The 70,892-nt window shown below is 42.5% G+C and overlaps 2 protein-coding genes across 3 annotated transcripts; one reads left to right on the top strand and one right to left on the bottom strand.

Moving 5' to 3' along the window:
- Positions 1–13,783: 13,783 nt before the first annotated feature.
- Positions 13,784–25,450, bottom strand: AP5M1 (adaptor related protein complex 5 subunit mu 1). The gene is made up of 8 exons (XM_071426171.1): positions 25,292–25,450; positions 18,767–19,412; positions 16,923–17,150; positions 16,321–16,460; positions 15,518–15,603; positions 15,301–15,416; positions 14,976–15,072; positions 13,784–13,953 (listed from the first exon to the last, which is right to left on the bottom strand). Exons 1-8 carry the CDS (start codon positions 25,357–25,359, stop codon positions 13,871–13,873), a joined length of 1,464 nt encoding a protein of 487 aa, XP_071282272.1. The 5' UTR covers positions 25,360–25,450; the 3' UTR covers positions 13,784–13,870.
- Positions 25,451–25,452: 2 nt separating this feature from the next.
- On the top strand, positions 25,453–53,740 carry EXOC5 (exocyst complex component 5). 2 transcript variants are annotated; one of them, XM_071426169.1, is made up of 19 exons: positions 25,453–25,617; positions 30,167–30,258; positions 32,654–32,801; positions 33,169–33,363; positions 37,508–37,572; positions 38,005–38,033; positions 38,180–38,289; positions 38,726–38,770; positions 38,879–39,019; positions 40,108–40,190; positions 40,672–40,881; positions 41,130–41,165; positions 42,049–42,196; positions 44,264–44,372; positions 45,052–45,172; positions 45,598–45,684; positions 47,925–48,033; positions 49,349–49,564; positions 51,348–53,740. In XM_071426169.1, the coding sequence occupies exons 1-19, from the start codon at positions 25,591–25,593 to the stop codon at positions 51,534–51,536; spliced, it is 2,160 nt and encodes a 719-aa protein (XP_071282270.1). In that variant the 5' UTR covers positions 25,453–25,590; the 3' UTR covers positions 51,537–53,740. The 2 variants fall into 2 exon arrangements, with proteins under 2 accessions (XP_071282270.1, XP_071282271.1); XM_071426170.1 differs by lacking the exon at positions 41,130–41,165.
- Positions 53,741–70,892: the final 17,152 nt, after the last annotated feature.

The raw sequence follows: 70,892 nt of genomic DNA, 5'->3' as shown, positions 1-70,892 counted from the left end.
TGTCAGCGTTGTGCCAGACACAAAGCAAAGATGGGGCAGAGGTAGCATGGGAGGAAAATGACACAAAGGATGTTTTAGGGAAGTTCTGGGCTTTCAGGAGGAGAACAAAGCAAAATCTCCCTGTAGGCAGGTGAGTCTTGCAGCAGAAGCTTTGCTGGCCAGAGTGGCCTCATTGCAACTCAAGCTGGGGCAGCTCTGGAGATCAGATGGACCTTGGTCATCATCCAAGGGCTGTGTGAGTGTGGCAGCAGCCCCCCAGAATGGCCTGGAGTTGTTGTGGGTCACTCTTTGCTTCCTGGGAAGAGCCAGAGTGAACATCCAGTGTCTGCTGCAGGGCTCACCTTGCTGCACTGCCTTGGGATCCACTCTCCTGCTGCTTCTGGAGTGTGCGGCAGGAGAGATTTTGTGGCCCATGGAATGCTCCAGTTTGAGACCTACAGGCAAAAGAACTGATCACCTCCAAAAGATCACCTCCAAAAGATCACCCCCAAAAGATCTCCCCCAAAGAGGAGTGATCATCATCTTGCCTTTCTAGAGAGAGGTGGCCAAGAGCAGCCAGCACACAAATCCTGCCCCTGGGACCAGCACCCTCCTTGCTGATGGTCTCTCTGGTCTTTCCTTCCATGCCAAAGGGAAGAGAAGGAAACCACAGAAAAATAGAGAAATTCTGTCTGTGAACAAGCACTCCCTCAGCTCTTATCTGTGGGCAAGCAGGCAGGAGCAGCAGGAGAGAATAAAGGGATTTGGGGTTTATCTTTCCCAAATAATTGACAAGGACAGGGCTGGACTTGAGGTCATTACTGCAGAAAGCACCAAGAGCAGCCCTGCTCTCTGCTGTGTGCTGAGGAGGAGGGTGCCAAAGGGGATTGTCCCCTTGTAGCAACTGTCCCAAGGTTTTTTTGGGGCAGAGCCCTGGAGCACCCCATGGGGACACCCCCAGACACGGGAGCCTCCATGGGACCAGCGTTGCCCTGTGAGGAACTCGGTCACTGTGATTGTTCTTCCAGTTCAAACCATTCACTCGGGTCCCAGCTGGGTGTTTTCCCTTTTCTTTCCCCCAGCATTTTACCCTACAGGTATATTGGTGCTTTATTATCTATAAAATAAGGTCTGGGGCATAATTCAGAAGAAGGTTGTCTCATGATGTTCTTATGATTTCCTGCTTGTGTCCATTCCCCCAGCAGAAATTCCACTCCCTCTCCACAGCTCATTGAAAGCCAAAAAGTTTCAGTGAAATTGCAGCTGTGAACTTGAAATTATTTTTTTTACAAACTAATGAGTTTCCCATGAATATGGGGCTACACAACCACACACAATTAAACAATGCCCACGCACAAGTTTGCATCTGTACAAAGCATTGATTGGACACTTTGAATGAATTATTTGCTGTGTGCCCTGGTCTCCATGAAGGGAAGCAGCAGGACTTTAGCATAAAGCACATGGCAAGTCAGACATACACATAAAATGACATTATTTTTGAAGAGAACTTAATTTGGAATCAGAAAAAAAAAACCATAATGTGCTTTCTTTCCTTAAAAGGAGTCCTTGGGGACAAAAGCTTTCTCCTGAGGGTAATCTTCAAAATCTGACTACCCTTTCCTTAGGCTGGGAGCAGGAAATATGATTTTATTGTTTTTTCCCCCCACAATAAAATGCTTGTTCCCACCACTCTCCTCTCCAAACGGCGCAGCCCATCCCGAGTGGCCGAAGATGAGACTAATCTACCTCCAACTCTCCAATAAATAAAATGTAAATGTTTGTCATAAGAATGCCTCCATTGTCAGCACCATCCCAGGATTTTTCAACCTTTGACTCCCAGCAGTGACCGGCTGAGTAGCAACAGCCGAGTGCTGAAAGAATTTTTCAACAGCAATTTGCTTGTTCCAATTTGCTTTTCAGGGCTGCTGCTCAGGATTGCTGGCCAGGGCTGTAAAAGGATCTCATCCTATTAATTTGGCCCAGCTTCCCCTCTTGTTCTGGTCATATTCAGTTTCTCTGGGAGTTCCAGTGAGTAAGTTAATTGAATTGGAAGTGCCACCAGGCGCTGGCTGTCGGAGCTACGGTTTCATGTCGGAAAAGCGGCTCCCGCCGGCCGCAGAAACGGATACGGGCACCTGGTGAGGAGGTGAAGAAATGTCTGGAGGTGATTTATTCCCGTGGCAATAGCCCCCAGTTCTGCTCTCACACTGCTCAGACAATGCAGCTCCGTTCATCTGGTATTGTTCCTTCTCCAGCCAGATCCCTGGGCAAGCACAGAGGAGGCTGAGGAGCAGGGTGGGTGTGTTGGGGCAGGGATTGGGAGAGTGCAGTAAAAGCAGGATGGTGGGGAGAAAGTGATGGATCTGGCTCCAGGGATATCAGAAGGCTAAATATTTTATTATACTATAATATTCTAGACTATATTACACTACATCTAAACTGAATCTGCACAAGCACCCAACTCAACTCAACTTCCCAGAATCTCGTGACTGTCTGACACGTGCCTGGCCCTGACAGGCCAAGGAAACAGAACACCATCACTTTGGGTAAACAATCTCCACATTGCATTCTGCTTTGGCACAACAAACAATCTCCACATTGCATTCTGCTTTGGCACAACACAGGAGCAGCAAATGAGATAAGAATTGTTTTGATCGTTCTTTTCTCGGCTCCTCTCACTGCTTCTCTCAGGTTCAGAGAATGTGAATCCCACAGGAGAGCAGTGGTTTTGTAGGAATGGGCTGATGTTTTCTTCATTCTGCTTGCTCTCTCTGTGGCTCCAAGCCAAAGGTGTCTGTTTTAGCAATGCAAAGTGTTATTTCTCCTAATTGCCCAGTCTGCAATCCCAGCTCACCCTCTGGTGTCAATAAATGCAACCAGCCTGACCATGATTCTACTGGCACTCAGTAAAGCTCAGGGGTAAGTGTGGCCACACCTTTTCTGCCAGGAAGTAGAAAAATGGAAGCAAAAATCAGTTCATGATTGCTATTGCACTTTTAGTGAGGTTTAGGGGTGAAAGGTGCACAATATTGCACTCCTGAGTCTTGAAATTGAGAAAATTCTTCTGAAAATGGGAAGAAACCTTGGAGAAGTCCTGACAGTGGCAAAGTGATTCTGCAGAAATTTGTGAATATAATCCTATTTCTAAGCTTTGTTCAGATTGCTGTAGCTGCTAGAGGTTTTCCCAGAGTGAGGCACCTCTGCTCACCTGGGCTGTCCCAGGGAGCTGCCATGGCCTGGGATGAGGCTGGATCTGCTCCAGAGCTGCTGTGGCAGGAGGCTGAGAATCACCCTAAATGCTTGCAAAGGCTGTGATAACAAAATCATTCTCAACATTCTCCAATCCCCAAAATGAAGCCAGACACTGAGGAAATGTCTGCCTGGATGAGAATTACATGTCAGAATAAAATAAAAACGGGTGAGGATGAGGGTGGCTCAAAGAGCAGAGTGAAGGTGTTTGCAGTGCTCACACCAGGAAGGCTGCAGCAAACCAGTGAAGCACAGAATCATAGGAAGGGACATTAAAACTCATCCAGTTCCACCCCCTGCCATGGCAGGGACACCTTCCACCATCCCAGGCTGCTCCAAGCTCCATCCAGGCTGGCCTGGAGCACTTCAGGGATGGGGCAGCCACAGCTCCTGTGGGTAAGCTGAGCCTCACCAGCCTCAAAAGGAAAAATCCCTTCCCCATATCCCATCTAACCTTCCCTCTGTCGGTTTGAATCCATCCCCTCTTATCCTGTCACTCTGTAAAATGCAAAATGACATTTGTAAAATGTCCTTGCCCCCAAAATCGAGCGTCCCAGTGACCCTCAGACAGCCCAGAGCGCAGAGAAATAAATGTCAGAGCCAGCTCCATCCATCCCTTGGTGCTGGTTCGGGGCTGCAGCTCTGGTTTGAGCCACCACAGGGGGGCAGGAACGGCCTTTGGAGAGCATCAGCTTTCCCCAGGAAACCGGCGGCAGCCAGGGAAGTTCTGCCTTTATTAAAACATTCCTGAAAATATCCATCTATTATAATAAAACATCCCTGCCCTTTATTGAAATTGGGAGGTTGACCTACTGCACACTGCACTTAAAGCAGAGCTCTGAGAGGTGGTTTGGGGTGTTTCTCCTCTAGAAATACTGCTGAGGGCTGAAAAATAGAAATTATTCACATTTCAGAGGTGTTGGAGATGCCTCCTGGTTTTGAACAAAACCCTGTTTATTAAGCAATTAACCATCAGATTACTATAAATAATCAGCAAATAGTTTTTAATGTAATCAGCATAGAATATAATCCTATATTGTTTATTTGATGAAGATTTTTTTATTGCTCCATCTAGGAAAAACAGCCAACAAAACTGATAAATACCATTCAGTTTTGCCATATTTCCCATCTTTTTTATGTACTTATATATGTATTTATTGTATAGACATGAGCACAGACTCACACAAATATCACAAAGCAGCACCACCCCCTCCCCACTTTTCTTTTTACTCAAAACAGGAGTGAACATTTTCTGAATCTCGTACAGATACAACCCAATTTTCTAAATAATTTAATGTGAATCAAATTTACTAAAATTATTTTCCAAATAGTTTGATTTAGATAAACCAAGTCATCAATTATCTGTCATTGATGAGGCACTACAGAGACCAGCATGGGGTTTGTGGCTCTTTGCTTTGACTGCTTGCAGTCCCTCTGTATTTATTATGCAGACAACAATTTGGGCTTATTTTCAAATACAAATTTCTCTCCCTCGCTGCCTCGTTGCAGAGTTCATATAGTCAATAAAGCAAACACAAAAAATATTTTAAAAACCCTCCCATCTTATTTTTTCCTGACTTGTAAGTGGGTAAACTTCCCTTGGCAAGCACGTGTAACATTATATTTGCTAGAAAGACCCTAAAGCCTTACGGACTATCACGTTACTCCAGAGCCTGGCATTTCTTAAAAGGGATTTCTTTCTTAAAGCCACTACACTGTAATGGCTCTTGAGAAGCTGTTACTGTCTCGAGTGCAAATCCTTCTTAGTTTGTGTATTATTGACCTGATCAAGTGTGATGGGGGCCTTCGATGAGCCTGCGGGGGGATTTCCAGGCTGTGGAATCCCACCAGGAAATTCTCATTGGGAGTTAAAATTTCCCTGCCCGTGGCTGGCAGAGGGTTGGATGGAACTGGGTGATCTTTAAGGTTTCTTCCAAGCCAAACCCACTCCAGGATCCTGTGTTTCTCTAAAATGGGAATAAATGAGGAGGGGGTGCAGCTGGAATGAGGGGACCCCAGGGCAGGTTCCAGCCCCTTGGGGTGGGAGAGCTCACCCTGCAGAGCAGCTGTTTAATAATTCCAATTATTTCACATCAGGGAGTGAAAAAATGACAACACAGATGAAGGATGGTTTGCAGTTTGCCCGTGGAGTGGAGAAATCCCCAAATACAGCCCCAGTTCTGCAAGGACTTACAAGCACAGTTATTCTTTAGGAGGTTGATTTTAAGAGATTCTGCAGACAAGGGATTTCTTTAAGCAGCTGCCTGATATCTCAGGACGGGTAAAATCCTAAAAGTGGAATAAAATAATTTCCCTCCCCTCTCTCAGCCCCATTTACATACAAATAAACCCCTAAAATCATCGAGTTCTGGGTGGAAATCCTGGTAGCCACTTTCACCACGGGGAGAATCCCACAAATGATTTTGTTTCCCCTGGGATAGGGAAATGCAGCTTTGTGCCCAATCCTGTAATCAGCTTCTCACGGGCTGACCCAGCTAAGCCCCAGATCAGGACTGTGCTCCCGTGGTTGCTGCAGCATTTTTGGAGCTGATGCTGCTCCAAAATGATGTCATAATTCAGCAAAAAGGGAAAACACATCGGTGAATGAATAAGCAGAGGAAAAAATGCTTTATTTCAGGTGTCAGGCAGCCACAGGAACAGTTGCCTGAATTTTTTTTTTATTTTAGGAGAGGATTCTGTTATTTCTAGTGATGTGTTTTCCTTCATGAATAGGTTTTGGCACTAAAATTTTACACCATGCCTGCTGGAGGTATAAATATGTATCCAGCCATATAAACCTGTCCCAAAATGGTCCCAAAGAGCCCCGGGAATGGCAGCAGGCAAAACCTGGCATTCCTAAGACAAAGGTCAAAAAAATAAAAAAGGGATGCTAATAAACAGCCCTCCAGTTATAAATGAATTTTTTTTGGGTTTTTTTTAAGAATTACATCTTAAATTCCAGCAAATCAGATTTAGGAGTTACTGAGAGTGAGACTGATCCATCCCTCAGCAAAATTTTTTGTTCTGATGCAATTTGGGAGGTTAGCTCTATTATCAGTTTTTTAAATATATGCATTTATAATACATGTGATATTAATTTATATATTATATATATTATATATTAATAAATTTATATACTTGTGGGAGAAGTGCAAAAGGGATTTTTTTAGCAAAAAATGAAGAAATAATAGCTTAAAATTGGGAAATAGTTCAAAAATAGCTCAAAATATATACATTTATAACACATCTAATATTCATTTATATATACTATATCTATTATATATAGATAAACATTTATACTTGATGGAGAAGTGCAAAAGGGATTTTTAGCAAAAAAGAAGAAATAATAGCTTGAAATTGGGAAATAGTTCAAAAATAGCTCAAAATATATACATTTATAACACATCTAATATTCATTTATATATACTATATCTATTATATATAGATAAACATTTATTCTTGATGGAGAAGTGCAAAAGGGATTTTTTTTAGCAAAATATAAAGTAATAATAGCTCAAAAATGGGAAATAGTTAAAAAATAACTCAAAATATATATATTTATAGTACATGTAATATTCATTTATGTATGATACATATTATATATTAATAAATTTTTACACTCGACGGAGAAGTGCAAAAGGGATTTTTTCAGCAAAAAATGAGGAAATAATAGCTTGAAATGGGGAAATTGTTCCAAAATAGCTCAAAATTGGGAACTACCCTCTTTTCCCAAAAGCAAAGGTCTTTTCCACAGTGCCAGGCGCTGATCTAAATAATAACAATGATAATAATAAATAGACTCTATAATAAACGAAATAATAATAATAATAATAATAATAATAATAATAATAATAATGATGATGATGATGATGAATAAAACTCTGGCAGAGTGAAAACCTGGCTGAGAGCGGGGTCAGAACAAAACCACCCCAAGGAGTGGGGATATCTCGGGTCGGGAGCTCAGGACCGAGCCCCACTTGGTATTCAATTGACTTTCTAACTCGGGAGACAGCACTTTCCATCTTCAAATAGTGGGAATAGATTGCATTCCTGGCCCTTCCCTTTGAACGGCTGGGGAGAATAAGCGGGCAGCCCGGGCGCGTTCGGGTGATCTCCCTAATCTCGGTTGCACTTTGTCAGGACGAGGTAACTGGTAGTTAAGTGAAATACCTTAGATCAAAGGGGGATTAATCGCCAACTGAATCCGTGCTGAATAAACCTGTCATTCAAGAAAATTATTTCCACTGAACTTAGCAGAGGATTGAAGGTATTTGCATAACAGGGACCCCACCGTACTTCAGCCAGGTTAAAAGGTTCAGAATTCAGGCAGTGTTTAGCTTTTTGGCTCCTTTTCCTTTCAGCGGCCCTGTACAATGGTTTTTAATCTGATAATGCAGCTAACTATCTAAATGATGTCAGAACAGGAAAGTATTGCAAAGTTTGGCTGAGGGATGGATCAATTTCACTTTCAGTAACTCCTAAATCTGATTTGTTGGAATTTAAGATGTAATCCTTAAAAAAGAAAAAAGGGAAAAAAAAAAAAAAGAAGAAGAAAAAAAGTCCCTTTAAATGGAGGGCTGTTTATTAACATCCTTTTTTTATTTGACCTTTGTCTTAGGAACACCAGGTCTCGCCTGCTGCCATTCCTGGGGCTCTTTGGGATGATTTTGGGCAGATTTAGACCATCAGTGATGCCCACGGATCTGTGTGCCAAAGATCAGGTGGATCTGGGCAAACACACAAACAGATTTTCAGGCTTTTTGCTCTTTTTTTTTCCTTTCTAAGCCCATCATTCTGAGGTCATGCTGGATTCGAATGTAAGTGAGAGGGAGATAATTAAATAACAGGACCCAATAGGCTCCCATCATTTTCCAGGATCAGCCCTTGGAGGAGGTTTAAGTGCCACAGCCTCACTCAGGGTTTGTTGTGGGGGCAATAATTTTAAACCTCAAGAATTATCCCTGTTTTAAGGCAGCTGCTTTTGGCAATGACTTTTCATTGGGAATTCATTTCTCCAAGAGCGAAGAGAGGCCTTTCCAACACTGGAAGGCTTCTTAATCTATGCTATAAAAATTGGGAAAAGCTGTTAAAAAATACATCTATTTGTGGAGAATGCTTTATGCCATCTCCCTCCCCAGCCTTCCTGGGGTTCATTTGCAAGAGCTTCCACGTCTCCTTCCTTTGGGGCATGTGGAATGATGTCAAGCTACATGGAGGACGTCAGGTTTCATAATCAGATTTTGACAATAAATGGAATTTAGGCACTTCTGCACCCAGCCCGAGCCCGACACCATTCATTCTTTCGGTGGGCGCAGTTCATATTCATCACAAACTCAAAGCATCTTTCAAGTTAAAAAATATCACAAAGAGTGGTTATCAAAGAAAATGAATAAAATCCATATTGAGATAATTTTTTAGAAAATGATTGAAGTTTTAACCCAAGAAAGGACTCTTAGAGTTTCTTATAGCTTAGAATAAGAACATGTCAATCACGATTAAGCTTCTGGAATTGGAATCCCTTTGAAATGCAGCTGTTTCTTCTTTAATTGTGGCAGCAGACTCAAAAGAAAAGAAAGGTCCAGCCTTAAAGATGAGTAAGGAATACAAAATAGCTCAGGATTAGTTGTGGAGTTCAAAGGTCGCTAATTACACTAAGGAGTTCCCAGACACAGGGAAAACATTAAACAGGTCACCTACCAAACGGGAAACAGACTTTGACTTCAAAAAAATAAAGAAAAAGCAAAAAGAAAGGTCCTGAAGAGACAGGTTTCTAGAGAAAAAATCAAAAGTGACCAGCTGATCTCATTGGGGAGAAAATGGGTTGGGTTTAGTTCTCTGCTGTTGTGTGTCTCTACAAATGGCATCAGGCTTTCAAAAAATTATCTAGAGCTCGACCAGCTTTCTTGGAGGCCTCATAAAGGCAAGAAGGAGAAAAGGGGGCAGGCCTGTGCCTTAGAATATCTGCTTTTCAGTTGCACTGCGGGTCAGGAGTCCTTAGGAAAAAAGCATCCCTGAGGGCTGAGATCACCCTGTAGTGTTTGGCTGGGTTTGTTGAGGGTGTGGCATCCCGGGGGACAGGTGCATCTTTAATGGAAGCCTTTGGCAGAGCCCTCCAGCCCCTCTGAGGACAGTGGGGTTTGGCTGGGGGAGCAAGGGGCCATCCCAACCCTTGGGAGAAGCACAGTTCCTCTCCTGTCCAGCTCCTCCCTGGCCCCCTTGACTCGGGATGGAGTGGTGACACTGCTCTCCTCCCCACTGCAGTTCCAGGGATGCTGCTTTTCCTGGGAAAGCCTCTTGGGAATACTGGCAGGGCTGCAGGAACGACCCCACAGTCCTTTGGATCTGGCTGTGGGGAGAGAGAGACCCTGCTTTAATGCCAGCCTGTTCACAAGAGAGAGAATCCCCATTTTTATGGGAAAAGAGATTTTTTTTCTCTCAGGTCCTGCTCACCTGCAGGGGGAATTACCACCTGAAGGAATTATCACCTTATTGAATTATCACCTTATTGAATTACCACCCCATTGAATTACCACCCCATTCCTGCAAAAATCAGCAGATTGGTGTACCTTAGGGCAACAGGAGGTTTGGGGAAATAAGGAAGAGGAGTTTTAGGTGGTCAGTGAGTGGCACCAATCCCCATGCTGGGGGTCCCCAGGACGTCACACACACCCCAGGGGAGTCACAGTCAGAGTTAAATCTCTGCTCCCTGCGCCTGAATTGTTGCATTGGGTTTGTGTGGCAAGATTTTGGTAGCAAGAGGGGAATTCAGGCATGGGAATGAAATTTAGAAGCAATCCTGAGGTGCTCCTATCAGTGGGATTCCCACTGACAGCCACACAGAGTACAGCAGCTTTTCCAGGGAAATTTGCACTTCCCAAACTGGAATCTACAAAATTCTCATCTAATGTCTCATTTGGGGTGGAGGGCTGTAGGGATTTCCCACCATGGTGCTCTCAGGATGCATTCAGCTTTGTGAGGGCTTGGTTTTCCCCACTGTAAAAGGCGTTGAAATAAAAAAATTAAAAAATTGTTAAAAATAAAAACCTTTTGTTTTGTCTGTCCCCTAAGGATGAGAGAACAGGGAGGTGGTGGTGAGGGAGTCAGCAAAAGTAGTGAGGGACAAATTTGGGACTTACAAACTCTCTTCTGGCTGAAATCTCAGCAGGGCTTGTACAAACAGGACAAAGTGTGGCCAATTCCTGGGACAGCATGAATAAACTGGAGACAGCCATGGAATGTTTAATGCCTCGTGGTTTCAGTGTTTACTGTAACAAATGGCCACATCAGTTAATGCTGGTAAAAACAGCAAAAAATGAAATGGTAGGAAGGGCTGAATTACATGAAAAAAGTGACAACTTCCAAATTATCTCAAGGAACGGGATTTACCCCAAAGTTCTTGAGGAACTGGCATAAACCATCTTGGGAGCTGCCACCAAACACCTTGGGGGAGGAAAGGGCTTCCAGAAAATGGGAAAACCATCAAATCACTGAGGAGTGATCAGTGACAGATTTGTCAACGTGGAACTGTTTTAAGGGTACTCATTCCCTTCTGTGGTGAGAGGAACAGGAATTGCAGCTTCTCAGCCTCTGGGAACCTCAGTGCAAATTCCCCATGTCCCTCCACAAGTGTTAAATAAAACATGTTTGATGAGGGTTCCCCAACCCCACTGGATTTGGAAACCTCAGCCATTTTTGCTGTATTTGGTGGTTTATATAATGGATTTTGAATTATGTTAATTTCTTGGAGGTCTGTTCCATCAATTCTCATTGCCAACTAATGTTCAGTCTCACCTCACAGGCTTTGACAGAGTGTATTTGCTTTAAATTAATTTTAATCACTCTTTCTTACATTACTCCCAAATTTTAATGAAATGAAACAAATTAATTTCAGTAATGAAGTGAGTTCCATGCTTAATCCTTGATATTTATACCCAGTATTTTAATTTTTTTTTTTTTTTTTTTTTTGATGAGGGGATGTCAGGTTTGCAACCCATTATTTAAGTCCTTACATTTATTGTTTTCACTTTGCATCTTAGTTTTCTTCTGGCCCTCTGAAACACAATACAAAGTCTGGAGAACTCTTTGGCCACTTCTTTTGGAAAGGCTTTGTGCAAAGTTGCCTTCACAAAGATTTCATATAACCTATGCCTGTGACAAAATTATAGATAGAAGTACTTCAAGCAGCAAAGACTCTGGTGGAAGAAACAGCACTCTGTACCAAAAGAATTTTTTTTGTTTTTTCCCTTTAACACATTTTGAAGGAAACTGCTGTATTAAAAACTTGTTTATTTTATTAAAGAGCTAAAGGAATACCACTGAACTTGATCACCCTTAGAGCCCAGCAGAAGCTGTGTGAGGTACCAGCTCTGCCCTGGGAGTTCTCAGGCTCATGTGAGCTCTACATCACATCTTCCTGCTTTAGGGTTTGAAGGGCTTTTCTCCTTTGATGAAACAGGACAAGTGGTCAGAACACATAAAGAAACAGTGAAATTATCTGGGCAACTACAGAGGGAACACAGAAACACAGAAAAGTTTAGTCATTTGTAACTCCTTGAACTTTTCCCATGTTATCTACCCAGTGTCCCCTAATTTAGTGAGTTTACCAAGCTGAGTTTACTACTTTCCTACCTTATTAATATTTAGGAAAGATCCATGAGCATGAAGGCTCCATTTGGGCCAGGAGAAGCTCCCCCTCTGGTTTCTCCCCAATGTGGTGTCCCACAGGGGTTGCACAATGCTGGGTGAAGCTGTGTTTTGCTGCCTTTCCCATTCCTGGTGCTTCCCAAAGAACAGGGTGTGCTGCACACTCACATCTGCACAGAGATCTCTCCACTCTTACAAAGGCAGACAGGGCTCCTCCCTTCCCCCACTTTTCTCACTACTGAGCTGTCCCTGAGCAGAGCACTGCAAAAATTACAGAGCAAACCTTGATAACAAATCAAAACAGGTGATAGCTGATGTGAGGTTGTGAAAAACTGCTCAGGGCTAGGGGGGAAACATCACCTGCCCCCTCCCTTCCTGCCCCCAAACCTGCCCTACTGAGTGTGTGCAAAGCAGTTCATAATTTCCATTCACAGCTTCTGTAAAATCAATGGCATTTTTAGCTGACCAAAGCCAGAGCCCTCCACTCCTGAGCACCTCAACTCCCCTAAACATGAGAGAGTCATGGACAAGAGAGAAACACAAAGGATCAGGATTTAGAAGAATCCCCTTCTATTAAGTGCGGAAGGTCTCCTAAAATACCACTAATTTAGGCAGTGCCATTGCTTCCCAGAATTTACTGGGGGGTGTTTGAGTAAGAAAAGCCATTCCTGCAGAGTGCTGCTGTGCAGAGCAGAGCTCCCACCTTTCTCATGGGCAGGTGGAAGCCAAACCCCATGGCCTGGTGTCCAGAACAGGCTCTAAACCCTTCCAGCAGAGAGAGAGCTCCTCTCCCCACTCACACTGTGGTGTGTCCAGGCACGTGGACAGCTCCAGCAGGGCCCTGGGCAAAATCACAAACTCACTTTACTGCTAAACAAAACAGACACATCACCTGTGTGAAACAGGGCTCAGCTCTAAGTTTGCACAGCAGCTTCAGCTCAACAGCATCTCCACCTCTAGAACACTTACCAACCCATCAGATTACTCTGTCAATCCAAGTATTTTTCAGATTGCAGCTTAAAATTCCCTCCTTGCACAATCCCTGATCTGAGTTACCCCACAGAGCACAGTGAGACAGGAGGCAGGGCAGGAGCAGCTCTGTTAGGAATCAGCATCCTCTGCTTTTGTGCTGCTCTCCAGGTTCTGGCACCTCCTCACCAGCCCTTCAGAATCTGCACATTTCCTGGTAACTCTCCTGAAGTCCATTTCCTGTGTTCCTGCAGATCTCAAAATTAGAGGTTTGCATCTGTAAATTGAGACTTTTCCCACCTACTTTTCCAGGAAAAACAGCTCAGTGAAAGTTTCTGGAATCTCTAGCAAACTTAGCTGATTTTGCCTCCTCAGAACCAGTTCTGTGAGCTGGAAAACCCAGTTCACACCTCTGCTTCCAGAGCAAGCAGCTCCCAGGCATGTGTGCAAGGGAACTCACCACTTCTGCTGGAGGAGGAAATAAAGATCCCTTCATTAAAATTGCCTCCACTTTCAGAAGTGCTGCTCATGCCATCTTCCTCCTCCTGACAATCCTTGTGAATTACTGACTGGTGTGTATTCTGTACACATCTTGTAAAAATAACAGAACTTCTGCTTTGAATTGTTCTCTGAATCTGGACTTTGATGAGATTCTTGTGACTCCAGGACAGGAATAGGATGCTGAAACCTTTCCCATCCTGCAATGGGAAACCAGTGAATTAACTGGGCATCTCAATGTCTGTGCCTGTAACACCAGGGACATATTTTGTACCAGTTAAAGTTAGAAGGGAAAGTAAAGCCAGCCACAGCAAGTACATTTCAAATTTTCCTCTCTAGGCTGTCAGCCAGAATTCAAACATTTAAACCCAACTCATGTTTTAAGACAAATAACCTCTCATTTTCCACCAACAGAAATTTTTAAGAACACAAAGAAAGCAAAAGAGCTGAAGAACATTTATTTTACTGTATCATGACATAAATCTCATTAACACTGTGCTTTGTTTAAATATTAAAATTATTCCCAAGTAGATTAGTCAAGTAAGGGTTTGAATACCATAGGTGCTGGTGCTTTGGAATTCCAGATGTAGTAATCAGAAGAAATCAATTCCCGGGCTAAAGGGAAAAAACAGGCAAGAAAAATAAGCATTACAGGGTGCCTCACAATCAGACATTCCTTCATCCAAGTTAAGTGACTACTAATCCATCCTTACCAGTTTACAGAAAAGGTATAATGGCCTCTTTAAACTGTAAGACTCTTACTATTATTTGAAAATCGTTTTTGATAATGAGACATTTAAAGTCTCAGCTTCAATTACCTTTACTAATGTATCAGTCATGAGCTTAAAATTCAAACAGAGGTTAAGTCAAAAGCAGGTGGATGGCTTGGATTTTGCTCAATGAATATAAATTGCACACTCAATATAAAACATAAAAATGCTGCTTTTTCTGTGTTACAATTTAGGGCTGAGTGTGACCTGTCACAAAATTAACAATGTAGACCATGCTTTTCAAAAGGCATTTACTGAGTTCTGCTACCATGTCTGGCAGAAGTTGCAGCAGAGAGACAGCTACAAATAAAAATGCTTCCATTAGGCAGAGCTGCTCAAGTTTAATGAGTGCTTTCTGTGTGCCATTTAGGGTATTTTTGGTGCAGGCTTGGCAGTGCTCGTGTGTTAACAAAAAGCAGATTTGGGTTGTGCTTCACACATTCTGTGTAGAGCCACATGCACCAAGAGGTGCTGGTGTGGTGACACTGACAGCAGCAGTGTCACCTTGCATGCAGGAGCTGAGTTCTGCACCTGGGCACTGCCAACCCACCCAAAATGTCTCTGACAAAGGTGTCCTAAACAAGGGGTCAGATTAGGGAGGATCATTCACCGTGTCCTCCAAAAAGTTTTGCCATTATGGAGAGCATAGGAACCAGCACAGGGCAGAGAGGAGAGAGCCCCAGAGAGAAGCTGACTTTGTAAGAGCACTCATCTCAAAGGGAGAGGCCTGTCCCTTCTCCAGGGATGCATTAAACATCACAAAAAAACCCCCAACTCAAAGGCAGAGAACAAAAGTCATAACTTCAGTTATGTAATTTTAGTCATTGATAGCCAGTTCATAACTTCAATACAATTCTAGCAACTCACATGCAGTAATTTTGGGCTTCCCTGGAACAAAGATCTGAACAGAATGCTGGTCTACGTAACATCCAGTAAGTGTAAAGTCTGGGATCCTAAAATACAGCTACAAGAAGAGAGGGAAAACACAATCAGATGCACATTGTCACCCTTGCTGTGCAAATCCTGGCACTCTGCGTGTGCAAGGGTACTCCAAAGTGACAGGATGTCAAATCCTCTAGGCAGGAAAACAAAAATCCATGCTGAGGATGTGAGATTTTAAATCAATGTATCTTCAATTGAAGACAATAAAAATTGGCTACTAAGGCCTCTTTTCCCAGAGGCTGTGACTTACTTTGACATAAGCAGTGTTCCCTGTGCACACATAATCAGTTGGGTGCTCTTTGCCCGCGGTGCCAAAAGACAGAGTTCCAGTCAGGGAAACCTCCAAAGATTTGGGGAACTTCTGTCCTAAAGGCAGAGACAGCATCCATTAGACGTCCCCCAGCTGTGCCCAGGCTGCAGAGAAGGGGCTGGGGCAGCAAGGGCAGTCACAGGGGGGAGCTCCTTACCAATGACCCAAACCAGAAGGCTCTTCTCCCGGAACAAATCCAGCTGGCCATAACTAACTTTGTACTCTAACTGAGCAATGGGGCCCCTAGATGGGAGAGAGGGGAAAGAAAACCACTGCAATCACTATCATTCAGCATTTGTTACTGCCTGTTTTGTTACAGAAAGCCAGGAAATGCTGACAGACGTTATTTATGTGCCTACAGACCAATCACACCTATCTGAGCACACTGCTAATTTATGAGAAGAAATTACAGAGCAGGAGGAAATCACTGTGCTCTCAGCCCAGTAATCATAAAGGAGCTGTTGATGTTTTAGTTCACTGATAGTGCTTTACTAACACTATGATCAGCATCAGCAACTTTGTATCATTCCATCTTTGAATTTTCATGATAATTAGGAGGCAGCACGGTCGTGGCAGCTGTCAGAGAGGCTTAGATGAAAACTATGGTTTTAATTTGAAATAACTATATTTTTGATAAGCTGATCTGCAGCTAGGATTAGCAGTCTTAAGGAACAGGTAACCCTGGCCTGGAAGTGATCTCCAGCTTAATCCACCTGGGGGATTGTGGCAGTGTTTCATGTGAGAAGATACCACAGGGAAACAGGATGAGCAACTAAGAAGTGTTTGGAATGTTACCAAATATTCTGGTATAATTCTGTATTCCACCTCATTTCACCAGGATTGGTGTTCACTGGTAGCACCCTGATAGAGCATAATCTGTTATATTGAGCCCTGACAAGCTCATTTTGGGAAGATAACAGAGAAATGGAAGAAATTTATTTAGGCTTTCTTTATTCTTACCTGTTGAAGAAAGGTATACGAGCTTCACAGTACTCAAAAGAATTCTTTATGCTTTCATGGAGCTTTAAATTAACTGTTATTTTTATCTGTGATCCCTCTTCAACGAGCTGGTAACGTCCCAAAATTGGTGGAACAGGAACCTGGAAAAAACTATATTCATTCTCAAGATATATTAACACCATCACCATAAGATTAGTTATACAGTGTTCATTGATAAAGTACTTTAAAAAAGACCCCAAACATTAATTAGTGACTGTGCTAAACTCTTCAGGCTGCTGGTGATAACAGAGACTTGGTGGGCATGCACTTCACATCTCAGCCTGGATATCATTTGCCTAATTCAAGCATTTAAGTGGCTGATTTAAAGTAAGAGCAGCATTGCCAGGCAAAGATATCAATAACTCCTGAAGGTGACTCAGACAACTCAAGTCCTTAAGTGCCTTCCAAGCAGTGTATTACATAAACACCATTTTATATAATGTTTTATTATCTATATTGGACTCAAACTCACTCCAGCATGCCCGTGTGGGCTGATGCCCACACAGGTGTTTTCATTTCTGTTTGAACACTAACAGAAATGTTAGCTGGGAGTGTGCTGTTACCTGGGAAGTGTAGTAACACAGGTCAAAGGAATCTGAAGGAGGAATGAAAGGGAACTTGTAAGGCCCATTGTACACAGAATCGTGCAGGGGCTCAGCACTGGTGGACAGGAGCATGGCAGGGTGCACGGAGGTGACACAGTGATGCACCACGATGTCCTGGAGCGGGGGCGCGTTGCTCGGCAGCGTCAGGCTGAGGGCGACGCTCGGCGCCGAGCCCTCGATGTCACACTGGGCAAAAGCAAGTCAAGACATTGGTCTAAAATACCTGAATCGAGTCACAGTGAGACCTTCAAAAATAAAACACATTTTTAGCATTAAAAATAAATCAAATCCCTACCAATTTTCAGTTGGCATTGATCATTAGTACTAACCACCAGTACTAAGACATCAGTCTCACACACTGGCTGACAATTTAATTAATTAGGCTGTTTTCACACCACCCACTTAATGGATTCCAGCATGTTCTGGATGGCCTCTGTTGGTCCCATGCCAGCTCTGTCACAGCAGAGTGTCCCTTGTCTCATCCCCAGCAGGCCACAATCACACCTGGGCTTTCTTCTTGCATAAGGCCATCCACCCACCCTGCAAAATGACCTGGGAATTGTCCCTCTGAGAGCAGGAAGCTCCTCACCCACACAATCCCTACCAGCATGGCAGGTGGGAAATGACCCAGCCTTTGGAAGTGCAGCATTTAGGTCAGCCTCCTTTGGAGATGAGATTCCCACTGCATGCAAATAATTAAATTCCCACTTGATTAGCAGGTCTCTCTCCTTGTAAAACACTGGCAGCTCCAAATATAGTGTGCCAAGATAATATTGTGTGCTTCCTAAGCATAATTCAAAACAAGGAATGAATGACGGTACAAATTATAGTTACAAATTTTAATATATTTCATAACTATCATGGATGCATTGAGTAAATAGTCCCCAGTTTGTAATATTAAATAATGAGATATTTTAATATTAAACAATGCCCAGGGAAGCCCATCCCTGGAAATGTCCAAGGCCTAGTTGGACAGGGTTTGGAGCAACCTGGGAGAGTGGAAGGTGTCCCTGACCATGGCATGGGGTTGGAATGAGATGATCTTTAAGGTCCTGTCCAACCCAAACCATTCTGAGATGCTACAATGAAAACCACTGTCACATACAAACCATCCAAAATAATTATACAACTAGTTTCTTTCTCCAGGTTCTTTATAAACTGTTCTTATGTCATGAAACACCAGCATTTGTGGGATCAAAATTTTGTTTTAGTAGAATAAGGCAGAAAGTTTAATAATAAACTTTCATTTGGTAGGAAAAATAACTAAAAATGCTCATGTAAAGACACTTGTAGAAGGCATTTAGACATCTCAGCCTGGATATATTTTGTCTAATTCAGGCATTTCAGTGATTAATTTAAAGTAAGGGCAGTGTGGCCAAGCAGTCAAATATTGTCATCTTATTGCAGGGTTTCCATGCTGCTCTCTCCTTATCCCAAAAGTTTCATACCTTCTTGATGTTTCTTGTGGGCAGTATCTCAGAGCACTGACTCTTTCCTCTTCACAAAGCAGCCAGCTGACTCCAGCTCCCTTCTCACCCAGCCACCCCACTCTTTTATAGCACTCTTCTCATTGGTTACACCTGTAGCCTGCTCCTAATCTTTGATAACTGGCCCAGCTGCAACTCCTTAGGGGTAAAATTACTTTCTACACTATGTTTATTTTCTTACACTCTAGCCCCCTACAGTCAAAGGTACCAGTAACTCCTGCATGTGACTCAGACAACAAAAATTGGGAAAATTTTCAACTCAATACATCATTTAACATCAAGTCAGTATTTATTTTGCACATCAAACGCTCTCACCTTGCAGTTGACAGCTCCATAAACTTGCCACGTGTCCACCACATCCCTCTGGTCGTACTGCATACACTTGACCTTCTCAGTGATGCAGACATTGACCTGGGGTTTGCCCTTGTAGGTGCTGGATCTCCAGGCTGGCTGTTCCTTATCCGCAGGCATCTCCTGGATGTCCTCGAAGGAGCCGTTCAGGCTGCGGATGTTGGTGTTCAGGGGGGTGCCCAGGGGACAGGCCTGGACCAGCAGAGTCCGGAGCTGCCCGACCTTGGCGCTCAGCTCGGCCTCGTTTTTCCGGCTGGGAGAGACGTAGTCCATGATGCCCAACAAGAGAGCCAGTCCCTGGGAGAGCCCTCTGACGGTGAGGAGGGGCGGCCGTGGCTCCAGGCTGCCCTCCACCAGCGGCACGCAGGCGTAGATGAGGCCGCTCTTGTGGAAGGCCAGCACGGGCCAGAGCTCGCCGGCGCCGGTGGACACGGAGTGCACGCACGAGTGGTTGATCCTGGTGCAGGTGTCCCGCTGCTCCACGAAAAGGTGCTCATCCACCAGCCTCAGCTCCAGGAGCAGGGCCTTGAGGAAGGCGCTGTCCGAGGGGACGGGGACGCGCGTGGAGCCGTTGAAGGCCTCGGCGCGCAGCTCCACCGTGGGGTAGCGCCTGCGGGGAGGGAATTGGAGCGGCTGCTGGAACCCAGCGCACAGGGAATGCTCCTCTGTCTGCTCTGAGGGGTCCTGACTCCTCCCGGAAGCTCTGCTGGTCAGGGTGACTCTGAGATAGGTACAAGCCTCTTTTCCCAGCCCAGCAGTCGAAGAAGGAGTCAGAATTCTCCTGTTCTCATTCTCAAGGTTGTTTATTATTTCTTATCTATAACATTCTTTCTCCAACCTGCTGAGGTGTGTCTAGCAGGTCAGTCAGAGGCACACTGACCACCTCAGAGGTGGTGTTGTCTTTTTATACTAAAAACTACGTGTACATTTGTCACAGACATCTTTTATGAAAAATCCTTTCCTTAGGATTTTTCCTCCTGAGAAGCTGAGAGGCCTCAGGAACAAAATGGAAACAATGGTTATCTGCTGCTGTGGAATGCAACAGGTGCATCTGGGATTGGTCTCATGTGGTTGTTTCTAATTAATGTTCAATCACAGTCCAGCTGGCTTGGACTCTGTCTGAGACACAAGTCTTTGTTATTCATTCTTTCTTTTGCTATTCTTAGCCAGCCTTCTGAAAGAAATCCTTTCTTCTATTCTTTTTAGTACAGTTTTAATATAATATATATCATAAAGTAATAAATCAGCCTTCTGAAACATGGAGTCAGATCCTCATCTCTTCCCTCATCCTCGGACCCCTATGAACACTGTCACATGCATTATTTACCATAACTCCCCAATACCTATCACCTATGTTAGACAGTGAGCTTCTACTCTAAACCAATCTAAAAGTGCCAACATCACCCAGAAGATGAAGGCTAGGAAGAAGGAAAAAGGACAAGGCACGCCCAAATTCCTCCATCTTGGGACCCCAAGCCCCCATTCTAAAAACCTCAAAATTCTACTTTTCACTCTGTGGCAAACTAATTATTATTCTACTTAAACTTTTGTGGCTTGTAAATCTTCATTTAAGGTTGGTGATTTTTTCCATGGGTCAAGATCAAAGGCACAGGGACCTTGGGCTCTGTGCCAAGGTCTCTGAGCCCCCTGGGCAGGGACTCAAGCCCTCCAGGGCAGCCAGAGGAATTCCCTGGATTCTGACAGACTCACAGAGAAGCACTGCTTGTCAGTGCCATGTGCTGTTGGAACCCAGGGTACAGGGAATATTCCTCTGTCTGCTCTGAGGGGTCCTGACTCCCAGAGAAGCACTGCCTTTAACCTTTGCCCATGGAGAGGGCTTCCAAGACTTTGGATGGACTAGAGTCTACCAGAGTGTGAAACAGATAATATAGTGTAGTTTGTCACAGGGTGAGAAATTTAGGTTTTGGGGTGTTTTAGTATGGAAGTAGATAGGAAGCAATATGGAGGATTTCGGGCATTGTCTCGGGCTGCTTCTTCCTCCTCATCTACTCCATTTTCAGCAGTGTTGGTGGCACAGGATGATTGGGTGAGGAAAGCCACAGTGCAGAGGTTACACGGACAGACAAGGGATGAGTTATTGGTAGAAAGGTAGAAATAAATAAGTTTTAAGAGTTAGTTGGATGAAACAACTTTAAAAGACACTGAAACTGTACATCTGTAGCCATTTTGTGGTGCTTTCCTGCGTGCTAAGTCTGGTGTCGATGGCGTGCCAGAAATGTTGATAACAATAAACAACAAGCTGAACTCTGAAAAAGTCCCGTGCAATTCTCTGTCCTGGCACAGAACTGTCACAGGAGGGTTTCCCCCATCAGGGGAGCTCCCTGTGGGACCCAACAAGAGAGGCAAAACCCATAATGCACCTTTGGGCCACCCAAAATATCACCCCAAAACAGAGCTTCCAGGGCAGAACCACCCAAGCCCTCTTCTGGCTGCAAAAGCATTATGAAAATCTTGGGATTACTGATATTGGGTTTCTCTTCATTGTTCAAACAACTCCCCAAAACCTGCTGGGCCTAAAAATAACTTTGTGTACATGGAAGCCTGCAATAACTTGATAGAAGCTGTGGTGGGATCAGAACATCAATCACTGTCAATAAAACCATTCCATGAGTAGTTAGGGTTCCTTCTAGCAAGTCTACACTTTGAGTAAATGCATTCTTATGAGTAAATACCTATTTTTTAAAATAAAATGTGAATCTGTCCATCTATGCTGGCTGTCACACAAAGGTACAGATTTTTGTATGACACTAAGGAATGACTCCCACCAGTGCAGAACTTCAAAATATTTCTAAGAGGTGAGATCACACTGAAGACAAGTTCTCAGATATTTAAGAAAATGGATGTTCTATGTAATGAAATGCAACTACAACAGCTTTTTGCCTAGATAGAATATACTAGTGCTATAACAATAATAACAATAACAATAATTCCCCACTGTACATGCAATATATATTATTTAAAGCTTTTATGACTTTTTCATAATTTCATTTTATCAAGTATCCAAGATGTAATGATAGCGTCATGGACAGAGGTTTTGTACAATTTAGAATTGCTATGTTGTACCAATAGATCCATTTCATTTCAAGTTTTCTAGAGATAATACTTGAGGAATATCATATTAAATGTTTAAAACTATATCTGGGATTTTTTTTGTCCTACAGCAGTATTGTTTTTTAAAGGGGAGTGGGATGAATTTCTTTTCAAGGTAACCTAAATCCATCAAGAGGAACTGAGGAGTTGTCTTTTAATAAACACCTGAGAAAAGAAAAAATATTACTCCCATGAATGCACTGGTTTTGCCCTGGTTTGGAACTGCAGACTCCCCTGAGTGTCTCTGACATGAAGTCTGGTTTTCCTACATTCTGTCTTGGATAACTCCTCAGTAGTTATCCACAGGCCCTCAGAGTGCCCCTCACAGGTCACACACACAGAATTAAATCACTTTATGGATCATCTTGTAGCAGATGATGTTCTCAGATGTTTGGTTGCAGTCAGAGCCACGCTTGCAGGCCAACATGGGAGAAAAATACTGCACAGATATATAAAGGCCCTCATTTGGTGTCCTTTTTTTACATCTTTTTAAGGACACATTGACAGTCTGCTTCCTAAACTGCCACAGAACTTGCAACCCCAGCAATGTGAGACTTTGTTATATCTATGACCTCCATCTGCAGCACTTCCCTCCTGCTCCTGAGCACTCCCATGGATCTTATCCTGTTGCCTTTAAGTCCCACCTACATCATCTTCCCTTAACTGAGTAGCTGCAGGCAGCTACACTTCCTCAGGCTTATTTTCAGTGACTGTGCTTTTTTTTCTTTGATTCCTAATCAGGCATCAAGGGCTTCTGGGGTTGTTTTATATTTTTCTTGGTAAGGGAAAAGCAAACACAGAGCAAAGCCAGAGCTACAAAACTCATAAACAGGATACAGATGACAGCAAAACACCTCCCTGTGGTCTCACATTTTATTCTGGAGAGCAAAGAAACAAAGTGGGTTTACAGCTCTAAAATTTATGAGGCTTTGCAGAGCCAGGGTGTTGATAAGTGGCTATGTGTAACCTTGGTGAGCAGCTCTTGTTTTTGGCCAACATTTCCAAAACAAGGGAAAAGGAGATATTTCAGTCTGGTTTTGTCTTAGCCAAGTCCCAGTCTCTCTGCTCCATTTGCTGAAGCTCTCTCCACACCACAATCACCTCCTCCTCCCATTGAATTTTACCAGCTGAGGCATTAGATCATTAGTTAGCCCTTCAGATCCCAGTTTTTCAGTATTCCCTTCTAGAAAGTGATGCAAACTTAAAAAAAAAAGAGATGAAAGTTTTCAGGGATGAATGAGCTTCGGTGACTCAAGAGAGAGACCATCCCTGTTGCCTGAATTAAGTTATGAGCAGCTCAAAAAAAAAAAAAAAAAAAGGGGAGGGGGAATGCTTTGATGTCCCTGATGTCTTCCCTGAGGTCAAAGATCAGGGCTCACGTATCTCCAGCTGAGTGCCTAAGTCCTGAAACCAACAGTTTCCATGTGATCCGGGCATTCTTTATATTGTCTGCGTGCTTTGTTGAATTTAAGGTCAGTTAGGAGGATAAACTTGGGGCTTCCACGGCCCTATTATTTCCTCTGGGAACTTGAAAGATCTAAGTCTGGAAATCACTTGAAGCATCGAGGATAGTTTGCCCTTTTCAAAGGAGTGCCACTCCTTGTCTCTGGCGCTCACTGTGTGACAAGTCACTTCAGACACCGCTGTCACCACCCCCCTGCTCCGTGGTGATTACACTCTCCGAGGTTTTGGGGACAAGGCTTTCTCTTTATCTCTGTTTGTAGAGGGGAGGCCTCATCTCTAGTCCTGTAGGTAATACAAGGACCATAATACTAATCCTAAAACAATCAGAGGAGTGTCCAATGGAGAGATCTGTCTGCACCTGAAGATGGAAGATAGTCTACTTACTCTTTTCTTGGTTGTTTTTTCTTTTACTCCTAGGTTCTCCCTTTGGTTTTACTGAATTCAGACTAAGACTGTAGGTCACTTTATCCAGGTCTTTATTTTTTTTTCCCCCACAAACTTTCCCTAGCCCCAGTTATTTTTCTTCTCATTGTCTGGATTTCTCTGAAGTCACAGAAGAAAAAAAAAAGGGGTAACAAATCTTGCCAGCCCAACAAAAGTAACCTGCCTAGCCCAAAGTCTTCCTTCTGCAAGAATTCTGAATAAAAACTGTTCCTTTGGAGGAACAGCGTTCCTCCATCTTTAGCGTTCAGTAACTTAAAAGTCCTCCAATAATTTTTTAAAATGTATTTGTATGTAAAAAATTAACATCAAATGGAAAGCTGAATTTCTGTCTGAAAGTACTCTATTTTATGTACAGCTACAGAACAACATGAAGAGAATATAAGTAAAATACAATTTTGTTAATCTGACAGTATTTCACAATCACTGCCTTGTCCTTTACCATGTTAGGAAGGAGAAGAGCCGGGCAAAATGTTCACAGTGACAAAAAAGAAAGAGGAACAGAGCAAGGAAACTCACGTGCAAAATGCAGAAGCTGTGAAAAAGCTCCCATATTTAGTTGAAAGCACATGAAGCGACCCTGATTCTGAACTTTGGAAAATCGGAGTCAGAAAAGCACAGCACCCAGTGGCGCTGGGACAAGACGAGGGATTTCTTCAGTATCAGATGGGTTTTGGTCTTTTTGCATCTGCCCCACAGGGCAGCAGTGTCCTCCCCCAGGACACCCAGACCCTCCGAACCCCCCAGAACACCAGGATTTCCTCCAGGGCTTCCAGACCCCCAGAACATCCAAACCCCCCAGGGTACCAGAATTTTCTCCAGGACACCCAGACCTCCCGAACCCCCCAGGGTACCACGATTTCCTCCAGGACACCCAGATCCTCAGAGCACCCGATCCCCCCAGAACACCAGGATTTCCTCCAGGGCTTCCAGACCCCCAGAACCCCCAAACCTCCCAGAACACCAGGATTTTCTCCAGGACACCCAGAACCCCCAAACCTCCCAGAACACCAGGATTTTCTCCAGGACACCCAGACCCCCCGAACCCCCCAGAACACCAGGATTTCCTTCAGGGCATCCAGACTCCCAGAGCACCCAATCCCCTCAGAACATCAAGATTTCCTCCAGGACATATAGAGCATCCGAACCCCCCAGGGCACCAGGATTTCCTCCAGGGCATCCCGACCCCCAGAACACCAGGATTTCCTCCATGACTTCCAGACCCCCAGAGCACCCGATCCCCCTCAGGAACATCCGCGCCCCCTAAGGGCATCCGCTCTCCGCCGGGCGCCCGGTTCTCTCCATAGCACCCGGACCCCCAAGAGCATCCGCTCCCCCCAGGAAGACCCGGTCCCTCCAGGGCACTCGGATGCCTCAGAGCACCTGGATCCCTTCTACATCACCGGGACTCCCCAGGGCACCCAGCCCGACCCTCGGACCTGCCCAGCCCGCCGTGCTCGGTACCATCGCTACCTGGAGAAGAGCACGGCGCCGCCGACCGCGGGGTCGTGCTTGAGGAGCCACAGCGCCCGCAGGGCCATGCCGACAGTGGCGATGGTGGCGGCGATGCCGCCGGTGCCGATGGCGGCCGGGGAGGAGCCGCGGCCGCGCCGTGACCGCCCGGCGCAGCCCCATTTCCGGCGGGCGGAGGCGGCGCCGCGGCCGCCGCTGCTGCTGCCGGGGCGGGGGACACAATGGGCGGCAGCGGCGGAGCGGCGGCGGCGAAGGGGCGCTGAGGGGCCGCCGCCCTCCTTCCCTCCCTCCCTGCGGCCATGGCCACCACGGCCGAGCTCTTCGAGGTGGGTGCGGGCCCCGCGGGCCGGGCGGCGCTGGCCGGGCCGGCTGGGCTGGTTGAGGGGATGCGGCGGCCTCTCCCCGGGGAAGGGCGGGCGGTGTGTGGGGCTGGGGAGGCGGTGGAGCCCCGGTGCCGCCCCGCGGGATGCGGTGCCCGCCTTGCCCCGCTGCAGGGCCTCTGTCCCTCCCTCCCGGCCGGCTGCCGGGTGCTGGCAGCGGGCGGGTGACAGGGCCACGCCAGGCCCGGCCCCGCGATCCTTCTGCCGAAGGCACCCCCTTGTCTGACCCCGGCGTGGCGGTGTCGGTGGGGCTGGGATGAAATAAAGAAATGACTTTGCCCTCCCTTTACCCGCGGTGGAAGTGAGGATGGAGAATAGCTCAGCCAAGGCCACACAGGAGCAGGGCAGGAATAGCAGGAGTCTGTCAGATTCTTCCCCTGGAATTACAGAATGCCCTAAGTTGGAAGAGACGTACGAGGATCATCTCCCACCTGAAGGAAGCCTGCCAGAAAGATGGAAAGGAGACTTTTTATAGGAATGTGTGGTGACAGAACAGGGGGAATGGCTTCAAACTGAAAGAGAGCAGGTTTAGGTTAGATATTAGGAAGAATGCTATCACACTCGCGGTTGTGAGGGTGGTGAGGCCCTGGCACAGCAAAGCTGTGGCTGCCCCGTCCCTGGCCGTGCCCAAGGCCGGGTTGGATGGGGCTTGGAGCAGCCTGGGATAGTGGAAGGTGTCCCTGCCCATGGCAGGGGGGTTGGAACGAGGTGATCTTTAAGGTCTCTTCCAACCCAAACCGTTCTGTGAATCTTTGGCTTCAGCTTCTGGCCTGGACCGTGAGCTCTCATGATGTGACCTGTGGTAAACAGAAAGTGTGTGGTGTCCCCGCTTCCTCTTCACAGGGACACGGTGTCATCCCCAGGTGTGTCTGCTCTCCAGGTCACTCAGGAGCTGGTTGTTCTTCTGCTGGGTTATCACTGGCACTCACTTTGCCCAGCCTTCAGGAAAGGCTCTTCCTGTTTCTCTGGAAGATCCTATATCTGGGGTTTATGTAAATGCATTGTGTGCATTTGAATTTATGAATCATTGTGATGGCACACAAGTGTTATGACTCACATCTTTTGGTTTGCCTAGCTTTAAAAAATGGCAGGACTAAAATACTGTGTTCCTGTAGCTGGATGCCAGGTTTTGTACCCTCCCTGCACCACTCTAGGAGCCCCTTGATTTCTCAACATGATGACAGTGCCATTCTGTTCTTTGTGGGGTGTTGAGTGTGAGGTAATTTGAATCTGGAAAGAAAACTGTGTGTTTTGGCTGCTTTGGGTCGTGCAACAACTTTTTCCATTTTGCAATAGGAATAAAGATGAAATTGCAAATTAGGTGAGACTTTTGCCTGGAGTTTAGGACTAGAAATTATGTTTTTCAAGAATGGTATCCAGTATTTCTGTCTCTTCTGCTTTCACTTCTCTTTCACGCCAAAGGCAAGAGAGTTTTTGTTGATGTCCACTAATTTAATGTTGCCTACTTGGTTAGTTTGAAATTTATGCCTTATATAAGAACATAAAAATGTGCTTGTTATGGGAGTACCCCTTAGCTGTCTGCTGAGGTTGAAATTTGATTTCCATATTTTCATGAGTGTGTGTTTTAAGTAAATTTCAGTACAGATATGGGAATTTGTGTAGCAGGATCTGTGCTGAAAATGTGCACAACATGAACTGAATTCTCCCTCACATAACTTAAAGCATAATTTAACAGTGGATACTTCTAAACTGGTTTTTAATCTGGCTGTGTCCAGTGTAGTTTCATTTGTAAACACCAGATCAAACCAGGTTATGACCCACTTCAGGCATATCTCTTATTAAATCAGTAGTATTGGCTGAATGGATGGGATCACGTTAATTCATCTGGAGCCAGAGGGAAGTTCAAAGCTGAAGAAATTGACTGTTGGGGCTCATCTGATAACAGGCAAAGGACTTGCAAATGACATTTGTAATAGCTGATTTTCAGCAATTTCTGCAGAACAGGATAGGGGACTTAAAACAGGAGCTAGGAGCTGTCAGCTATGAGTAACCCTGTTATCAAGATAGCATTTAAAAAGGCAAATGTGTATGGAAGGTACAAACTAAAGTAAAAACTTCTGGATCTGCAGTGGAACCTGGAAAACCATGTCTTAGAAAGACACTGTTGAACTTCATTTATTCCTTATGAATCAAGTAGATTATTTTTAACACACTCTCTGTGGAAAATTGGAAGAAAAAGCTCATTTTATATTCTGCACATAATATCCATTCTAGTTAATATTTCTTAAATAACATACAACAGTATTTATATGATTAAAAAACTGAAGTCTCCTGTGTAAATGTTCTTGGAAGAACAGGTATTTTCCAGGAAGGGAGCTGCAGGTGGGCTGTGTACATGTGCACCCAAGGAATATTTAGAGGTGTAGAGAGGCATATAAGTGTATAGAGGTGGAAAAAGTTTGACATTATAATATTTTTTTTTGCTTCTGAGGCATCTAAATCAGATTTCCTTAGGAGAAGAGGCTTGCAGAAAAACTTTGTGAATGTTGTTTTACAGAAATGAAAAAAATATTCAAAGCCATTAAATGTGTGTAGGTGAATTATCTTTTAGAAGGGAGAAATGTAGAAAATGTTATCTGCACACACAGTGTCAGTAAACCTTTATTCAGGGTTCTTCCATACTTGGCTTTAGTATCCTTGTAACCAGAGTGGTGAATTACAGCATCTTCAGAGGAAAAAATGTGGATTTTCATATAAAGGAGGAGTCCTGCACAGAGCCCTGAGGTAATTGGGAAGCTGGAGGCCTCCCCTAAGGGAATGTTACTGCTCTGAATGACTCATTTCACCTGTAATTAAATTATAAAAGTGTTCCAAACTTTTAGATACCCAGGTGGCATAAGGAGGGAATTTCCACTTGGCATGAAAACGTGGCCTTGTGGCTTTTGATGAAAAAGGTTCTTGCAAAGGAAACTTCACCTTGTGTATCAGGAAGGACTTGGTTAAAGAGATGAGTGACTTGCAGGGAAATTGTTTTTATGTGGTATCAACCAGTTATTTTTGAATTTTAGCCAAGGAGGCTGAGCACAACACAGTTACTTGAGTTAGTCTGTGCATGAGGAGTTACTGAGTGATAAAATTTCTGCCATGTCTGTCAGGATTCAGTGTGTAACAAAGTGTATTTAAAAATCTTTTATCTTCCTGGTTAGTGGCTGGGCCTGACTGGATAGGGCATAATTTGTTTCTGAGGAAACAGACCTTGAACATGCAGTATTTGCTTTTCAACCCTCGGTTTTACTTTCAAAACTAACTCTGTAATGCTGTTTTTTCCTTCCTTATTCCTTGTGACAAAGTTTCAGACATATTGATACAGTAACCAATGGAATACCTCTTGAGATCTGTTCATTTTTTATTATTTTCATTTCTTTTCAACCAAGTTTTATCAAAAGCAGTGGTGGCATATTCAGTTGTTTCATCAAATACTCCTATTAGCCAGAGCCACTCCCAGCTCTGTTTTGGGTTGTTTCACACTTTTGGAACTGTTGTTTCTTATAACTCAAAAGCTTTCTATAAAATCCTGGTGGTTGTGAGAATACTTTTCTTACTGGTCTTAGAAGTGCTGATTTTAGCACTTAATCACTGCTGCTGAAGTGATAAATATTATTTTTATTAATGATAGAAATTGGACTGTGTTTAGAGTAATTTAGTATTAACTATGTGATGAAATGTTTGAGCTGGTGTAAGTATTAAGTCAGCCAAAAGTGAAGGTCTTGGGTTTATAAACGAGGCCTCTGCCTTCAGAAAATATTGTTGGGTAGAGAAATAATCTTAACTCTTTACCCTTGAGTGGTGTTTTTATGGAAGAACCAGCAAATACTATGGAAGAAACTTTTGTAACCTTGAGTTTAAGTATCACTCATACCCTGTTTATTCTACTTGTGGAAATTAAATGAATCCTCTGGTTTTATGCCTTTTTTCCTCATTTTTCTCTGCTCTGTTTCTGCACTTGCACTTGGGTTGCATCCAGTGGCATCTCATGCTGGGATTTTTGAGCTGGGTTTTTTGGTCAGTTCTTTCTGTGTGTGATGCTGTGGTGTGACAGAGTTGAACAATTGTAAAAAAACTCTTTTATTTTGCCACACAATTTTTGTGGGCAGATGAATTCTCTGATGTGTTTTGCTGATGGCTGGCTTAGGGTGGTGTAACCTCTCAAATCAGCTGCAGGGCTCAGGCACTTTGGAATGACAAGCCACAAACTCAGCTCCAAATAATGTCATTTAGAGCCAGCTCTTCCCAGACCTGCAACACATTCTTTGCAAGCAGCCTGATAATATCTAAACTTGATGTTCCAACTCATCACATTAAAAGCAGTGTTCTCAACAATAATTATGTAAGCCCAAGAGGTGATGCAGTAATTGCCAGCACTGTACTTTTGATTATAGTAAAGCTTCTAAACACTTTCAGAATGAGGTGTGAGCACCTGCTGAAGGAACAGCCTGCTGTGGCACTTTGTAAAGGGTTTTTCTTCTGTGGCCAGGAGCCTTTTGTGGCAGATGAATACATTGAACGACTGGCATGGAGAACACCTGGGGGAGGTTCCAGAGGTGGAGAAGCTTTCGATCCCAAAAGGTAAAAAAAAATAAATTGCACAATGGTCTAAGTGGATGTATCTCTAATTGTACTGTTTTATTCCACATATATTCAATGTATTTATTCCACACAAACCTGTGTATAGTGGTGCTGTGTGTCCAAGGAGGTTTTCATGTGGGAGAATTGTTAACATTTGTCACCATGAGCCAATTATTCAGAACTAATTATTCAGTAATGAGTAGGGAAAGTCACTTTCTGATTGAGACCTTTTGAATGAAGGAGAATTGATATTGTTTTGTGCTTGTCAGACAGTTGCTTGATTCAAGCATAATATGAGGCTTCACTGTTATGATAGTTAAGCCAATTTAATGAGTTTCTTACTTTAGTTTCCTGAGCTGCCTTGTTTTAAGACACAGTAGTGTGCAAATAAAAGGCACAGAAAGGTAGAACAGCAAGAGAGGCAGCTCTGGGGATGAGATCTCATGATAAACTAATCTGACTTACTAAAATGTCAGCAGATGAACCTGACACAGTTGAAGGACATTTCTTCTGGAGCACTCTGCCTCTTTGGAGGCATCTGAGGAGAGAAAGGATATTGTTGAATTTCTAGCAAAATGCTGAACTCTTGACATTTAGTCTGAGGCCTGCATCCTATGCAGAGCTTTATGTGTGCTGGAAGCAGGCAGCAGCCTGGAAATGCACAACATTATTCCCTGGAGCTCTTTCTCTGTGCTTGTGCCCAGTATATACATCAGGGTAGTTGATGATTTGCACAAATTCCTACTTAGTTTAACAGATTTTCTGTATTTCTGCTGGTTTGCTTGTGTGAACCTCTGGGAGGCACTTCCATATGTTTCAGGACAAGTAGGAGAAACCTGCAATAATAAATATTTTTCTTGTGGCATTTTCTAGTATTGGGCAGGGAGCCAAAATTAATATTGAAAAAGAAACATCTATTTTTTTTTCTTTTCTGTTTTCTGCTAGAAAGAGTATTGGAGTCTCTATTTCTCATTTGTAAACCTGACCAGCAGCTGCCTCTTCTGCTTCTTTCCTTTCTCAATATATTGAGCAGTGCTGCTGAATAAGTGCAGAGTTGACACAAGACCTGTTTAAAAAACAAACCCCAGCCTGAATCAGTTTGTTAAAATTAATAGAGACTGCCTGAATTTCTCTAGGCTTTTGTTGGAAAGAATGCTTTGTGTCACTGTTGTTTAAATTTGATTTTCAATATACTTCTGTAAATTTAGATGTGTTCCTTGTGGCTTTCTGTGAAATCTGCTGCAATGTGCAGATTGCTCCTGGGCTTCTGGCAAGCAGAGAGTGAAGGAGAGGAGTCACCAACTTTTGCCTCAGTCCAGTTTCCTTTAAGAAGTTGTGCCCTCAAGTAACTGACTGGGCTAAAAGCCTCTTCTGACATTAAACCTGGACAGCAAAGTTCTGAAATGTTTCAGATGTTTTCAGTTCTTAGCATGAGTTTTATGGCTCTGGAGGATCTGGGAGTAAACCATTCTGTGACCAATGACTGGGATATTTAGAAAATAAGAGCTGAAAATATGACTGAAATGGGACAGAATGGACAAAAACAGGAATGAGAAAGGGAGAGATGTTGAGAACAGAATGAAAAGAACAGAGGGAATTCAAGAATGCATTCAGATGTACTGTGATTGGGAGGAGTAAAATGTGAGTCTGAAAGAAAAGTTAATGATGGGAGAGGGCAGAAAAACCCTCTAAAATGGGTATAGGAAGAAGTGAAGTCAGAACAACATTATGAAATTACGGCTGTATCAGTTACTTATTAATAATTATTCATTGTAATGCTGATTGCCAACTTTACAGTAACATGTGGAGAATATTCTTCTGCTGTATCCCTTACAATGAAGGGATGTAGTGGCCTAAGCTTTCTTTTTCCATATGAGGGAAAAAGAAAGCTTTTTCCATTATTTAGGGAAGATGGGGATGTAGGGATTTCTTTTTCCATTATTTAGGGAAGATGGGGATGTAGGGATTTCTTTTTCCATTATTTAGGGAAGATGGGGATGTAGGGATTTCTGTATCTGTGGCAGAGCCACATTCTTGAGTGATTAATATTTTGGTGCTCCTCTCTCCTTTGGCCCACCATGCACAGAGTTTTTATGTTGTCATAGAGTGGTACACCAGGGTGATGTAATTTAAAACAAAATTTTAGAAGCAGAATTTTTCTAAAATATTTAATGTCATATAAAAAATACTGTTATTTTCTAAAATATTTAAATTTAAAAGTTTAAATTTATTTAATTATTTAAATCTTCAATCTCGAAACATTCCTAAGTTGGACATGGTTAGATCAGCCTTGTATGCAAGTTGCTTTTTTTTTTTTTTTGAGGTCTTTTAAACTCTTCAGAAGACAGTGTCTTTCAAACTAAAGTATGTTTTCCTGTATTTTATTCTAAATCAGATTATTGGAAGAATTTGTAAATCATATCCAAGAATTACAGGTAATGGATGAAAGGATTCAGAGGAAGGTGGAGAAACTAGAACAACAGTGCCAGAAGGAAGCAAAGGAATTTGCCAAGAAAGTACAAGAGCTGCAGAAAAGCAACCAGGTAAATCCAAAGGGTAGAGTCAGTGGGAAGCTGTGCAAGTTTTCAAAGCATCCTGTGCTCCTTTAACTTTTCTTGGTACAGGGTGTTGCTGTTTGAGATAAGAACAAAGAGGATTTCATGACAATTTCTCCCATCAAAGGAGGCTCATCTGCATGTTCCATTAAGGAGTGTTAGCAATGCTGAAAGTGGGCAGTCTTCACAATAATTTAAAGAAAACCACTAAGCTTTATTTGGGTTGTGTATAATTAATTAATTAGCAGTTCTGAGATGCAGCACCTGCGTTCACTGGGCTTCTTCCTGAAGGAAATCTTGTGTTTCCTGTAGTACATGAAATGGAAATCATGATTTTAGTGTCTGTGTTCTCCAGGTTGCCTTCCAACATTTCCAAGAGCTGGATGAGCACATCAGCTATGTAGCAACGAAGGTCTGTCACCTTGGCGACCAGCTGGAGGGGGTAAACACGCCACGGCAACGGGCTGTGGAGGCTCAGAAGCTGATGAAATACTTTAATGAGTTTCTGGATGGAGAGCTGAAGTCTGATGTTTTTACAAACTCTGAAAAGGTAAGGGCTGTCAGCGGGATGAAAGCAGTTCAAAGCAATAAGCGGGACTGCCCTAATTACAAGCTGCTACCATGACTTACCATGGTCAGACTTCAAACCACTGAGTGACTGACTTGTTAAAGTTTCATTGTTCTGAAATGGAAATTAACAGCACTGGGCTGCAGATTGCTGATAAAGCACTTGTATTCAACGATGCTTAATGTGGCAATGTTGGCATTTTTCATTTTATGAAATTATCGGAGATTTGGGAAACGCTGGGAGGGCAACTTTGGAGTGCAGTACAATATCTGCCTGTTTCCTTTGAACCCCTTGCCTCAGATCCATCCTGTAAAGCAGAACGTTTCTGAATGCAACTTCTTTGTGCAACTTTGCTCTGTTGGGTCAGTCCACTGGCCTTGGATACCTTTTTGTCACAGCATGCCTTTGGGCTTTGTGTAGTCCTGTGGTTATGTCTCCACCCTTGGAATTTAGAGGAACCAGGCAGGAAAACTTCAAAGAAACGTTCAAGCATTTTGTTTTTCTTGTGCTTCAAGAGTACGTTCATGAAGCAAATATAATCTGAGTAGTGTGACAAACAGAAATAAACTGAAGGAAAAAAATCCAGCTCTAAGCAAAAGGACACATTGGATTTCCCAATGCAGTTTAAATAAAATTGTTGGTTTGGGTTTGTTGGGTTTTTTTTTTTAATGTATCCTGAAGAATCTTCCTTCCCTCCTTAAATTCTGTGCAGTGGTATGGTAGTAGTCAGGAAAAAAAATTATAATATGTGGAAACAGCAAACATTCAGCAAAAATTGATTTGCACATTCAGCAGAAAAATATGTGCTTGAAATGTGCAGCTCATGGGAGACCTGAGAACAGGTTAATAGTCACCCCCTCCCCACTGAGCTGGAGGTGTCTCTCAGGGAAATGAAAAGCTAATCATTTTATATAGTTGTATTCCCAAGGAGTCACTTGCACAGTGCCTTTTGATTCATGGTCTGTGGGTATGTGGTAATTACTAGTTGATAGCTTGCCCTAATTCAAGAGAGAGCAGAGGAAAATCTTCCCTGATTTCCAAGGGAAACAGAAAGGTTTCAGCATAAGGGAAGTTCTTCTATAGACAGCCTTTCCCAGAGCTGCATAAATTCTTTCCTTTCTTTTTTCCTAAGGACTAATAAAACATGCATTTTACAAATATTTAATGGTGAATAACATGGTGAATAACAAAATATAACTTCAAGAATGATGTATTGTCTGCTCAAGAGGCTCAAAGAATTCAACTTTCACTTTATTTATAAATTAAAGTTTCATGATACATCCTGTTGGAGAACCAGAAAAATTTGGTAGATAAATAGGGTGAATGTGGAAATTGTAAACAAATGAATCTCTGTACACCCCAAAGAATAATAAGATATTCATCAAATCTGGAGGAAGACAAATGTAAAGGCCCTAAGTCTTGTGCCAGTCTGCAGGGGAAGGGTGTGGGAACACAAACAAGAATTTCTGGATACAAGTTATCTTACTGGGGCTAATTTCAGCCAGGGGGATTCTTGAACTTTTCCCCCCTGATTTAAACAATAACTTGAAGAAGTGTTTGTAAAAGAGCCTGCCCAGACAGGAGCTGTTACATCTTTATGCATCTTTGTTCTAAAAATACTTCTAAAGTATGAGATAGTAACAAACATTCTTAAATGTGAAGCCTTAGTGCTTTGCCAGGGTCTTCTGATCTTCAAACTGATGGGGGTTTTAGATAATGTTTTAGAGGGTGTTAGGATTTTTTGTGCTCTGCCAGCCCTCACAAGTGTGGGCTTTTCTTTGAGACATTGAGGGGACACTGTGAGAGGAGAGGCACAAAAAAGAACATAGTACAGTTATCTTCTAATTGATACTTTTCTCAATAGTGTCTGTTCTTAAAATCTGTTGGATTCCTTTCTTTCCCTGCACTCCATTTGTTGCTTCCCACTTTCTCCCAGCCATACTGAGCAATTTCTGACTTACCTCTGTGAAGATTTTCCTTGCTGGCTTGTCCCCTTTCTGTGCATTGTGTCTTCACCCTCTGAATCCTTATAATTTCCCTTGTGCTGCTAGCTAACCAATCTTTCTCCTGTACTAAAGATTCTTGAGGTGAGCAAATCACTCCAGCACAATTAAACTGTCAAAATGATCAGCAGCTCACTTGTTTATCATTCAATAACATTGTCCTGCTTAATATATTTACTCTTATTCTTATGCCCATTTCTCTGTTTATGTTCTGTACTTAATATTATTTCATTCTGCCTTTTCACTTGTGCATGTTTTGTGTTAAAATTCTCCCTTGCCATTATTTCTCTATGATTTTTCAGTTGTTTTTTTCCCAGATACATTATAGCCCTTAAGTTGTATTTTAAAAAATCAATATTTATTTTGGTTTTAATGGTTTACAGAAGCCCGATTCAATTAAAAATTAAAGATGTCCGGGTTTAAGCAGAAACTGTGGAGAATTGATTTGTCATGGCTTCTCTTGTGCATAGAAAAAGTCCTGAGTTCAATAAAATCTAAGTTAGTTAACAGCTATTGTGTGAGGAGGAAACAAAGAAAATGTTGTGTTTGTGGGAATTCTTGGTTGGTTTTTTTTGTTTGTTTTGATTTTGCAGCTTTGGTGAATAACTGCTAATATATGGACAATTGCACAGATCCCAGTTGTTAGGTATTAATGTTGCTGCAAGCTAATAGAAATAACTGCTCTTTCATTGGATTTATTTGAGGAGTGTAGCAGCTTCTGCCTTAAGAGGCTATTGTAAGCTGACAGTTCAAAACATAAGCTGCTCTTAATAGTCAGAATGGATACACTTTGAGTGCCCCTATTTTTGCTGAACAACCAGCCTGGTGTGATGCCTGTGCTCTCTATTCTTACCTGTGTGTCTGCTTCTATTCTTGAAAAGTTTTAATCCAGCCTGCTCTAAGTGGTGGCAGAATAGGATTTCATTACTTCCTTCCCTCTCACTTCAGTTCCCTGGATCATCACTAATTGGAGGAACAAGATAAACTGCAAATTCTGCATGTTCTCCATTGTGCCAGCTTATAAAGCTTTTAGTCATCAAATAATTCAGGTTGCACAAGACCTCTGAGACCCTCGAGCCCAGCCTTTCCCCCAGCACTGCCAAGGCCACCACTAACCCATGTCCCCAAGTGCCACATCCACATGGCTTTGAAATCCCCCAGGGATGGGCACTCCACCACTGCCCTGGGCAGCTGTGCCAGTGACAACCCCTTCCATGAAGAATTTTTTTCTAATGTGAATCTAAACCTCCCATGGGACAACTTGAGTCTGTTTCCTCTTGTCCTGTCCCTTGTTCTCTGGGAGCAGAGCCAAATCCCCCTGGCTGTCCCCTGGAATTTTGGAGAGTGAGAAGGTCCCTCCTGAGCCTCCTTTTCTCCAGGCTGAGCCCCCTCAGCTGCTCCTCATCAGATGTGCTCCAGTTGTGTCAGGTTTTAAATCCACTCAAGTTCAGTTGCAGCCTGAAGCCTTCCCCACATTTTGAAATTTGTGTTTTCCATCATTTTATTCAGCCTAGCAAAGCAGTCACTAAGCACTGCTTAGATGCACTTCCTGTGCTGACTGATGGTGGAAAAATAATTGATAAAAGGTTCTGCTGCCCAGAGCAGAGCACAGATTTGCATGCTGTGGTACCTGTTCATTAACTTCTGTAGTCATGCAGCTATTCTTATCTTGTAGCTCTGTAATTACCTGACTTCCATCTTGATTTTTGCTTTGCACCTCAGAGTTTCTAATCCATCTTACGTTTCTCCTTCTTTGGGAGAATTCTCTGTTTTATTCCCCTTTTCCCCCTCTCCATGCCAAGCATGGTCATGGCTTTTTTTTTGGTATGAGCTGTTTGTCCAGACAGCTCACACACCTCCACAGACATCCCCAATGGGAACATGTAATATGACTTTTCATCACATTTTGACCTATATTACTTTATGTTAAAGAAAAATACCTTAAGCATCTTAAAAGTACATATGGGAACTTGGAGGGGCTGATCTCTTCCATGGGTATGTCAACTCAACCAGCTTTAGAGATAGGGACTTTGTGTATGAAAATTGGACAGTGCAGGGGGAGGAAAGGAACAGCCCCAAATCAGACCTTCTTTAATGACTCTGTCATGTTTTCCTCTCACCAGATTAAAGAGGCAGCTGATATTATTCAGAAACTGCATTTGATTGCACAGGAACTGCCTTTTGACAGGTAAAAATCTATCTGAACATCTTTTTAAGAAAGTAAATCTTCACACAGCTATGATTTTTCTGATGCTTCCCTTGTCTCCCCTTTTGGTGCTGTGCTTAGGGATTCATGGAGCTTTTGAGCTGGATTGTGTGCTTATTTCTCTCTCCTCTATTCTCAAATTTGTGTTCACGCACTCATGTTGTAGGATCATCTTTACATACACATCCTAAACTGCTTAACAGACTTTTAATGGGATAATTTTGCTTTGCTGACTTAATGCTAGATTTGAATTAGATGCTTGTAGGTTTTTAGGGAACTTTTCTGTCGTCTTTGTGCTGCATGTTTTCATTTTTAAGCAGAGTGCCTGCTGTTCATGATCCAGGATGCCTGTGATTTCTCATGTGATGTGGATTTGAATTTAATCATGCTATTTTTTTTTGTTGTTGTTAACAGGTTTTCTGAAGTAAAATCAAAGATAGCAAGTAAGTTATCTATCCAGTTCAATCCATATTGCTGTATTTGAATTGTTAAAGATGATTAAAGAAGTAAGCAATACTGTCAGTATTACAGTTTTTGCCTGAATTCCGTAGCCTGATGGGTTTTTGTTGTTATCCCCTTTTCTCTCCAGGTAAGTACCACGATTTAGAGTGCCAGTTAATTCAAGAGTTTACCAGTGCTCAGCGCAGAGGAGAAATCTCCAGGATGAGAGAAGTAGCAGCAGTTTTGCTTCACTTTAAGGTAAAAGCTGAGGGGCTTAATTTAAATATGTGAATAAAATCAACCCACAGCACAATAAGTGCCTCTTTTGAGTGAAGGTATTTGTGTGGGCACAACCCTCATTTCAGATATTGTGTCACTTCAGGACTGAGGTGCTCAATCTGAAATCAAGTGCAGGGGAATACAGGAGAGAGATGAGGGGGATTGGGGGCAGCATCTGTGGGGAACTTTCTAAGATAATCTTCTCTTGCATGGGTGTGACCTGACTTTCATGCTTGAGAAAGAATGTTGAAACTTGAGGTATAGATCCATGTAGAGTGGTGGTAAGTGGAGTTATGTTAGAGATGTGAGAAAAATGAGTTTGGAAAAGTCTGTTCTTTGTATTTCCTTGATTTTGTTTTGCACTGGAAACATGAACACCCTGCTCTAACATTAAGTTGTTTTTTTCCTTCCACAGGGCTATTCCCACTGTGTTGATGTGTACATAAAACAGTGTCAAGAGGTAATGCACTTTGTTTTACATCATTTCTTTATTTACATTACATTATTGATTTATTCAGTCCTATAGGTTGTTGGAAATATATTCTGAAATGTGCTTCTCAATCCCTAGGGTGCATTCCTGAGGAATGATGTCTTTGAAGATGCTGCCATTCTCTGCCAGAGAGTGAATAAGCAAGTTGGAGAAATCTTTAGCAATCCAGAGACTGTGCTAGCCAAACTCATTCAAAATATCTTTGAAGTTAAACTTCAGGTATTTTAAATTTTAACATGTTGAAGTTCATTGAGGCACCTCTTAATAAAGAAATATTTCACCTGGTAATAGGAGTTAATGAGAATTTACAGTATTTGTAATCTTTGTGTAAGGGTGTAGAATCACCTCATTGCTCTGTAACAATTAGGACAGATGCTCAAGCCCATATCAAATAAATCTCCTTGTGCTCTGAATACAGGGTGACTGCAAATACTCAATATTAAAATCATTAGGGAATTGCTGTGTTCATTGGGTAATTCATGAGATGTCATACACAAGTTTGATTTCTTCTCTATGCCCCCTACCAAGAATATGTGAGGAAAAGAACTTCCACATTTCATATCTTTAATTTGCTCATTCTTGGATTTGGGTGTTGTGTGTGAGGTTAGCATTGAATAAGTGAAAATCATTTATGTTGTGAGTACTGTCTTGCAGCTAATGCAATATTTATGAAAATCTAGAGTAATTGAAAATACTAAGTTTTTCATCCTGCAAATAGACCCACTTAAGTTCTTAAAGTCCAACAGCATGACTTCCCTTGCAAAAAGCAATTTCCCTGTAGATGTTGTTCTCATAGTGTAGAGATTGAGCTTGTGTTTCACCCCCAGTTTTGTGTGTCAGTTTTGAATTAGTATTTTATGCTAAATTATATTTTTGTTCAAATATTATATTTTGTTCAAATGATAAGAAGGCTCTAGGCTTGTATCTGCTTTGTGTATGTATTATGATAAGCAAATATGTAACCATCTCCTTTGCCTTGTCCACTGCAGAAATGCTCTGAGGCCTCTGGTGCTTTTGATTCTTAAAGGGGATTTTGTGTTAGTTGGTCAGACATATTTTCAAAGCCATCTGTCTTTTGTCTTTGCTTCACACATTACTGTTTTGTAGTATTAAATCACTTCTACAAGTGTTTAACCCCCTCTGTGGATAATGCAGGAAGTGTAAATTAGAGATGTAAAACCAAAGGAAAGATGAATTTCCTTTAAGTAAGATCTACACTGTGCAGGAAATTCTATATAATCTAGGAAGTAGTGAGTATTTCATTTGCTTGTCAGTTAATCTTCTAACAGATGTACCAAATTTTGCAGAGTTATGTGAAGGACCAGCTGGAAGAACACAGGAAATCAGATGCAGAACAGTATCTTAAAAACCTCTATGATCTATATACAAGGTATGTATATATCAATGATGAAATTATTGGATTGAAGCTATTGGAAAATAAAAAGAATTATTGTCAAGAAAAAGGAGCCAAAAATGTAAACTTCTCATAAAAGCTGTAAATTTTTTATGTGTATTAACCTTTACAATGATGGGTTTCCTAAGGAAAATTTAAAATGGCCATTATTATTTTCAATGGGTATTATTGTGATCTTCAAGAGTAATTTTAAAACTGTGGAAAAGCCAGTCCTCCCCATCTCACTGGCAACTTGATTGCAGTGGAGCTGTGTGTAATTAAACATGAATTATGTGAAATTCTTTACTTAAATGTGAAACTGCTCCAAGTCTTAATCACCATCAGGGTTCTGTTGTGCTGTACTTTCCAAATGTGTAATGTGTAATTCATTCTGTGTACTTTACAAACGTGTAATGCTGTAATTCATCCACATTCAACCTTTTCCTCCCCTTCCCTTCTTTGTTTCTTTTGCATAAAGAACCACTAATCTGTCAAGCAAATTGATGGAATTTAACTTGGGTACTGATAAGCAGACTTTCTTGTCTAAGCTTATCAAGGCCATTTTCATTTCCTACTTGGAGAATTACATTGAGGTGGAAATTGGCTATTTGAAAAGTAGGAGTGCAATGATTCTGCAGCGCTATTATGATTCCAAAAACCACCAGAAGAGGTCCATTGGCACTGGAGGGTAAGTTCCTTTGGGGAAGTTTGATAGTTTTGAAGTGGAAGGGAGGTGGTGAGGGGAGAAAGGCTGTATTTGCCATGTCAGATGCACAGTGATGAACTGCCAAAGACCTACAGCTTTTTATAATTTGCTTTCACTTTATGTTCTGCTCAAAAATGTGTTGCTCTCAGTACATGTGAAATGTACTCAGTGCATGGTATTTGTACATACTGGAAATGAAAAATACCAGTTAAACCTATGTTTCAACTTAGGATCCAGATCCACAAAAGGACTGAAGCAAAACTAAGGTACCTAAAGCATGTATATGTGTGTATCTAAAAGCATACATTTTTTTTCACCTGCCCAGGTCTTGTGGTCCCCTCCCAAGACCTAGGAAGGGGAAAAGACCATAGCAATGTCAGTGAGAAAGCTCTTAGTGAGCCCAGAAGATGCAATGGACTTAGAGAAAGGTAAAACAAGACTTCATTATCCTCAGGGTAGAAAAACTAATGAAGGAGTAGTGAGAAGTGGGATAGGAAGTATTAAAAATCATGTGAAGCAGAGGTGCTAAGGCTACTGCACCTTTCAAAGAGCTGCTGGGTTCAGTGTGTCAGGAATGAGGAATGATATGGAAAAAGCAGTAGTGAAGTAATTTAAAAAAAAAGCAAAGATGAAAATTTAATTTTCTTGGGGAAAATTAAATTTATTGTGGTGCGTAACTGTATGGGTTGTTTTATGCATGGAAATGTGTTGAAGCATGCTTGACTAAATAAAGAACTGCTGAGATAATGGATGAGGATGAGAGGATTTGTGGGTGTGGATGAGATAGGAAGCTCTCATTAGTGTTTGGAAGGTGACAGAGAGGATGGAGGCTAAATCTGTCCAGAGAGCAGAAGTGCTGCAGGATTGCAGTGAAATCACTCATCCCACAAGGGAATGAATAGCTGCTCCCATGTGTGAATGTGCCATTCCAGAACACAGTTGACCATGGAATCAGAGGTGGTAGTTTTGCATTTACTGCCAAGTTTTGTTTTTAAAGCTTGCAAGACTTGTCTTAATGCTTGCACATCCTAAACTGTGTCTTGGGTCCTGTTTTTTGAGTTAACAACTAAAAGATGCTAAATTGTTGTTGAGTTTTTGTGTCAAAATTTCCACCTGGTGAAATCTTCTTGGGGTTTGTCTTTGTTCCAGTATTCAAGACCTCAAAGAGAGACTAAGGCAACGAACAAACTTACCCCTGGGGCCAAGCATTGACACACATGGGGAAACCTTCCTGTCCCAAGAAGTGGTGGTTAACCTTTTGCAAGAAACCAAGCAAGCTTTTGAAAGATGTCACAGGGTAAGTTTGCTTCCTGTGACCTCCCTTGGTGTGGTATCATTTGGTGTGTGAGATTCAGTCTTGAGCTCAAGTTTTTGGTTGAGGTGTGATAGGAAGGTTGCTGTAGATTTGGAAAGGAAAGGATATTTCAGTTGTCTCTTGTGTTTTTCATGAAAATGGAGCCACAATGGAGGCTGAGGGTTTGTCTTTCCATGTGGATCTAGTTGTAATTTGGGAGTATTAATGCTGGCTGGTGTTGGAAGAAGTGGGGATGGTTAAACCTACTGGCTGCATTGCTTTTCTTACTAAATAAAACCCAAAACCTGAGAAACATTTAGTGTGGTTTTCTTTTCCTGCTTTTAAAATACACTGTTCAACAGCTGTTTTCCTGCCTCAAGTGTAATTTCTTCTTACATTAGTGAATGATCACCAATAAAATGCTGAGAGGAATAGTCTTAAACATTATTTACCTTGGTAACCCTCTACAGTTCTTTAAATGCTTCAGTCTAACATGAAAAAGGTATTTTACTTCTGATTAAATTGCTGGTTTTACTGCCTGTCAATCATATTTCTCTGGTACTTGGTGTAAATGAAAACCTTTGAAATTTAATTGCAGCCTTAAATGTGATATTTTTTTTATTAGCTAAACACACTGATTTCTAGGAAATTCCTTTAACATTCTCAATGAGCTTATGGCAGAAAAACTTCAGATGTTTTAATATTTTATAAACTGAGTGGAGCCAAAGACAGAACAGGGTACAGGCTTTTACCTGGACACCCTTGGGATCACCACCTTCCTCAGGGTGAGAATCAGTGCTCTAAGGCAAGCAGGTGGATCATTATTTTTCTCAACATCATAGTTGCTAGAAGCAGTTGTTAAATTCATGATATAAACTGTGTTTTTTTCCACATGTGCACAACCTTTTGTTTCTGTTGAGATCAGATATAATATAAATTGTTTTAGAAGAATTCTATTTGAATGGAAACCCCAATGGATCTTGGCACATAAGGAGATTTCCAGAATTAGGATTTTAGAATTTAGGGGTTTGTGGTCAAAGCAACTCACTGTTGGACAAAAGATAAGTTAGTCCCTGGCTAACTAATTGTGGTATTTATGTCACATAGCAGATGTGTGCAGGGTTCTGCCAGCTGTGACTGCTTTAGGAAAAATAAATTGGTAATTTTGATGTAGCCACATATTGAAACATTTCACTGTTTGGAAATCTCTGTTGTTGGGTTTTTGAGTTTTTTGGGGGGAAATACAGCAGAAATATTTGTGACTGTTGTGTAAATTACCTGCAGTTGCAGTATTAATCTTTCTTCCTTGAAGCTTTATAAAAGTCTTCACCTAATTCCTTAGGAACCAAAGCTGGTTTTCCTAGGTACAAAAGCCCTGTCACGTTTTTCTTTAGAAAAGGGATTTACTGACAGGTTGCTGTCCAAAATCCCATGTTGCTTACAGCTCATCAAAGTCCAGATGCTGAGTGTAAATGTGGCCATTGCTGCACTTAATAAAAGTGTTCATGCTCCATTGACTCCAGCTGAACTGTGCTAAATGTAGCCCAGGTTCAGCTGCATTATTTTTGCTGCAGTGCTAAAAGAACACAAACTGGAGCTGCAGCTAACCCAGTGTCCTGCTCCTCACTGTGGCCAGTGCCAGGAGAGTGTTAAAAGAATAAAAAATACAGGGTACACATAGAGTAATCTCTTCTGTGTGCATTTTCCCAGCATCCAGTGGCATGCAGGTTAGGCAGTTCTGAGACTGCATCTGGAAAACTATTGTAAGGACTATTAATTAATATCTTCTTTTATTATTACCCTTAATAATTATTATTAGAAACTGTTAACACTTTTGCTTATTGTAGCATCCTGTTGTGGCTTCAGTTTACTTGTAAATGCTGAAGGGTTTATTGCTATTACAGTCTGTTCCTGAATAATTCTCTGTATGGATACTTTTCATTTTGAGTAAAATTCCAATTATTCTGGAATACCTGTTACACTTTAAGCTTATCCCCTATGCAATATTCAATAAACTTTCAAATCTATGTAGAACTGACCTTTAGGATATTTTTTTCTTTTTCTTTAAAGCTCTCTGATCCTTCTGACTTACCCAAGAATGCTTTCAGAATTTTTTCTATGCTTGTAGAGTTCTTATGTACTGAACACATCGATTATGCATTAGAAACAGGCCTTGCTGGTGAGTACAGAATTTCCTGAGCATTTCATCTCCTTGGCCTTTCTGTGCAGATGATCTTTGCTGTGCCTTATTGATTGGCCTTGTTCAGGATGTGTTGGTTAAATGAAATCTGTTTTGTGTGTTGGGGGGTTGACATTTAATGGTTTCTAAAGTGTAACTTTCATTTGGGGAATTGATGCACAGATGGAAACGTGCTTGTCTTTAGAAACATTTTTGTCATAGAAATTGGGACATCAGCATTCCCTACCTCTGTATTCTGTGTCATAACAGGAGAATATTTTTGTATTAAATCACAATGTTTATAGGAATTCCATGCTTGTTTGTATATTTGTGTGCTTAGAGGGACTGTAAATAAGAAAACTGCTTGTTTAAAGAAGTTAAAATCTTGACAGAGAGAACCTGTCTGTCTTGCAAGACAGCATCAAACTCACATTCTGAAGGAGTTTTTAAATTGACTGCTCTGTTTTGCCATCAGAAATGTTACCAGTTAGGTATTTCTTAGGCTTGTTACCAATATAGCTACAAAAAGAATTCTATATATGGCACCGTGGTAAATTTTTGAAACTCTAAGCCTGTGATTTAAGCATTCATGAAAAAAATCTGCATATTTAAAAAGTCATCATGCTAATTATAAGAACTGCATCTCGTTACAATTCTAATGAAACCTCCTTTGCTTCAGGCATTCCCTCTTCTGATTCAAAGAACGCAAATCTTTATTTCTTGGATGTTGTCCACCAGGCCAATACTATTTTCCATTTATTTGACAAGCAGTTCAATGATCATCTGATGCCACTGATCAGGTACCTTTTTTATGATTTACATTTCCTCTGGTCTTTATTTTTTTTTTTTTTTTTTTTTTTTTTTTTTTTTTTTTTGGAAGAAAGCAAATTTTTTTTCATTTTTCATCTCTATTAAGAGGAGTTTATGCTTGGAGTAGTTCAACTTGATATTGTGGGAGGGGGAAGAAGGGAAGTTTAAACAAATTGGTTCCTTTGGAAACAAATGGGAGAGGGTGAGCTCCAGGAATACTGATAGGGAGGAAGAACATGTTGCTCCATGGAGATTTTGCTGCTGCATTCCAGGTGGGACTCAAGGGGGTTTGTGGCTGTGCCCTTTTCCTGCTGGGGTGGGAAATCTTCACTAAATTCTGTTGGAAGCAGCAAACCCAGCAGAGAAATTAGTTTTGATGTTTTAATACTGTCACACATCTTCTATACTGTTGCAGTTCTTCTCCTAAATTATCTGAATGCCTTCAGAAGAAAAAGGATATCATAGAACAAATGGAAGTGAAGCTGGATATGGGCATTGATAGGCAAGTAGAGATTAAAACTTTCTCTTAATCTTTTTTTTTTAAACCACACCTTTGTGATATATGTTAACTGGCCTTTTAAACATGAATTTTTCCTCAACTCAAAATTGATATTTAAATTTTTTTAAACAGATAAACACCATTATTGTGCACAGGAAATTTAGATTTTGTGTGGCTAGAGGGTCATGTTTTCCATGGCAGATTTCTGACCCAAAAATGCTTCTGGCAGGATGTTAAAGGATTTTGCTTATGTTGAAAGAGTGCAGTAATTCACTCTTACCTTATTGTCTCAAACTGGTGTTTTTCTACTTTGAAAGAGGGAGAAATGATGATTGAAATAGGTTAAGCACTTGCAGGATTTCCATTAGGAGCAAGGTTTGACAAAAATAGGTTAAATGATTTGCTGGGATCTGTGCAGTGCTATGGATTAGACCGAGTCGTGGAAGTCTGGAGACCTGGAATAATTTTGATTCTGACATTGACTTGCTTTGAGGTTGTGACTCATTTAATCTTTTTTCTATTTCTCAGAATAAAAATGAGGGGATAGCTATAAAAATTGCAAATTAAAATCACAGCTGTTTTGCAGCAGAGGAAAATAATAAACTAACGAGCTTCATATTAGGAAATGGAGCTGTTGTGTGATGCCCTACTTCTGATTTGGGGTATTAATTTCTGCAAGTGCAAGGAGAAGGTGGAAATAGGGAGTGTAAGGTGGCAATTGAGATTTTAGCTGCTCCTGCTGTAGGTGACCTTAGAGGTTTAAACATGAAGTTGGAAGCACTTGAAGCACTGAGGCCATAAGCTCAGATGTAGATAGATACAGGTCAGTCATCAGTATTACAGTGGTTTGTATCTGTTTGTGTTAAATAATTAATTTCTTAAAGACTTAGGAGAGCAAGTTCTTATCAGAAGACAGTATAATCAAAGGTTTATTTAAAAAAATATGTGTTTGAGCACATAAAAAAAGGGAGATGAGTTTTGAGATGAACATTCCATGTAAAATGTGTTTGTGGGGCTGTTTTGTGCTGCTTTGTGGTGCCACTGATGCTGTTGAGAATTGATTGTCCTGCTAAAAGGAATGAGTTTAAAAAATAAAGCAAAATTTTGAAATATTGATGGTTTCACCTTTATCTAATCTGGAAAAGTTCAAGTGCAGCTTCTTGAAAACCATTCACAGCAATTCTCTATCTCAGTAAAAGTGATTTATTAGCCAAACAGAATTAATTCAACTGGTTTTCTCTCAGTATGTATTTTGTGTAAACATCCTTCTGGGAGTATTTAGTCCAAATGGAAATTCAGGACAATGCAAGATATTATTTCTTTAAATTTCTGTTGGTATGTGGACTTGGAACAAAGTAAATCTGAAATACAAGCCTGAGCTCTATACACAGGAATAAAAGGAGTTTTTTCCCTCTCTGCTTGCATGTAATCTTCTCCACCCCACCCCAGCTTGAATCCTTCAAGGTCTGGAATGTCCCTGACAGTTTTGTTTGGGCAGGTTGGGGGGATGAGGGGGGTGAATGACAGGGGAGGGGAAGAGAAGAGAGCCAGGGGGATGTTCCTGGCCCAGGGGGATACTGGGAGAGGTTTGCAGCCTCTGTCTCTGCTTTGCTGCTTGACCTTTGCTTTGGACTCGAAGGAAAGCAGAGCCTTGACCTTAGATAATGTTCTGAACAGATAAATCCTATAAAGGAGAAATAATTGATGCTGTAAAACTCCATTAGATTTCTGGGAGCAAGAGAAAAAATACCAAGCTCTGGCAAAGGAAGAAGTTTCTTCTTTGCCCTCACCCTTCCTTCATTTTCAAGTGTTTTCTGAGGCTTGCTTCTGACTAATATGCAATGTGATCTAATTCTGCTAAACTCCTTGGAATGCTTCCTTCTGATTCTCTCTGAAGGATGCTGTCCAATTCCTCTGAAGAGCTAGCTGGATTTGAATGGATTACCTCACAATTCACATGTCCCCTTTAAAAGCAGCAGGCCAGCAGGCTGCATGCTCTGCTCCAAGACACTGAACTTGGAGGAAAGAGTTCTTAGGATTTTTTTTTTTTTTGGCTGGTGCTCCTTTTTCTAACTGCTTTCATAAAATCTTCTCTATAGAAAAATGTTAGATGCTGGGTTTTTTTCCCTCATTGCTTCATGCTGCTTAGTTTTGTCCAGAATTGTGTCAGTATATATAAATATAAAAGTCAAGGAAATGAAAAAGTTGCCTTCAAAACCCAATCTGTATTTGTAACTTTAAAGGACACTGAATTGTATGATTGGACAGATGAAGCACATCTTGGCTGCAGAGCAAAAGAAGACAGATTTCAAACCAGAAGATGAGAACAATGTTTTGATTCAATATACAAATGTAAGTAACCAAAGTCTCAGCTCATGAGTGTTCTCAGGCACAAGATGCTCCTTACCAAACCCCCATTAGACAACATGTGCGTTTACTTAATTTACTTCCATCTTGCACCAAGCACCTCCAAACTCTGTTGTGGACTATTTTGTCAAGCTGAAAAGGAACATGAGTAGTTTTTGTCTAGTGTCAGACACAAATCAGTGGGTGCTGGAGAAACTGGCACATTCTTTCCCCTCCCAAGAGGCCCAAATTTGGAACAAGGCTTTTAGCTGATAATTAGCTTTAAGCTATCAGTTTCAGAAAATCAATTATCAGGTACTCTTCAGTTGCTGGGTGCTTTTTCCTCTCAGAATGGCAGGAACATGGCAAAGCATCACAGGTACAGCATGACCATTTTGCTGCAGTGTTCTCTCCACAGTGAATGTCTCTGAATCCCAGCCTAGGGGCTGCTGGAGTAGCTCACATTAGGGAAAAAGGCAGGGAGAAGTAGGGAAAAAACTCAGTGGGAAGAAGTGAGAGCATTCCCTAAATGCCTGCAACCAGGTGGGAATGGGAGAAGTGCAGCAGTAGGACACAGACTGTGGTACTCTGTGGAAAGGTGAAAATCCCTGTATGGCTCTTAATTTGGATTTATGATTGTGACTCACAAGAGGTTTTTAATCACACACCCCTTTGGTGGATCACTAAATTAAAAATCCAGATTAAAATGTTCTATTCTGAATTGCTATGAACTATGACTTATTTGAATATTTTCTTGCATCCATCTTTCTACTTGCATTTTTGCACCTTAGTTTGGCAAATAAAAAGATATGTGGAAAATTATTAATTGGAGAATAAACTTTTGCAACACATCATTGAGATTTATCAAAGTTAGTAACTGATGTTCAACTTACAATGTGGAAGAAAGTAGATTGGCACAGACATATTTTATGAAAAATCCTTTTGTCAGGATCTTTTCTCCTGAGAAGCTGAGAACTTCAGCTTCTTCATGTTTTGGAGAATTGTTTACCCAGCATGTGAAATTGTTTTTATTTGATGACCAATGACAGCCACCTGTGTCTTGGCTGTGAGCAGTCACAATATTGTATTACCATTCCATTCTTTCTTTGCTAGCTTTCTGATGAAATCCTTTCTTCTATTCTTTTAGTATAGTTTTAATATATAATTTTCTTCTAATATAATATATATCATAAAATAATTAATCGGCCTTCTGAAACACGGAGTCAAGATTCTCATCTCTTCCCTCGTCCTGGGACCCCTGCAAACACCACCACAGTAGATTACCTAATTCTTACTTATTTCTTTCTATTTTTTAATCTAGGCTTGTGTTAAAGTGTGTGGGTATGTTAGGAAACAGGTGGAAAAGATCAGGAATTCCATGGATGGCAAGAACGTGGACACGGTTTTGATGGAGTTTGGGGTTCGTTTCCATCGCCTCATCTATGAGCACCTCCAGCAATATTCCTACAGCTGCATGGGGGGAATGCTGGCCATTTGTGACGTGGCTGAGTACAGGAAGTGTGCCAAAGACTTCAAGGTGAGCCTGTCTGTGTAGCTGTGATATTTTCTGAAAAATCCCTTTGCCAGGATTTTTCCTCCTGAGAAGCTGAGAGGCCTCAGGAACAAAATGTAACCAATGGTTATCTGCTGCTGTGGAATGCAACAGGTGCATCTGGGATTGGTCTCATGTGGTTGTTTCTAATTAATGGCCAATCACAGTCCAGCTGTCTCAGACTCTGTGGTCAGTCACAAGATTTCATTATCATTCGATTCTTTCATTTCCTTGCTAGCCTTCTGATGAAATCCTTTCTTCTATTCTTTTATATAGTTTTAATGTAATATATATCAGAAAATAATAAATCAGCCTTCTGAAACATGGAGTCAGCATTCTCATCTCTTCCCTCATCCTAAGACTCCTGTGAACACCACCACACCTGTCCATCAGGAGGGAGTGATGCTGCTAAATCCTCTCTCTCCTCATCTTTGGAAGATACTGTGGGAATCCTTAAAATCCGAGGGTTTTGGGAAAGCTGCAAAAGGCAGGCCTCATGTTGGAACCCAGGACATCCCTCTGGCTGTCCTGGATGCCTTGAGCCCCTGCCAGGGGCTCAGAGACCTTGGCACAGAGCCCAAAACCCCCTGTGCCTTTGATTTTGATCCATGGAAAAAATTACCAACCTTATATGAGGAATTACAAGTCTCAAAAGTTTAAGTAGAATAATAATTAGTTTGCCACAGAGTGAAAAGTAGAATTTTGAGGTTTTTAGAATGGGGGCTCAGGGTCCCAAGATGGGGGAATTTGGGCGTGCCTTGTCCTTCTTCTTTCTTCTTCCTAGCCTTCATCTTCTGGGTGATGTTGGCACTTTTACATTGGTTTAGAGTAGAAGCTCACTGTCTAACATAGGTGATAGGTATTGGGAAGTTACTGTAAATAATGTACTTGTGGTTTTTAGTATAAAAGATAACACTGCTCCAAGGACAGGCAGTGTGCCTCAACCCAACCTGCCAGACAGACCTTGGCGGGCTGGAGAAAGAATGTTATAGGTAAGAAAGAATCAACAACCTTGAGAACCAGAACAGAAGAATTGTCACTCCTTCCTCAACTGCTGGGCTGAAAAAAGAGACTTTCTAACACATCTCAGGGTCACCCTGACCAGCAGAGATTCCAAGAGCCTCAGAGACAGCAGAACTGTGATTAGAGCTGAGCAGTAGCCATGAGATTGGTCAGCAGAAAAATTATGTAAGAAGTAGAAAAGTAAGGACAAATAGAACAATGGTTTGTGTATTAAAGCTTGTCTAGAATAACTCCCTAAGCTGCAGAAAAGTATGTCTGGTGAGATATTAGGAAGTTTGAAGCTTAATAATGGATCTCTGTGCATTGTGTTTTAAGACTTAAAAGCAGGTATTGTATTTGAAATAAGCAAGGATTGTTTTAACCTAAGGTACCTGTGCTTATAGTGGTTCAATAGAACTACTGTCAATGTGCTTTTGCTTTGTGTGATTGGTCAAAAAACTTTTAAAGTAAGGTGTAGCATTAAGTTCTTGGTCTGCTGATGGCATCTTCCCATTGTCATAACCATGCAATGAGGCTGATGCTGGAAAATAAACCAGCTCAAGGCTGTTCCCAGCAGTCCCATCCCATTTGTGATTTGTACACAGCCCCCAGCCAGTGATAGATGTAGATGGATATTCTGTTATAAGACTTCAACCTGATGGATATTCTGTTAGAAGACTTCAACCTGATGGATATTCTGTTAGAAGACTTCAAGCAACTCAAATTTAATTTCTGTTTTTTTTCCTTTGTTTCCTCTTGTCCACAGATTGCGCTGGTCTTACAGCTCTTTGATACCCTGCATGCACTTTGCAACCTTCTGGTTGTGGCCCCAGATAACCTGAAGCAGGTTTGCTCAGGAGAACAACTTGCTAACCTGGACAAGAACATCCTTCACTCCTTTGTCCAGCTGCGTGTCGACTACAGGTCTGCTCGTCTGGCTCGCCACTTCAGCTGAGAGCATGGCAGGAATCCTTGCACCTTTGGGCAGCCTCAGTTGTTAGAAAGCACAGGGAATTATTTCTTACCAACCCTGGGTGTAACTTTTGTGGGACAGTGACTGTTCAGGGTAAAGCAGCAGCCATATTTAAACCTGGCCATGTGGAAGGCGAGCAGGTAAAAATCTGGATGATGTTTCATGTTAGCTCAAGTTCTCCCAGTGAAGAATTTCACAAATCTACTTGCTACTGATTTGTTTTTTTTTTAATTGGAAACATGTTGGTGTAGGAGAGCAAATGGTGCATTGAAAGTATTTTAGTCTTCAATATTGAATTATCAGATACCATTTGTTAGACTTGAACTACAGAGCATAGCGTAGGTAATGGATTACATAGAATAGACCAGTGTAAAAACATTCTTCATCAATTTTAATGACTTAGACTTCAGCACAGCTAATCATAATCAAATTATCTTTGATTGGTGTTTCTAAGTCATTTCTTTCATTTAAAACGTTATCCTGCTCAATGTAATTTCTTGCTCTAATTAATTAGCTTGGAATTTCTTTGAGATGTAGGAGTAAAATACTATCCCAGAAAGACATAACTTATTCATCGTGTAGCATTCTAAACAGAACTAAAGTGGTGAAAAGTTTTGGATTTTTTTTTTTTTTATTTTATTTTTGGTTCTTTGGCTTTGTTTTGTTTTTTTTTACCTAATAGTCAAGGGCCCACTGGAATGTACTGGCATTGTATGATCTGACATTATTGTTTTTGTTTGATACCAGCACACTGAATTTTATATATGCTCCTGAAGTAAATGCAGCTGCCTTGCCTAAGGCATCCTTATTGCAAGGGAAGGTGCCCATTGTTGGGTTACTTAAAAGAACTTTTTCTCCTGTCTTATTTTGTATGTAAATACATTCAAATTGTAATGAAGTGAAAGGATAAAATGTAGCCCAGTTTTTGCTGTGTGGCAGGAATGGCCCCAGCAAAAACCTAGAGTGGCAAATTCTCATGCTGAATAGAATTGATCCTCAGTGCCTGAGCAATATAAAATGTTGAAGTGTGTGAAAGCTGCTCTTCCACTGATCATAACTTTGATATTGGACAGAGGCTACTCTGTGTCTGTTGTGCTCCAGGGTTTATTCAGGAGTTCCTGACATGGACCCACAGTGTGCACGCAGTGAACTGAAGCAGCAGTGGTGTTTGAAACCTCTGGGCTGGCTTTTCCACAAGCAGCTGGAAATTGTTGTAAATAGACCTTTTTTGTCAGAGTGGGCTCTTGTGGAAACCAGGTTGGAACTGCAGTGGAGCAAATCCTTTCTAACACGTTCCTTCTACTGTGGGCTCAGCACATTATGGAAACTTCTTTGTCTCCCATCTCCAGAGCAGCATTTCTATCCATTCACTCTAAGGGTTGGTCAGAGAATTGGATTTTCCTCTTCTGTTAAAGAATTCCCAGGTGGGGTCAATATTGACAAGACTTGTTGGAACTTCTCTTGCTTAGCTGGGGTTCTCCTGCTTCCTTTTGGATTTAGGGGAGCATTCTGTCAGTAAACAAGGGAATGGGTGCCAGCCTGGCTCACAGCATCCAGGGAAGTCTGGCTGCTCTGCTGGGCTGCTCTGCTCTGTTCCTTGGCCATGGCAAAGCCACAGAGGGGTTTGGACACTGGAGGAGGCACCTGCTTGTACTGCTGCCATTTTTGTTCCAAAAGCTCTGATGTGAATTCAGATGATACCTCTCTGTTACCTCTGTAACTGAAAGCCAACAATTTTAAGGCTGTGGTTTTATGAACCAATACAAAATCTTTCTACAAAATAAAAAAAAAAAGAAAATAAAATAAAAGCGTCAATTTGCTAACACTTCAGAACAGTGAACATCATCTTGAGATTGCAGATCACAGAAGTGCTTCAGAATTTGTTGTATGACTGTTTCAATTTTTTTAAGGTTGTATGAAATGTATTTACCATATTCTTTGCTTTGTTAGCTGTGTTTTCCATGCATATGCTCAGTGCAATATTTCCATTATGCCTGTTAACAGGAGGCAGCAAAAAGTAGGTGAACACTTAGATATGTAAACTCTTCCTCAATAAAAAGAATTCCTTCCAGATACTTTTTTTCATTTCATTTCCATGTTCCTCGAAGATATTTATACTCAATTGTATAAGCCCTTCTATTTAAAAGAAAAAAAAAGAATAAAAGTAATTTTACTGACCAAATTTATCACTGGTGTGAGCTTTCTCCTTCCTTTAAAAAACCTCCCCATGCACACACTGGAATTTCTATTTCTGGAGAAGGCTGCATTATCAGTAAGTTTATTTTATAATACAAGTTGCATTGGGATGGGGTGGGGGAACTATAATTTTCACACATTTTTGAGTTCTTACAGCATATAATTTAGAAAAATATTTCCAGTGGCTTATGAATGCAATAAAATAGTATCTAAAATACAAATATGCCTTTTAATGTTCATATAATGAGTTAAAGTATTGCCTGTCTAATGTTCCCTCCTACAACATAGGCATTTATTTATCAGGCTGGCAGCCAAACCTGGGAGGGGGAGAGTGTGTGTGTGTGTAATTATGTTGTCTACAATTGGTGAAAATGGCTTTGCAGTAAACTGTTGTAGGCTGGAAAAGAAGCTGTGGGGTTTTTTTTTCAAGTCCTGTAATTTATCAAGGTCACTTGCTATTTTGTTCTGTTTGTGTGTGCACAGAGGGCAGGAAGGAATTCTGTAACAATCCTTCACAAATAATGCAAAAAATATGGGGAAACAGCAGTGCTGGGAAATACAAAGATAGAGAAATAGAGGGTAAGATGTGAAGAAGACATGAACTAAAAAAGGATATGGAGAAGGAGCAGTTTTAAATGAAGAAGCACATGGAGGAGGAGGAGGTTAAAATAGCAATGATGGAAACCTGACACACACATCAACCTGAGAGAAAAAGCAGGATTGGCATTGGATTTGCACAGCTGTGTCCCACCCTGAAATGAAATCAGCCTCCAGGGGAGAGGGGCTGGCTGAAATACTTGGCTGTGGAGCTGCTTGTTCATCTGGAGAGATGGATTCAACAGGAGGAGAATCCAAAGCCAGCGTGTGTCTGCTGTGAAGGACAGGTGCTGGTGTGGGAGTCTGCAGGGAGTGGAAATGCATCACCAAGGTGCAGCCTCCGTGGAGGGAAGGAGAATTTGCCTTCATTTGTGTCCAGAACCACAGAGCTGAGCTTGTGATTCTCTTTGAGGACCACAGTGAGCTGAAGGAAGGTGAGTGACTGCTGGATTTGAGGGTGGCAAGCGTTGGCTTAGGGAAATTCAGGCTATCCTGGCTATGGGGAGAGCACTTGGGTTGGGTTTGGGGTTTGGTTTAATTTTCCTCTTCCCAAAGTCATTTTAATTCATGGGTGGTGTGATGGAGTGTTGCCTGAATTGACTGCTCTGTTTCTGTGGGAGATTTTGTGTCTTGCAAAGTGCCTTGGTGAGGGTGAGGCCCCCTGGGTCCCTCCTGGGCTGGGTACACCTTGTCCTGTCCTTCCAAGCACAAAGTTCCAGGTTTCTCAGTGCATTATGTGCATGGCAGTAAACATTCTCAGTTCTGATGTCATGACACACTCCAGAGCAGGAGGTGGCTCTGGATTAAGTTTTCATGGCAATACCTGTCTTAATTCAGATTAGCACTTGACTTGAGCCACTCTTAGCTTGAGGCTATGATTTTTTTTTTTTCTGTACAAAGGAAGCAGCTATCTAAACAATTGCTTGTCTAACTTTAAATGCAGGTAGCAGCCCTTAGCCTTTGCTCTTCTTGTCCCAGGAGCAGCAGGGAGGACAAGCCAGCCACCAGCTCTCTTCTAGAGGACAACAGAAAGGTAGGAACACATTTCTTGTCCTCATGTTCTGCTAGATTTTGGCTTCTGAGCATTATTTCCTCCCCACCACCTCCTCTGTGGTAGCTGTAAATGCAGACAGATTTCTGTTTTGCTTCTGCATCAAGGCTGGCATGTTGTAGGCTTTTATGTTTTTTCTCTCCTGGTGTTTCTACACCTGTTTTAAGGAGGGGAGGGAGGCAGATCTCCTGCCCAGTTACATTCAGTGCTTTGCTTGTCCTTTTTTCTCCTCCATTCTAATTTCTTTTGGTGGTAGGAGATTTCTCTACCACATCTTCTGCTTATCTTGCAGTGGGGAAGCAGCTGTGTTTGCCTGTTGTCTTTTCTCTTGTGTGGGGCACAGCCCTGTGTCAATACAGCCCTCAGTGTGTGTGGAAACCTTGGTTTCTACTTTTATTCTCTTAGCTTTATGTCCCTGTGCCCTGTTTTCCTTTCAGATCTCAGGACTGCACTATCCCTTCCCCTCTGTTCCACTTTGCCAGAGAGGAAAAAATCTTTAACTTTGCTGTGTGGCTTCTTGGAGAATTTTACATATTATCTGGTGCTTCTCTGTCCACGTGGAGCCTGGTGGGAGAAGTGTAGCTCCTGCTCTTTCATCCCTCTCCCTTCCCCAAATTCTCTCATCTCTGCAGGTCTCTGTTGCCATCTCTTTTCCCCTCACCTGTACAATATATTGAAACTTCATGGAAGGGGCCAGCCATGGGGGGAAAACTCAGATATCTCAGCTTTAATCTTTAGGTAATGTGCCAGGAAAGTAACATGAAATGCAAAGTTGAGCCATTTCTGAAGAGTATCATCTTAAATCAAAATTACTTGTTTTCATACTTGATTGAAATTTTCTTAGTAATTTATTTATTTGTAACTTCAGTTCATCCTGATATGGGATGAAACGAAATCTGAGGCTTGCTTGTAGCAGTCCCAAATCCTGCTCATCTGCACTGCTGTTTATGCTCTGTGGAGTGAGGAGGCCTTGGAGCTGAGGCTGGAACACAGCTGAGCCACAGGCTGTGGCAATTCCCACCCTTGCCATGCCTTACCTGTCCTCATCCCTGCTGTGAGGATTCTCTGCCTGCCCTGATAAGCCATCCCTTCAGTGAAAAACCTTCTCCTAATATCCAGTCTCCCTGTGGGGTCAGAGTTGTTGTCCCACCCCACTGATGTGATTTTAAATCATGTGTGACCACCCCAAGAGCCACAGCTGTCAGTGCTGCCTTGTTCTGCTCATCTCCCAATGTGCAGCATTCTTTGAAAGCTGAAATTTTAAAATATTTCTTCTTGAAGTGTTAAACCTCCTTTCTCTCACTGAACCCCAAAATCATCTCCAAGGCTGCTGAGTCCAGAATGTGAAAGAAAAAGTGCTGGTTCAGGATCCCAGCACTGCAGCAACAGTGGTGCTGCTGAAAGCCCCTCAGGCTGTGTTTTGTTCTCAGACCTGGATTTAGGAGAGAACAGACTAAGAGGTGTTGGCCCTTTCCATTTGTCCCCTCTGTGTGCACAGTGGGGCTCTGTAATTTTTGGGGCTGTTTCTCCCCCTGTCAAAGGAAGCTGTTTGCACCACACACTTCCCTTGAAGTGATTCACCTGAACCCCAGCTGATCTGGTTTCTGGATCTCCTCAGGGCTGCCCTGGTCCCTCCCAGCTCCATCCCAAGGATTTATCCTGGCACAAAGGAGCCCTGGCAGTTCTTGGATGTGCAGCTGCTTTTCCATGATGGTATCATACTGTATTTGTGGCAGGGAGGAATGATGAATCTGATTCCATGTTCTCAGAAGGCTAATTTATTATTTTATGATACTACATTATATTAAAGAATACTAAACTATACTAAAGAATACAGAAAGGACACTTACAGAAGGCTAACAAGATGATAATGAAAACCAGTGACTCTTTCCAGAGTCCTGACACAGCTTGGCCCTTGAGTCAAAATAACTCACAGCAGAATCCAATGAAACAATCACCTGTGGGTAAACAATCTCCAAACACATTCCAAAGGAGCAAAAAACAGGAGAAGCAAATGAGATAAGAATTGTTTTCCTTTTTCCCTGAGATTTCTCAGTTTCACAGGAGAAAAATCCTGGGTGAAGGAATTTTTCCAGAAAATGTGAATGCCACAGCATCAATCTGTTGGGCACAGGAGCTGTTCTTCTCTCAGGGGCTCAGCCTCATCAAGGGCCTCTCTTTGCTTCTAAAGAAACAGATTGTGGAGAGAAGATGTGTCCAGAGCCAATTCCAAGCTCCAGGTGTTAGGATGAACAGTTCAGGCTCACCTGAGTTGCAGTCATTGTGAGCCCTCCACTGATATTTGACTGATGTTTGAGCATTGTGGAGAAGCCAGTGAACATGAGCTTGCATTTGAAACATTTTTATAACATCCATTTTACTGTAAACAATTCATTAAAATGACTTGCTAAGTCTTAGGCAAGTGGATTTTTGAAGGTTGCTCATTTTACTTATCCACCCAAAGTCAATTTGAGTATGAATATATAACATTTTACTCATAATAGCAAACAACTTCAGAGAAGAGACATTTATTCTGGAGGCAGAGATTCAAACTAGACAGCAATGATGCATTACAAATATATAATTATTTGCACTAATATTTGAGCAGGTGGAATGGATTAGTACATGGTCAACATTGCACTGCTGATAACATGTATTTTTCTATATTAATATGTACTGTGCAACATGTATTAAAATTGTCAATAATTCATTTTAACAGAGATAGCAATATTTATATTGCTGTGTTCTACAGACAGCAGAGTGAATTGTTAAAATGTCTAAAGCTGGGCTAGATTTAACTTAACTTTGTTTCCCAGCATGTGTGGTTTTAATTTTTCATTAACAAAAAAAAAACAAAAACAAAAACAAAAACACAAAACCAAAAAACAAAACACCTTTCAACCTAGAAAGATTCTTGCTCTTCCATGGAATTACTTTTCCAAATCCTTTCCTTCTCCCTCCAGCCTGTCAGGGAAAAGCTTGAAAAAAGATCTCCAAGACCCAGCCCAGCCCCTTGTAATAGGTGGATTCCTTCAGTGGATTTTTCTGAATTATATGAAGCTCAGGTGTTTTGGGGTTTTTTCTATTTTTAAGACCTACTTTGTCTCCTGCTATGGTGCTTGTTGTTTTCCCTTCCTAATGCATTTTTGGAAGCCTCTGTGGGTAAAGTCAGTGTGTTTAACCAGTGAATGCATCTCCTTTTATAGAGAAGGATCAAGAGGAGACATTCTGGGATAAGCAGGAAATGCTGCACAGCGATGAGCCACTAAGTTTTAGAGGAATATCTTAAACTGTCAGAGGGTAGGGTTAGGTTCAATATTAGGGAGAAATTCACCCTGTGAGGGTGCTGAGTCCCTGGCACTGGGTGCCTACAGAAGCTGGGGCTGCCCCTGGATCCCTGGAAGTGTTCCAGGCCAGGTTGGATGGAGCTTGGAGCACCCTGGGATAGTGGAAGGTGTCCCTGCCATGGCAGGGAGTGAAATGAGATGATATTTGAAGTCCCTTCCAACTAAAATAATTCTGTAATCTTGGATCATGTTGTCTGCCAGTGTTTCTTGACAATTGTTTTGTTCTGACATGCAGATCTGGGGTTGTATTTGGGGGGGGAAAAAAATGGATTTTTGCTGCTTTTTTTTCCTCCTGGGGAAATCTGTCTGCAGGGAGGCAACTAAATTGCAAGCAGCAGCAGTTCAAAGCAGCCAGAATCCCTGCATCCATCTGAAGACTTTAAAAGAATGCTCCTGACCAGCCAGACACAAGTTCAACTGGGCTAGTGAATCTCTCCATTTGTGTACCCTTTGTTTTGTATGTGTGGGGGTGGTTTTTGTATATATGCTGATAAATATCAATCTCAGAAGTGGCTGTGGGGATGGATTGCTCCTTCCTCTTGCCTAGGCAACTCCTTTATTCTGAAATAGCATCTTACATTTGAAAAGCTTCTTTAAATGTGGAAAGATATCTTTCTTCAGTGTCAGAGCATCTGCCATAAATGTCTGTGTGAACTGAGCCCCCAGTTGAGACTAAAGAGAAGAAAAGTCTTGTTTAGCTGTTAAGAGTCAACTTGCTGCCTTTTTATTTACTTTCTTCTTCCTGCAACATTGAAAGCCTTAAATAGTAATTTTGAGGCAGAGCTTGAAGTCCAGGTCTTCTGAAGGAGACCAGAAATAGCTGGCTTGTGTTTGCTCAACATATGGGGCACAGTGCCAAATTCACTGCTGGTGTGAGCAGCTGTAATTTTGCCAGCTTCAAAGGAAATATGAATTTTTAAAAGTCCATAAGCACGTTAGACACATACCTTTGTCTTCCCACAATTAGTTTTGTTGCCTGCATAGCATGAGGCTTTCTGTAGTACATAATCCAATGCCTAAATATAGTAATTCCAATGCACTTGAGATCTATTAGATTTATACTTTTAAACTCAGTTTTGTCTATAAAGATAATGTTATGTTGCTGAAGGGATTTGGTATTTAAAGAGTCTGAACAAGTCTAAGTGGCTCTTGGGCATTATAATTTTTATTTAGCTGCTTTTAGCCCAATCACTAATCAAATTAAAACCTACCATGACTGGTGCATAACTCAGAGCAGACAGTAGAGTGTCTTTAGCTAATAGCACTTAATTTTTTAATGAGAGGGGTGCTAAGGTGGTGCTTTTGTTAGCAAGAAGAGTCTCCTCTTTTCTGCAAATTGAAAAATAGGTTAAAGTGACTTTGGGGAAACAAAACCACAGAGGTTCACGGTTGTAGCAGTCCCTGCAATGATGGGCAAAGATGTCTTTGAAGCCTTTACACTGCGAAGACACTTTGCTTTAAAGGAAATGCCTTTATTTGGTCTTCACAAACAACAATCCTGTAAAAATAATGCTGCTGGTTGTGTGAAGGGAGGAGGGGGAGGGCAAGAAAGAGCTGTCAGCTTCCCTCTAGGACATTATTCCAGAAGAGGCCTTCAGAGCAGGCCACTGGAGGGACAATTCCTTGTGCAGCAGTGGTGTGATCCAAAGCTGGGTTTGTTTCCATCGAGAAAGCCGGAGCCGTTCTTTGTGCAACGTGTAATTCTTCCATGTTGGTGTTTTCCATTCAGACCCACCATGTGAGGTGAGAAACAGGAAGGTGGGCAGTTTTCTGCTTTGTTTCATGGGAAAATGGCACATTTAGCAACGTGAGGGGCCCAAGCTGAAAAAGAGAAGGCAGGAAATAATGATTCAATGGTAGTGCCAAGTGTTCACTCACGTGGTGAGAGCAGAAATCAACAGGAATGTCAGCTAAAGAAGAGAGCTCATCCTGGGGTTTTATTTCCAGGACTCACTAAGGTCCTAATCAGGCTCAGGAAATGTCTGCTCTTAGAAATTCCTAAGAGTCTGTCAACTTGATTTAAAAAAAAATGACATGAGTGTCAATTGTGCTGTCACACACACTCTTAAATTTGTCTCCAGCTTTGAGTTGGAGTGTACTTGCTTTTAATTGTCAGTGCCAGAAAATTGCTTCATGCCAAAAAAGACAAGGAATAGTTCTCTTTCTTGAGCATTCCCTGTACAAAATAGACCCAGAAAGAACTAGATGTGCTGAGAAAGCTATGGGAGAGTGACAACATTTTAAAAGTTTTTGTTTTAATTCAGTGGGTAGTTATTTTTTGGATGTTGAACTCTGTGGATTCCAAGGGGAAATGGAACAGAGCCAGTTCTGTGATGGAACAAGATTGCAGAAGACAACACAGCTCCTCTGCAGTGCCACACAAGAAAGAAGTGGAGCCAAAAGAAGCAAAAGTGGAGCAGTTCCCCAGGCATGGAGACATCCTGGGGGACTGATCCCCAAATTCCCATCCTGTGAGTTTAAATGAGCACTGTGCTCATTGTGCAGGCTCTCTGTATCATGGACTGAGAGAGAAGGGATCTGCTTCAAAGTCTGATTCATCCTGGCATGGAACTAAAGTAGGACAGATGATTTGCTTTCTAGAGGAGTCTCAGTTGCTTCATCACTTGTGAAGGGATGCAAGCCACTCGTTTAAACCACCTAAAATGAGATGCCTAATGAGCAAATGAGTAAAATGAGTGCCTAAGATAACCTCACCTACTTGCAGAGGCCAAGAAAGCCATGGCTACTTGTTAATTTGACCCTTGAAAACCATCTGTAATGAATTCAGCTTGTGTGGCTCATTTTTCCTCTTCCCTGTTAACAGGAAGAACCTTGAGAGGACTTTGCTTCCCTGCTAAGACTGGAGAGCAGAGAATTTGATGGCAGGCAAATGCTTCCTTTCTGTGGGCAGGAATTGTCCTTGAGAGAAGTGCACAGCCCCCCTGGCTGCTGTGGCTCTGCTCAGGTTTATCTCCCATGGCAGAGCTGTGGGAAGGAGCACGTTAGGGGGGTGCAGGCATGCAAACTGTTTCCTGAATTGCTTTGGTCTTGGCCTCTTTGGTGATCACAAAGCCAAGGGATGAGCCTCTTCTGGAGGAGCCATTCTGTTGTGACTGATGAAGAAAACAAGCAAATGGAGGAGTAAGAGGAAAGAGGTTAAACTGGACAAAAGGTTTGGACTGAAATCTGAAAAACACTTCCTTTATTTCTCCTTGCTTTGCTCTAAACAAGTCTTTGATTCCTTTAATCTGACACTGGCTAACTTCAAACAAAATGAGTTTTCTTCTAGCTTGGTTCCCTTCTGCTTGGCATCTCTGTCCTTGCACACCTGCTGGTCCTTGGCAGAGCAGAGCAGGCCCTGTCCCTGTGCTCCCCCATCCCAGCCCTGCCTGCCTGAGTGGCAGCTGCTCTCTGGCTCTTTGCTCCCTCAGCTGTGCTGCAGCTCAGACCATCTCCAGATGCCATCCATCTGTTCCATCCCTGCCTTCTGGGAGCAATGGCCTTTCTCCTGGTCTCCCTGCAAGTCTCTACCCTGATTCTTTTTCCACAGTGAGCTTCCCTTCGTAGGTGGAGTTTTGCAATGCTGGCTCTGAGTGGTTTCTCAGGATTTTTGGTATTTCAGAGTATGCTCAGGCAGAGTGTTGTGGCTCTTCTTTCCTGCAGGGCTCTGCTTATGACCTGCCCTCATATGTCCTCACTGCTTTCACCCTTTTGTTTTCCAGGATCCATTTCTAGCTAAGGCTTATCAGGCCATAACAGAAATAATGTCTGTTGCCCTTCCCAGTGCAGCTGAAGAATTAAGAGATTTTTTTTCCCCCTGTGCAGCATGAAAGGTTATTTCCAGCCATCCTATTTGCCCTTCTCTGTGTTGTGAACTGTGAACCACAAAACATCTTTTTGCCCCATCAAAGGATCACTTGGGCTTCCTGATCTGTTTATTTTTTTTTAACAGTTCCTGAGTTGGAAAGTCTCTAAAGCTGAAGGCCAGCACCAACATCAAGGAGAAATTATTTATCTCCTTCTGAAGAAAATCCTGGGTTTGGCTGGACATCCTCCATCTCTTCCAGGGTGCTTCCATCTGACCTGCCATTCTTTTTCAACTCTGCCTTGGGTCTACCTCACCCAGAGGCAGTTCTGATCCTCAGCACTCCCTCCCCTCTCTTCATCCCTCCTCCCAAGCCACCACACACTCCTCAGCCAAGGCATTTTTGGCAGGATAGGCAGGAACTATTCCAAGAATAGGATCTTCACCAGTCAAACAGTTGCTTGTCATCTTGTCCCCTCCTGATTTGCAGGTGGCTTTGAGTTTCCCCGTCTGGCAACACAGGAGACAGCAGCTAGCAGAGCCTGGATGACTGAACTCAATGCAACAGCAGAATTTGGAATGACAGCAGGAGACATCACCTTTTTGCACTGTGGTACCCTGAAGGCAGGCTTCTTATCCTGCAGAATCCTAGAAATTGTGGTTGACATCTGCCTTGATGGAATGAAATAGGTATCATGACCAGCCTAAGGTTGCCTTGTTGTGTTCAGTGTTTGATTAGTTGGGTTTTGGCATCACTGGCTACTCCTGTACCTGTTGAGGCTGTGATGCAGACTCACTGTGTCAGTTTAGAATCTGGGAGTTTAATCTTTGCTCATGTGGATTTTTATTTTTTTTTTAGTGTAGCCTTTGCAGGCGGAAAATTCACCTATGGCTGTAATGAGCTGCTTGTGTTTCCAGATGTAGGATGGACAGGGGATAAATCAGATTGAAAGGCACCTCAGGAAGTCACCTGATCCTCCCACTCCCACTTTTAAAGCAGGATCAGCAGCAAATTCAGGTCATGAAGAACACTACATTCAACAGCCCCAAAAGAGGTGCAGAACCCGATTTACTGGCTGTGTGCATCTAAACCCTGATTTTTCAGGGAACGTGTTAGTTAATTTTATTGTATTTAACATTGGAGTAAACCAAGCCTGGTTTCCTGGGGTATGATGCCCAACAGGTTCCTCCCTCTGCTCAGTGATCTGAGAGGTCTTTGCCACCCTAAATGACTCTGTGATGCTGAACTCACAGAATCACAGAATCACTGGATTGGAAGAGACCTCCAAGATCATCCAGTCCAACCCAGCCCCAACAGCTCAACTCAGCCCTGGCACCCAGTGCCACATCCAGGCTTTGTTAAACACACCCAGGGATGGGGACTGCACCACCTCCCTGGGCAGCCATTCCAGAACTTTATCTCCCTTTTTGTTAAGAACTTTTCCCTGCTATCCAACCTGTATTTCCCTTGGTGCAGCTCGAGGCTGTGTGCTCTGGTTGTGTCAGTGCTGCTGCAGAAAGAGCCCAGCCCCAGCTGAGCACAGGCACCTTTCAGGAGCTGTGAGAGTGATGGGGGCAGCCCTGAGTCTCCTTTTCTCCGGGCTGAGCACCCCCAGCTCCCTCAGGGCTTCCTCACAGGGTTTGTGCTCCCAGCCCCTCTCCAGCCTTGCTGCCTCCTCTGGATGTGCCCCCTTAAAATCCCTCTCCTTTGAACCTCTCTGGGCACTCTCTGTGCTGTCCCACAGGTGGGTGAGTGGCTCTGTGTGTGCTGTGGATCCCTGTGAGACACACAGCATCTGGCACATCCCCTGTATATTAACATATGTTCTAACTGGACACCAGTTCACACATTTCAGCTGTTCAGCAGATGGGATAAACAACAAACTGCTGCTGAGCTCACTCTGCAGCCTGCCTTTGGGATGCACTGATTTGGATTTCTGATCTTTGCAATGAACTTTTTGCATAAAATTTATTGGAGAATGTTATCTTTTATCAATCTATGCCTTGGCCACTTTTGGTTAAAATGGAACTAATGTGCCAAACCTAAGAAATGAATAGAAACCTAGAATGGTTTGGATTGGAAGGGACCTTGAAGGCCATCTTGTTCCAACCCCCTGCCATGGGCAGGAACAATTTCCACTATCCCAGGTGGCTCCAAGCCCCATCCAACCTGGCCTGGAACACTTCCAGGGATCCAGAGGCAGCCACAGCCTCCCTGAGCAATCTGTACCAGGGTCTCCCCACCCTCCCAGTAAATTAGAGAGAAGAATCAGTTTGGATATATCCATGGCAAGATCCTGAGCTCACCTACTGATTTCAGTTTAGGAAAAAGCTTTAGGTTTAGTCCCTAATTTAGGGAATTGTGAAGTCACTTTCTACCTCCCATCACTGACATCTCACCTGGTTTAAAGCTCAACTCTGCTTCTAAGAGAGGTTCAGTCAGACACTGTCTGAGATGCCTGGGGTTTGCTTGGCCAGATGAAACAGAGACACTGAGCTGCCCATGGAAAGTAACCCAGGGTTATTCCTGTGCACAAGTCCAAAGGCATAAATCTGAAGTCACTGGTCCCAAAGCTTGAGGGATTAATCTTTATTACAGTGTCCTGCAGCAGCACAGAGCTCAGGGTGGATTTGCTGTGCAGATTTTGGCCTGAAATTCTTCATGGTAGCCCTCTGCTATCTGGGTACCCTCCCAAATGATATTTATGTTCCTCTTGTACCAACACAAAATACAAAGAATACTCCCTAAAAGTCAAAGGATACCATGAATGAGGGGTTCCTTTGGTGAACAGTGGAAGATGGGTTTGGGGACCACACCATGCAGAAAGGGAGGTGTTGTGGAGCTGCAGAGGGGCTTTGGCCTCTGGAAAGATCCCTGTGGAAGCAGGGCACTGCTGGGAATGTCCCTCTCCTCCTTTTCCATGCCCAGGTGGGATTCAGTGCTGTGCTTCTCTCCTGCTTCCTGTCCACATGGTGAGTGAGGCTTTCTTGCTCTGTGTTTCTGACATTCAGCTTGTATAGGAATAGAAAAATAGCTTTAAATCACATGTAGAGTAATAAATTCTCATTCCATAATGGAGACAAGTAATTTTTTAAGTTCCTAAGCAAGGGTGGAAAATGTTAAATACTTCCCCAAGCATTTTAGCACTTACATTCTTGATTTTCCGAGGAAAGCTTTTCCCCCCACTATACCTCTGTGAAATTTGGGGATTCTTTTTCAATGTGGTTGTCACTTGAGGTCAATGCTCCAAGGAGGGAAGGTGCCTCACTCACAACCCAAGCAGAGAAACAGTTAAGCATCTTAAGCTGTGTAAGCAAAAAAGAGGGGAAAAAAGTTGCCAACATATTTTTGACAAAAGACAGGAAAATGACAGGCTGTTTGGGGTATGCAAAAAATTTTTCCTTTCATACATATTGACAGCCAGAGGGGGGTTATTATTGAGAATATGGGTAAAGTTACTGCCAGTTTCTGCTGGTACTCATGTTTAAAAAGAAACTATGGAAACCAGGAGTAGGAATATTAATTAAGTTCAAATTTGGAATGCCTTTGCCAGGAGTGGCTGCATGAATTCAATGAAGCAGCCTGTTGGGTTGCAATTCACTAGGTTGTTTGCAATTTAATAGAATGCTGAACTTTTCATAAATTAACATGTTGTTTCAATAATCTGATTAAAAGGTTATATGTTGATAAGATTAGCCTTAGCTGAGTTTTTTCCCCTTCTTGCTTAAAGAACCAGTGTATATTTTCTTTAATTACTTTGCAGCCATAAACTGCACCTTAGGGGCAAGAGCTTTGACTCCTTTAGATTTTTGGAAGTGAAGATGGAGTCAGTGCAGCTGTGAATTCACATCAGTGAGGGTGTGACCCTTGTCCCCAGGTCTTGGTGACCATTTCAGTTATAAAAGTGTTCAAAAAATACTGATTTTGAAAAAAGCTTCATTAGCTGTGCAATATGACTTAATCCTATTTTTATGGAACAGGATGGGATGTGTGTTGTCTCTGGTAGCAGCCAAAGGAATGGAAACACAGAATGCTGGCTGGGAATGCCTTCACACAGAGCAAACAGGTCCTTGTTTGTGCAGGTTCCCTCTCTGCCCCATTCCTTGTGTGCTTTCTCTTCATCATACATGTCCAGCTCTCCAACAGCAGAACCTGCATGGCCAGGTACCTCAGTTGGCACCACACTTGTTGGGCAGAAACAACCAAAAGGCCAAAAATGACCTGAATTTACATCAGATAAGGAAGACCACAAACCTGGAAAATCAGGTAATCAGTTATGAGTCAGGGCCCAAATAGCAGCCACTTCTCTTAACTACTCCCATAAATTATTCCTGGTTTATGTCCCAGCCCTGAGCTCACATGCACACTCAGTGTTAATGCTTATTGACCAAATCTCCCTATCCCATGGTCTTTCCTGACAGCCAAGGAGAGACTTTCCAAGTGGCAGCTCTCACTTTGCACAACTTGTAGCTCAGCCAGGGGAAAGTGATGGAGGGAGAGGTGGGGGACAGAGCCTAAGGCTGAGTGTGACTGCCCAGGGCAGCTGAGTTACCCAAGGGATGCTGCTCTGCTTTCAGGAGCACAGTGAAATGCATCCCAGGTAATTCCCTCAAAACCCTTCACCAGGAAGGAGGTCGGTGGTTCAGGGAGGCTGCCAGCTCTGTGGAAGAACAGAGCAGCTGCTCTGGTTTTTAACTGCCTTACATCTTTGTGGTAAGAACGGGGACTGTGTTCAGAAAGCACTTATTAAGCCAAAAATAACCCCCCATTCTTGTGTGAAAAGCGAGTTATAAATATAATCACAGCCAGCAGTAGATCTCAAATCTAAATTGCATGCTTTGCTGAGAGGGTTTTTTCTCCCAAGCAGAGGTGAGGAGGTGGCAGAGCTGCACTTGCCGGAGGTGGCAGAAGGGAGGCAGCCTTGTTTCAAGTAATGCTGCTTCTGGGCGATAATCCAAAATGCACAGTAGGCAGAAGTTAAAAGGAAGTGCTTGCTTTTAGGTTTTTAAACTATATCCCTTAATCCTGGGTGATGATTGACAATCATGATTTAGAGTATGAGGTGCCCCTTTCTAATCCGGCAAGTTTGATGTTATTTGCGTATCTAGTGTGGCTTTATTCAACTAAAACTAAATGGGAGCCTGTGCAATTGATGCCACATTTCAGAGATGAGTCCTGGACTGGGAGTCTATTTACAGATTAGTGGATACACAGCTTCCATAGCCGTGGCCTTTTTTAATGCGTGTGTGTGTGTCATTTAAAAACTCCAAAAGGCAAATTTACAATTAAAATGTTTCTTGCTGGGTAAGAATACTGGTGGGAGACTTTTTACATAATTTAATTCACCGTGAAGGGAAGCAATATACAAGATTATATTAATCCTAGTTTGATAATTATAGTAAAATAAGAATACATGTTTGTATTTAATAGTGATAAAAAAGCTATCGTTTATTGGCTTTGTGTTTTTTATTATAACATATGTGCCTGATCTCAGCTCCAGCAGAAATGCTTCTCCTCTTGCTGAAGTTTGCAGCAAGTGAAGGTAAAATGAAGAGGAGAAAACAGTTAATGAGTATTTGCTCAGGGTTTGTTTTTTGTAAAGGTGAGCTGACACTTCTTATCTCCTGCGATCAGCAGCTTTTAAATCAATTTTGCTTAAAGAAAAGTAGTAATAAATCATGATACATTAGAAATGGCAAAGAGAGGAAATATCTGGGGGGGGGGGGGGGGAGGGAAGCTGGATATAACTTAAGCATGTAAAGCTTTGCAGCATCTTCTGCATTTTCTAGGGTTTACTGTTGATTTACCAAATGCAGAGCAGCTAAGATGCACACTCTTGCTGATTGAAGCTTTGCATGTATGTTTAGCATTAATCAAAAGCAGCTGTGGTGGAGGGAAACCTTCTTTCTAGCCAGCCAGATTATATTAGATTAAAATGATCCATATGTAAGGTGTTGCAATACCTACTACTGGGGCAGGAGGGAAATCACATTATACTTGCAACTAGATTAACACAGGGATTGAGCTGACGAATAATTCTCTCCTGCTTTTTATTTTGTGTTGTGGGAGAAAAGGAAATGTTGCTGGACCAGTGAACTGCCTCGGCAGGCACAGCTCTGAGATGGCTCTGGCCACACTTGCCAGCTCCTGGAGTTGACAGAGGATCCCAGAAGAGTCTGATGCCATGGGAATAATTTATTCGTTTAGACTGGAAAAGGCCTTTGGGGTCATTGAATCCAATGTTAGCCCAGCACTGCCCAGCCACCACTGATCCATGTCCCCAAGTGCCACATCTACAAAGTTTTTAAGTCCCTCCATGGATGGGAGGAGGGCATTCACTGCCCTGGGCAGCCTGTCCAGGGCTGGACAACTCTTTTGGTGAAGAAATTTTTCTTACCATCAAATTTAAACCTCCTCTGGTGCAACTTGAGGCTATTTCCTCTTGTCCTGTCCCTGTTCCCTGGGAGCAGAGCCCACCCCTGGCTGTCCCCTCCTATCAGGAGCTGTGCAGAGCCACAAGGGCCCCCCTGAGCCTCCTTTGCTCCAGGCTGAGCCCCTACAGCTTCAGTCCCTTCCCCAGCTCCATTCCCTTCTCTGGACATGCTACATCCCTAACCCTAACCCTAACCCTAACCCAAATTGACCCCAGGATGGGAAGTGTGGCCTTGCCAGTGTCCAGCACAGGGAATGGTCACTGCCCTGCTCCTGCTGGACACTCTGTTCCTGCTCCAGCCCAGGGGCCATTGACTTGTTGAACCTCACATCACTGGGCTCATGGATGCAGCCTGTGCAGATGCCTCTGCAGAGCCTTCCCATGAGAAATGTCTGAACCCCAGGGACAGAACCCCAGGTCTGCAGGGAGCACCTTGGCCTGGAAACCATGACAGGCCCAAGGCTGGATGGGTTTGGGTGCAAAGTTTTGTCCCTTGGGTGCTGGGGAAGCTGACAGCCAGCTGGGAAGGGGATCCCCCTGTTGGGACAATGCCTGGGGTAGCACCAGCTGGGCAAACAGGCTGCTCTGGATGGTGACTGGCGTGCCAGACCTCACAGGACTGTGGCACCAGGAATGGGGCCTAAGAATTCACAGATTTCACAGAATTCACTGGGTTGGAAGAGACCGTAAAGAGCATCGAGTCTAACCCATAACACCTCAACCAAACTCTGGCAGCCAGTGCCACATCCAGGCTTTGTTAAACACACCCAGGGATGGGGACTCCACCACCTCCCTGGTCAGCCATTCCAGAGCTTTATCTCCCTTTCTGTATCAAACTTCTTCCTAATATCCAACCTGTATTTCCCTTGGTGCAGCTTGAGCTGCACGTGCTGTGTGCTTGCAGACCTCCTCTGTGTGGGCAGGGATATTTTCCTTTGTGGTCTGAGACTGTCAGCAGAGAAAAATACGTGATGTTTTCTGTAGTGTCCTGGAGAAACAATAGCTCAATAAAATATTGCACAGGGCTCAGGAGTGGGGAGCAGGGGGGCTGGGCTGGATTTGCATAAGGCCAGTGTAGGAATTTGGCTGCCAGAGGGGCAGGGGGAAGCAGGGGGCTATAGAATTCACTCTCTTGATGGTGAATAGCACCGGGGGCTCCACGCTGAACCACTGGGATGGAGCCGTGGTGGGGCTGGGCATGCTTCCAGCACGCCCTGTCACAGAGCAAATTCCTCCCTTCAGTGGTTTTGTCTGAGCACAGAGGACAGGGCTGGGATCCTGATTGTCTGGGACCCTTGAGGAACCTATCTATATTGCCATCTTTTTATTGGTTTTGCTGATTTTTAGAAACTCTTTATTTTATTTTCAATGGAATCAGATTTGGGCCAGCACAGGGCACTCTGTGATGAAGCAGGTTATTTTCTGGCATCCAGTTATTCCGATGCTAAGATCACCTCCCTGATACTTTTCTGCATTGAGTGGGAAGCTCAGAGCAGGCCCCTGCACCCTGAAAGGATAATCTGGTGTCTGATATTCTATCAGTGCTGTGCTTGTTGCCCCGTGCTGCTCTCCCACCCCATGAGCCAGCTGTTGGTCCCTTCACCCAACAGCCACGTGCTTTCCTTCTCATTTTTGTTTGCTTTCTACCCTTCTCCCATGGTCAATCCACTTCTTTCACCCATCTGCTGCTCAGATTTTCTTTTTCCACCTGGCTTGTTTCACCTGAGATCTGGTGGCACGAGGAGTTTGAATCCTGCCACACTCAGAGGGCTCTGTCACAAGAGGTGTCACTGTACCTTTCTAGCATAATTTGTCACATATTTCAGAACCCTGGTAGGGTCTGAAGGTTGTTTTTATGCCTGCTGAGCTGGTGTGGTCTCCAAACAAATCCTGTGGGTGATAAAGCTC

The sequence above is a fragment of the Agelaius tricolor genome, unplaced genomic scaffold, assembly GCF_023055355.1.
Source record: "Agelaius tricolor isolate 1412-34295 unplaced genomic scaffold, bAgeTri1.0.p SCAF_5, whole genome shotgun sequence".
In the NCBI taxonomy this organism is placed as follows: domain Eukaryota; kingdom Metazoa; phylum Chordata; class Aves; order Passeriformes; family Icteridae; genus Agelaius; species Agelaius tricolor.
The sequence above is the reverse complement of the archived record's forward strand: the minus strand, read 5'-3'. Positions and strand labels throughout refer to the sequence as shown.

Excerpts from the sequence above, each read along its gene's own strand:
- AP5M1 (XM_071426171.1), bottom strand. The coding sequence starts at position 25,359 with ATGGCCCTGCGGGCGCTGTGGCTCCTCAAGCACGACCCCGCGGTCGGC. Across the intron at positions 19,413-25,291 it reads GGCGCCGTGCTCTTCTCCAG|GCGCTACCCCACGGTGGAGC; the intron begins GTAGCGATGGTA and ends CCCTCCCCGCAG. Across the intron at positions 15,417-15,517 it reads CCTTCTGGTTTGGGTCATTG|GACAGAAGTTCCCCAAATCT; the intron begins GTAAGGAGCTCC and ends CTCTGCCTTTAG.
- EXOC5 (XM_071426169.1), top strand. The coding sequence starts at position 25,591 with ATGGCCACCACGGCCGAGCTCTTCGAG. Across the intron at positions 41,166-42,048 it reads AGGACTGAAGCAAAACTAAG|TATTCAAGACCTCAAAGAGA; the intron begins GTACCTAAAGCA and ends TCTTTGTTCCAG. Across the intron at positions 45,685-47,924 it reads CTGGATATGGGCATTGATAG|GACACTGAATTGTATGATTG; the intron begins GCAAGTAGAGAT and ends GTAACTTTAAAG.